At 44.7% G+C, this 72,089-nt stretch overlaps 1 protein-coding gene and 1 pseudogene across 1 annotated transcript; one reads left to right on the top strand and one right to left on the bottom strand.

Annotated features, from left to right (window-relative positions):
* Window positions 1–4,015: 4,015 nt before the first annotated feature.
* LOC115320191 lies at window positions 4,016–6,545 on the bottom strand (annotated as a pseudogene).
* A 31,089-nt stretch (window positions 6,546–37,634) lies between these two features.
* LOC120849166 lies at window positions 37,635–40,367 on the top strand. Its single transcript, XM_040221324.1, has 2 exons — window positions 37,635–39,135; window positions 39,721–40,367. Exons 1-2 carry the CDS (start codon window positions 37,635–37,637, stop codon window positions 40,365–40,367), a joined length of 2,148 nt encoding a protein of 715 aa, XP_040077258.1.
* Window positions 40,368–72,089: the final 31,722 nt, after the last annotated feature.

Genomic DNA, 72,089 nt, shown 5'->3' with positions numbered 1-72,089 from the left:
CTCGCTTTGAATGTCGTTTGCAATATTTTGACGTAGCGGTCTCCTGATTGGTCGACGCTGTGTCACAAATTTAGTTTACTCTCTTTGTGGGGGGGGGGGGGGGGAATATTCGGCGCTGGCGGCGGCCTTTGCTCCGCCTATTGGGCAAACTCTCCCAATACACGGCTCTGGCGCCGGCCAGAGCCGTGTATCGGGAAAGTTTGGCCATACCTGGGTTGAAATAAGCGAGCCTCTCGGGGCCAATCACAGGCCGCGAAACAGCCCCTAGTGGTGATCATGGGCTCTAAAAATGCCACTCGACTAATTTAAGCCGTTTTAGCGTCACTCCAGTGAAAAGGTATAACTCTTGGTACTGAAAACTTAGCGCATTTGAGCTTTTCGTCACGTCCATATTCAACGTTTGAATAAACGAAAATACGCTCCTAACCCGGGCGGACTTGATAAAAACAGCGTCTCAGCTGAGACTGGTGGAAAGAGAGCACTTGAAAAGCCAGCGCACGAGGCGAGCGGGACTCAAGCCGCGTCTCAAAACGCTCGCGCGCCTTACCCTTTACACTGTTTTCTTTCAGCCAGTCTCAGCTCAGACGCTGTTCTAGCAAGCTGTCCCAGAGCAAACGGTCACCAAGACGCCGAAATTTAACTTTTCTCTTTCACGCTTTAAATGTCGTTTCTTAAAAGGTTGTGACGTCGCGGTCTTCCGATTCGTCGAAGCTGTGTCGCACCTTGAGTTTACGCTCTAACCGCGGGGAGTGTATTCGGCGCTGGCGGAGGCCTTTGCTCCGCCCACTGGCCAAACTCTCCCAATATACGTTTCTGGCGCCGGCAGTGCGCCAGCAAAAGGAACACACTGGCGCGCGCTTGGCCGCTTCTACTCCTTTTGTCGACACCGACGAACATCGCGGCGCCTCAAGCATCTACATCGTCGGCGGCCGCAACCTCGGCTGTAGCGAAACCTGCCCGTTCACGTTAAGTACACCGCAGACGAGCTAAGGGGGCGGAAGAACGCAGCACGTCGAGCGAGGAAGCAGGCAGCGAAATCCACCATCGTTGTCAAGTTTCCAATTACACGGCGGGCGGAAGGAGCAGCGGCCCAGCGCCATAGGAGACATAACAAAAGACTTTCGAAAGCGTGAGGCGCAAGCGGATCGCGATTAAAGCGTCTCAGGCGGCAAGAGGACGGGGCCCTTCGACAACGCGAGGCGGAAGCAATACGTCGCAGCGGCATGCTTTCGCAGTCACAACTCATGAGAAGTGCTGAGGTGGCCTCGGACATTTTTTTATTGAATTTATTCATTCAATTAATTTATGCAATGAAAGTGCCTGTATTATTGCGATACTTTTAAAGACTGGCTGTCTCTTCAAAAGTGATTTATAATATTGTAATTATAACAAAGATTAGTTGAAATTCTCGCGATACGTGATGTAATTATAAGTGTGATGAATGATTCTGATGTTTTTTATGATGCATGTTAGCGCTAATAAGGAACAATATATGTTTATATGTGCTCAGATATAATTGGTTTTTGCTCAATCCTGATTTCAATTTTCTTAATTAGACGAATCATACAATAGTTTACTTTTAAATATAAAGCGGTTCAAACTAACATATCAGGTGGTTTAATCAATGATATAAGCGTCGAATATCTCTGCTTCGGGAGAAACATTTAGCACCATTATTGACTTAGGTGCAAATTTCAATACGGTAAATATTTGTTTTTGGAATGTGATTGCTTATTCTACTGTGGAATCACTTTTTTTATTGTCCTCCAACTGTCTGTGACAATAGTTGGAAGACACCATTTGTCAAAATCGACTTATCAACAGTAACTCCAATGACAAGATTCCACTGCACTATAATGAAAAAAGGAGAGGACTCCCCCCCCCCCCCCCCCCAAATACAAAAAAAACACTGAGCTTTATTAAATAAAAAAATCTAAATTCCGAGATAGGATATCTATACGCCTAGAAAGGAACATCATGAAAAGAACCCTTTTGTGAGGAAAATATTTAAGTAGCGGAATTTTTAACTTAGAAATGATTCCTAAACGTCTTTATTTTTGACGTCGGCCCGGAAATAAAAGCACGTTTAAGGAAAACTCTTACGTGCACACCAATGAAAACATATTGCTTAGTAAGTTAGTTTAAGAAGTTTGTACGTTAATAAGATTCAGAATTGCTACTAGGTTATAATTTATGTCGAAACTTAATTATTTAACTCTATATTTTATATTTATTTCATGACATCCGTCTCCAGTTTTGCAGATTAAAAACGTTACTTAAGATTAGCGCTTTCATCACGTTGTTCTTTTTATTCGGAAGCGACTACCTAGATTATAAGTTTTTGATTCTGACACCTGACATTATATATGAGTTGGTTTTTGTACCATTAATTAAAAAAAAATTCTGTGATAACATCTGCGGTGTTACCAAAACAGCAATTGTTATTTTGAACTTAAAATAAGTAAAAATAAAAATTTAAGGGGGTTAAACTGCCAAACCCTAAACTCTAGCTTGTATATTTAGCCTTAATCGGGTGATTGTTTGGTGTAACGGCATGCGATTATCTTGTTACCACTTTTCTAAAAAAGGAAAAGTTAACACAGTGAACCCTTTGCGTTCTACCGTTGCGTATCACCAGCGTTGAGGCACGCTTTTCAGACGAGCTCTATACAATCAGGCTGCCCCACGGGGCCATCCGTCGGGAGATTTTCCAACATGCCGTGCGAATTCGTGGGAGTCTCTCGAAGTGGCACGTTTTACAAATTCTTTTTCAAACTAAAGAATTTCCTCAAAGAGCAAAAGTGACATTAGGCGGTTTTTAAAGCACGCTCGTGCAGTTTGGACCCTAGAAACAGTTAACAATAGGAATAAACAGGACAGAGTTTAAAACTTAGCATATTTGTGTATTACAATAAGGAACGCTGTTTGACAAGTCTGAAGCAATCGTTAGTTTGAAAAACGTAAAAGAAAAAAAAATGAAGTTAAATTTATTTTAAAAGAGAGAGACCGAGAGAGAGAGAGAGAGACATGATAAACGTTATTAAACGACTCAAGTCCGAGCCACTTCTTTTTTAACATTTGTTGGTGCAAAGTTATGACGCTGTGCGACAAGTACATTACCTCCCCGCAGTACGCAGAAACTATACTGAAGAAATAAAAAAAATATGACGAAGTGTTTTTATTTTCTTTACCCCAAAAAATAAACCGCGAAACTTTAAACCCTCTTCTCTGCCTAAATGTATGTTGTTGTTGTTGAAAACATATTTTATTTTATGAAAAGAAAGGGATAGGGGGAGGAGGACTATACTCCATTTCACCCTACGATGGTCTAGGGCCCCAACACTGGCGGGCGAAGAACAGCCTCAGAAAAGCTTGCATCCGCATTGCGAAAGAGTGCACTAATAACGCATATGGTTCTGTGTTATGACTGCGGGCTATTTTTCATTGGTGAAGTAGAGGTACATAATAATAAGTTTCATAAACTTCCTTGCCATATTTTGTAAACATGTAAACTGTTTGGAGAACTTGTACGGCGCCCAGGGAACACTGATATAAAGGCGTTCCGCCTTAGCCATAACAATCCAATCCAATCCAAGTTTTGTGTACCTAAAACGTACCCGGACCCGCATCTCCCTTCCGCACATGGTCCGTACATACGCTCCCGTGTCGAATGCTCTATGCCACTCATCATTTCTGAATGGCCACTGGTTCTGATCGCGGGTTCTCTTCGCCCCATGGCTTCCAGACAGTATTTGATCCCTTCAGTAGTCTACTGTAGTAGCAACCAGACGGAGCCGCCGAGAGAGCTCGATAAGCACACGAAAAACTCGGCTTCGCAAGACGCTTCTTGGCTCAATGATACATACGACGGAGCAAATATACCGCGTAGTTTATAACAGGCTCGTGTTTGGACCCGGCGGCCTGCAACATTGGGCTTTAGTCCATCGTAGGGTGGGACGGAGTATAAAAAGAAATAGGAAATCTTGATCGAGGAACCAGTTCTGGCTGGGTGCCCCTAGTCCGGTACTTCAATCGTGGCTTGCACCACCGTCGCTCTCCGTACTAACCGGTGTTGACTTGCCCAATCGCTCCAGCGGAGGGCCGCGTTCCAGCTGTCCTTCGCCGGGTTTGGAATCGGGTCCAAACCTTCAATGTGCTTACACACTCTCATCAAGTGGTACAAGTTCCCCCTTCCACCTGCAAAACGAACAAGTTGGTGAAGGATGGAGTGGGGGGGGGTACCATTGATGGAGGTTTATCGGCGTCTTCATGGTTCCTGTCTGCAGTATTCTATAGAGGTGCTCGTCTCCCTTGGTGGACTTTGAAGGTGGCGCTGGAAGAGTCATCATAGCTTCCCTGATGGTCTTCAACTACTCGTTATGCTTCATATTGCTGTCAGGGGAGTGTGGTTGAGGTGAGGGCGAGTCCCGGTTCGAATGAAAGGCTGGGGCTGCGGCGTTTGCCACCTCAATCTCTTCAACACCCGCGTTATCTGGTGCCCAGACGACCTTCATACTCATAAACTGCACCTTGGAGAGAATTCTCGTTGCCATTTCGCCTATTTCGCCTTTTGGAAAAGTTGCGGCACGCCCGTTCCGAGACTGTGTTGACGGTGATGTGTTTTTGTTTGGTACCTGTGGCAGCCAGTGCAATTGCGGCTTCTTCTGCGTGTTCTTTGAGGGTCGTGTAGACCGACGCCGTCCTGACCACGTTGCCACGAGGATCGGTCACGGCCAGGGTGGCGGTGTTGCCTCTTGGCAAGTTGACTGCGTCGGTGTACAGAGTTCCGGGCTTCTTGCTCCATATCCTGGATATGATCCGTGCACAAACTCTTCTTCTGTCGGAGTTGTTTTTTGAATTCATGTTCCTTGGGATCTTCTCCACCGTGCTATTGCCACTTACAGTTGGTGTTAGTTCTTTATGGGGTTCTAAGTGTAATATGCCACCCGGTGTGGCCGATTGCAGCCGCTGCAAGAGTCACCTCCCGTTCGGTGTTTCGCTGAGGCGCTTGATTTGTGACATCCGCTCGGCTTCCCAGACTGCCTTGATGGTGTTGTAAAGGCCCGTGCTGAGCAGGTCCTACGTGGCCACGTACTCTGGTAGTCCCAGGGCGCATTTAAAAGCTCTTCGAATAATGAGGTTTAGCTTGTTGACTTCGGTTTGAGTGAATATCAGGTACGCGGTGGCGTACATGACCCGACAGACAACGAAGTTATATACCGGCTGTGTAGCTACCTTTTCCTTGAGCACGTACCGCTCGTTCCTGATTCTTCTCAGCATTCCGACGACGTACATCGTGGAAGTGGTGAACTTGCTGATGGTGCTAAAATTTCTTTCCGACTGGGTGAGGATCCGGGCCAGGACCCTCACCTCCTTGGCGTTGGGTACTTCCTCTCCGTCGATGTAGATGTTTAGGTCCGCAGGTGGTTGTCTGCTGTTAGGGTTCTTGAACACCAGCAGTTCCGACTTTTGAAAGGGCATTGAAGGCCGCAGTATTCAGATACGAGGCCATGGCATTCGCTGATCTCTGGAGGCTTTCTTAGACTTGGGCGTCGCTGCCAGACTTTGACCAAATGGTGATGTCGTCGGCGTAGATGGCGTGTTCGATGCCAAGAATGTTGTTCAGGATCTCTGGTAGTCCTTTGATTGCGAGGTTAAAGACCAGTATCGACAGGACTGCGCCCTGAGGAGTCCCTCTGGGCCTCAGCTTGTATGGAGTCGAGGTGTAAATTCCGATGTTCAGGATGGCAGTCCTGTACGTTAAGAAGCTCTTGATGTAATCCTACGTCTTTTAGCCACCGTGGATGTTCGCCAGACCTCACAGGAGTCTCTCGTTAGTGATGTTGTGGAAAGCGCATTTGAAGTCCAAGGCAAGGACTGTTCTGGCCTCCGTCCTTGATGGTCTCTCCAGAAGGTCCTTGTAGAGCCACAGCAGTATGTCTTGAGACGACACGTGCGAACGAAAGCCAAACTGCGTGTGTGACAGTAGTCCTTGCTTCTCCAAGTGCGCCACCAGCCTCGAATTGATGATTCGCTCAAAGGCTTCGCCAAGGCACGAGGACAGAGATATTGGTCGAAGGTTGTCGAAACTTAAATCCTTTTTGGGCTTGGGAATGACTCTGACGTCAGCTTCCTTCCAAGGCTTGGCGTAGTCGCTTTTAGACCAGTAGTTGTCGTTTAAATGGTCCGCTAGTTTCTTAATTGATTCGCCGTCCATGTTGTAGAGCAGTTTGACCATGATGGAGTAGGGGCCCGGAGGCGTCGTTTTCTTCATCTTGGTCAACTCGTATTCCAGCTCCCAGATTGTAATGGGCTCGTCCAGAGCAGGGTTGGCTCGCGCATGGTAATTGTGCTTGAGATGGTTTGATGCAAATATGCTTGCTCTCCAGCTTGTCAAACATTTCGTGTGTGGTGAGAGGGCTCTTGAACACGAGTTTAAAGATTCGTTTTCACGTGGCCGTTCCGGTATTGTTGTGGTCCAGTAGTACCCTGAGGAGATTCCACGTGCTCGCCGAGCTCAGTCGACCATGGAGGCTGTCACCCATGTTGTACCACTTTTGCCTGGTCAGCTCCGCGGCGTACTTCTCTGCCTTGCGGCTATTCACCTGGATTTTTGTCTTCACTTTCCTGTTGAAGGTTTGATTCTTGCACCTCTTGGGTAGTGATCATCTGGCACCCCACAGATAAAGGAGATGTGGATCTACACAAGGTGTCTCCATGTCCAGCGTAAGGACATTGGTGTCGACTGCTGTGGTGCTGACGGCTTCCCTGGTCCAAGACCCGGTGTCCTCGATGGTTACAGTGGAGACACCGCTGTACTCGCGCTACTAGTCCCACTTTAAGATTTTAACTTGACCTAGCTTCCTGGGGGTGACTGAAGTGCAGGTGGCTGCCGTCTCCAGGATAAAGTGCTGCCGAATCCTAGTGCTGCAGTTCCGAAACAAATGCCAAAATTTCAAAGTGACCGTTGTCTAATTTAGATATATGACGTGATTGTTTTGAAAATATTGATAAAAATGGTGGCCGTTTCTTGCTAAGTAGAGGCATTCAGCACCATCTTTACCGACAGCCATTTTAACTGACAATTTTATAAAATCACATATACATTTTAATTATATAAAAATCTAGTTCTGTAACATTGCCTGTGTGGTTCGGATTGCTAGTGCGAATGAGCGTAGTGCTGCTAAATCTACACCAATCGAAAGCTCCGAAAGGAACCGCCTTATAGTCAATCAATGCGAGAAATGTCGTCATTAAAATTTTTACCTGGGAATTGTTTTTTTTTTTACTTTTCACCAGGATTTCAAGATTATAGTTGAAACTGTTAGAATTATATCTTGGATGGTAACCTCTTCCTGGATGGTTTAATGTGTCTTGGCGAACTCGCGGTTTCAGGGGTGGGGGGTCGCCCCCTTTGTCAGCGACATTCTCACGTGTACGCTCATCGAGCAAAATCAGGATTGCGAGATGTTTTTTTTTATGAACTGTGGGTACTTAGTAGTGCTTCTAAGGAGTGCTTCTTTTGTGTCCAAGCTTTCATTACTGCTCTTACATTTTCTTTAAATGTACCTACAAAGATAAGATGTATTTCACGTGTTATACTGGCTGGTGATTTCATCTTGATATATAGACTGGGAACGTTTGATCCCCACCGAAAGTGTGAGCACTCCAGGCTCTTTGTTAATATTGCTTTTAACATCAACCTTAGCCAATTAAGTTGTCATATGTCCCATGTGCATGCCCAGTAGTAACGAATCCTCACTTGATCTCGCCTTTGTATCTGAGGTAGTTCCCAGAGGTGGCGCTATCTGAATCGTCGAAGCCACATCTGATCGTGCATGTGTAGTCTATAACTAACCTCATCTAAAAATGTATGTTCTAAAAAGGAAGCAAGACGGTATCGTGACTACACTCGGACAAATAACGTTGACATCTTTGATTAAGTAAAAGAGATGGTGGAAGCATTTACGAAAATAGCATTTGGTAAACAGGTTGTACGCACCTACATTGACAGCTATGTTCCTGAGCGTTCAGAAAAGAAAAAAAAAACATGAGTGATGCGCAATATTATATATTTTAAAACTCAAAATTCACCATGTCAAAAAATTTAAAGCAAAAGAAAAAAAAGAAAACTGAAACACGTCTACAACTCCCGGTAAGGCCGAATAAGAGCGCAGCTCTTGAGGAGGAGGAGGTTAGGGTAAGGAGGGAGGGCATGCCCCTCCTCCCTCCCCTCCCCTCCTCTCCTTCCTCCCCTGTTTCTCTCCTGCTCCTCGTCCATTTAGCGGAAAAGTTTCGCTACATTTCTGCGATATTCGGTGGAAAAATCCCCTGCTAAATATAGCCGGAAAATTCTCTGCTAAATTCAGCGGGAACAAATTTTCAGCTAAATACAGCAAAAACAAAAATTCCCCGCCTAATTTATCTGAAAACTTTCTCGCTAATTATAGCGGGGAAATTTTTCCGCTGGAGGGAAAATTTTTCTGCTAATTTAGGCGGGGTATGTTTACCGCTAACTCTGGCCTGGAGCATTTTTGCGAAATTTAGCGGGAAAATTGTTTTTGTAAATTTAGTGGGGAAATATTTTGACTAAAATTAACGGGGAACACTTTTTCCGCAAAATCTACGGGGGAATTTTTCCGCTAAACCTAGCGGGGAAATTTTATCGCGAAATGTAACGGAAAAAATTCCCTCCTGCTCCTCCTCCTCCTCCCTCGTGACGTCACCCGTGACCCTCGTGACGTCAAACGTGACGTCACATGTGACGTCATTATGGGAAACGTCGCATAATGCAAAGCGCGGTTACACCTACGGCGACGGGGACGCCGCTCAAGCCGGAAACGGGCGCCCAGATGCAGCGCTGTAAAGGTTCGCTGTATTCACACTGCCAACAGACTGTGCATGAATGCGTTTGTGCATGGATGTACAGTGTCTTCAATTTCACAATGTCTGAGGGCTGGTTGCACCAACGCCGCTTAGCGCAAAGCGGCGCTTAGCCGGGAACCTAAGCTAAGTTTCGGTTTCGTTCGGTTGCACCAAAATCGCTTATCACTAACCCTAGCACTAAACTACGCTTATTGTAAGCGCTCAACATTGGGCGCTTTTCTTTTGGTTGTTTCTTAATCCTGGATTTCAAACATGGCGGCTGGTTTGTGGCGGTTGTGGCGGTCGACGCGGCGGACAAAATTGGTTGTACAAAGTGTCTAAGCTGGAACCGCGTGAGAGTCTCGACAGAATGACCTTCGATTGTGACAAGGATGCAAAATATTGTCGCGTGAAGTGTTTATCGACCCCTGTTTTTAAGTTGGCTATCCACTTTAAGTGCATGTTAGCCCTAACCGAGATACGTACGGAGCTGCGGGGCTCACATCTGTCTTCCCGTTGGTTGTTCTGTCAACGAGCTTATTTGTATGTACTTACTCTACTGATTTTCGTATTACTGTAACGTATTGTTATTTACCACCGTGTTTATTTCTACTTGCAACGCATATCCTTCAATCCGATCAGCCTGTTGAATAGTGGCAGTACATGATCTCGCCGATCAGCTGATTGTCGACACTTCAGCCGTTTGCATCAGATTGCGGCGCTCTTAAATTAAAAAAAAAAAACAGCGAAATGTCAATGTCTTTCGTTTTCTGAGTTTTGAGACAATCTTCGGTGAATTTTTCTTGTTTATGGAGTACAATCTTGCTTCAGAAAACTGTATCATTCCATAACCGTAACTTTTCTGGTGATTGCGTTTTTTTAGGAATATTTTGCTTTATAGCTTTTATTCGCGGCGACGGCAACTCGACAACTTGTATTCGACGGTTTTCGGGCATTTTCACAGCTGCCGTAACGAGTTCTTCACTGTTTTTAATTTCCTCGGTCTCAGGCATGACTTCTCGATGATGTTTTCTCTTCAGCGATGTAGCGAGTAGAGCGTCCTTCTCGCGTTCGGTGAGGTTTGGGGCCCCCGATGGCTCCTTTATTTCAAAATGTGAGCACGAAAACTACTGTCACTGTCAAAATATTTATTATTGGCCGATATTAAACACACAATCACAGATGTGAAGAGCATTTGTGTTTATTTAAAGCGTTGACGGCACTTTCTGAAAGTTAAGCGAAAAAATGATTGAAATTGGAGACCTTTAATTCCTTACTCACCGAAGAAATACAGCGAAAAACAGACGACGACTGCAGCCGGTTTTTTTGTCTGCATCTCGAGATTCCTTACCGCCAATCGTATTCGTCCCTCTGAGCGTTCTCTAGTTCGCTCTGGTTGTCCCTACATTCCCTAGGCAAATCCAGCGTTTAGCGAGGGGCGCGTCTGTAAAGCCGGGTTGACTTTGGTCCAACCGGAATTTAAACCCGTGCTTATCCGAGCTCGGTTTAGCACGCTAAGCCGACTTAGAAAAGAGCCACTTTGGGTTAAGGTAAGCGACGTTGGTGCAACCGGCCTTAGGTGTTTAAAAAAAAAAAAATCTAATACGTCCTCCGCTCTTGTGACAAAAGCGAACTACCTGTCAAGAAAGTTTGTCATCATGATGGGACGATCACCGATGAATAGTGTTGCAGGTGAGATGAACCGCTTTTTAATTATGTCTACGATGTTGATAACTCTGCAATCCCGTCAATAACTCATAATCAATCAGAAATAAGAAATATGGTGTCATTTGAGGGTCGTAGTTTTGAGAGTCTTCTTTGACTTGACGTTAAAAAGTCATGTGGCCTGGACAAAAATGATAAAGCTATTCCAAATAGGTATGCGGAATGGTGTTCAAAGTTTATATTGTTTGCTCTTGCAGCTTACAAACTAGTGACGTGACTCAAGATTGAAAGTGTAGCTAAAACAACGCTTATGCCACGTCGCGGTGGAGCTAAGATCGATCGCGTGTACCGCGTGCCAAATCACACTTTAGATGTAACGTCTCGGCCACACGACTGATGATCAGTTTTGCCATTCCTCTAGCGGGTAGTTTAGGTTGTGTCGTAGGCGCCCGAAACCCAACTTTGAGCCATGATATTCGTAAAACTGTTCACAATATACAAAAGATGCCTTCTAATTCAGGGACACTGCTTTAGCTGAAAACATACGGAATTCAAAAATATTGACCAAGTCGTAATTTCAAGTCGTACATAGTTTAAAATTCATACAAAATTTGAGCAAAAGTTCGAGAAATGAAATGTTGTGTTGTTAATATATCAGAATATATACATATTTCTTTTGTTCATCATCTTGCGCTCCCGCCCTGAGCCAGCTATGAACATTATTGCATACGTTAACAAACGAAGCCATTGACCTCCCAATTGACTGACAGGATGATGACGATATAATGTGTCCTATGAGCACATGGAAGGCACGCGCTCCATGCCTTGCGGCGTGCCTAGGATGCGCGCGCGTGATCGAGGTGCACGTGATGTTGAAGTGTGTCGTAGATAAGAAGCTCGCGCTGGAGGCGGGACAACTGAATATGCTCCCTACCTATCTTACCTGGTCAGTTACCATAGTCAAATATGTGAAGGAGAGGACGATATCAACATAGTGCCGCCGTCTGCACCTTCACAAGAACCATCATACACCTCCGCCGTTATGAATCTGTGTTAATGGGGTTTTCGTGAACCCTCAATCGTCCATGAAACCGGATACTTATTGATCTTGGCGAAGAATCTGAAGTTATGTTTTAGGCAATTTTCATAATATTTCTTTGCCTTTATTAGGCGGAATAAAAGGGCCGAAACTGTGGACGATGGGACCTCTGTAGTCGCAATTCATCTTATCCTCCTCACCTATACTACTATAAAAATAAAGCATTTTTAATGCGAAAGCACTAATTATCGGAGCCGACGGCGTCTGAAACCGCAAGAAAAAAAAAAAAAAAACACAAAAGAAATGCCCGCTTTCTTATTGGTTGAGCACAACGGCTCCTAGATTGCCAATGGCAGCCCACTTCGCAAAAGTGCGCGTTCGGCCGTCCACGCGAGTACACCACAGATGAAGTAGAGGAGCAAAGAACGACATTCCTGTTTGCGCATTCAAAGCTAGAAAGAAGTACTTAGGTGTCCTAGGAATGTTTTCATCTATGCCCTGATAGGGCGGTTGTGACGTGAAATACCCGATATATAATATATATATACTGGGAATATATAGGATATTTAAGCAACATTCGGACCCACTTTCGTTTAGCAGAGGCAAATATATCATACGTAACAACTGATTAGTTATACTTCTTTTACATTAATTTATTTAGAGTAATATTTTAATATATATAAAACCGAAGTTTGAATTTTCCAGAAATTTTTTTTTTTCGGGAAGGATTTCTCCTTTGTTCTGTAAGAGACCTGGTAGCTATAACATGTGACCATAAAATATAAAACAGTATTTCTCTGACCCATCTTGGCCAGATGTGGGCTGGTGAGTGCTTCGCTATACATCTGCCCTGCTCCTCATTTCTGAATAACTTAATTTCCATAATAAGGTGGAGAACTGGGTCAGTTGGTTGACGTTATACATGATGGGTTGTCCTGTCGTGTGTGTTCCTCTTCGTAGTCCGTGTTTTCTGAGCTGTTTTCCCCATCATGTATAACTTAATTTCCAATTACTGGTAGAGAAAAGGTGAGTTAATTGGAAGAAATAATACGTTCACTTCAAATTAGCGTCTTTTGTGAGTCCCTATTAGCATTGCCATAAAAGACGCAGACATGAAATGACTCAAACCTTACGTATATCTTGATTGTCCCTACATGCTCCACATGTGTAGGACACTTATTTCTTCTGCGACAATTTGGTGATATCAAAATTAACGCTGGTATCGCCTAGACTCCCTAGAGCATTATAAATAGGCCCTACGTTCGAAGTACAGTGTCATTGATATGCCGTGTCATTGATATGCCTTATCACTGATTGCCACGTGGTAATGTGCTCGAAATTGGAAAGGAGAAGTCACTCCCTAAATAATATACACATTTTAAACTTGTATCTTTCTATTTGTATGTGCTGATCATATTTTGAGTCAGGCGGAAGCGCGCGACCCTCCTCGATAACTAGAGTGCGGGTATAAAAAAAGTAAACGGAAAAGAATAACGAGAATGTTAGCTTGAGAGGTTAGCCGTGACTATCCTTGAGAGGGGCACGGGGAACAGGAAATGAAAGAAGCGATGAAGATGAAATCGACATCAATTATTTGCCATGAAGCACCCTTCGTGCTGCAGTGGACGCCCTTTTTAGCCATCCCAGTTAAGGCGATCAGCATGCCTTTAGGGAAACCAAATAAATAAAAAATGAAATAATTCCGAGTCGTGTGTCGTGCTCGCCTGGCCAGAGACAAATTTGATTTGAAAAGTCGCCCTAAACTATTTTGACAAAGCGTCATCAACATCCTCATGGGTTTTTATTAAAAAACATGATTTAGATATGTACAAAATGAGGAAAACGGAAAATTAATAATGCATTTTCTTTTCAGACAGTATTTTTAGTAAAACAATACTTTTTGTTACAGAAGTTTATCTTGACTCCTGCTCCCGGGACTGAAAGGCCTCTGCCCAATGAGAGCATGGGCTAATGTTACAAATATATCCTCGCCCTTAGAAAATAATACATCGCTTAAACTCCGTTTTTTTTTTTTTTTTGCTTTCTTTTGCTTTTTTTTTACTACAAGCTACACATCGGCGTTAAGTATGCAGCTTTGGAACGTATGCTTTTTTGGTTTTACTTTGAAAACTGAATATTTTGTAATATTCTTATCACAAGAAATGAATCAATTTTCAAAAAAAAATAATTTTTCTCGTTAAGAAACTTAATATTTTTGTTCTATTTTTTTATTGTGTGTCTTCTAGACTACCCATAGTCGCTCAGAAAATATTTTTAAACCAAATATGCTTATAATTTTCTGAACTGGTTATTTTGCTATGTACACACTATTTCATATTCTTTTTAAAAACGCAATGACAAATTTTTTATAAAAAATATTTTAAATAAATTTTGTTTCCCTTACTACTAACACGCATAAGTTAAAGATATTTATATGGTGGCGTTCTTTCTTAATAAAGCTGAATCTACGATTTTTATATAAATTTTAACGCATCTGCACCCTCAAAAATACTCGGACATCCGTAACAAAACATATTGGATTATTTATAGAATATATTGACCTACTACAAATAGTGTTTAGTTTGCCATCTCGTTTCAAACCCAGTTTCTTTCTTTAAATTGATTTTCTCGCCCCATAGGGTTTGTTTTTTTCAGAAAATTCAAGGCCTCGTCAAGAAAATAAAAGAACCCTAATTACAAAATATGTTGGAAAATGTACTTTTACATCATCAATAACACGCATTTTTTTGAGCTAATCCGTGACGGCCGAATTTAGGCTTGGATTGTTTGGCGTGGAATTACCTATCTTACAATCCAAAGTCAGGAGAATGGTTATCAAAAGCCAAAAGTGCAATGCCCAAGAGATAGAAATTGCTTCGCCCTACTTTGTCGTAGCACCAGCAAGGGTATGCAAGCTTTTCAAATGAGCCGTTCTCAACCACAATCACCGTGCAGCTATCTATCGGGAGCCTTTCAACTGTTGCGTGTCATCTTGCAGAAGGCCCGGGTGCATGATGGCGCGATTAACACTTTTTTTATCAATCTAGCGGATTCTCGAAAGGTGCGCGCGAGTTGCCATACAAAATTCGCATAATGGTGGTCCTCAAGAGCGCTCGTACAGTTTAGAAGCATCTCTGAGCTATCGATAGGAATAAACTCGAGAAAAATTAAAATTAGCAGTCTTAGAAATTATAGAAGAGAACTCAACATCACAAGTGAGAAGTCTATGGTGAAACATTTCCCGAGAAAAAAAATTTACAAATAAATTGATTTCATAATATATATTGCTGTGCACTTTATGTCGAGCTGTAAACTACATACTCTCCCCGTCTTATACGTCCCCTTGTGTCAATATTGAGCGGAACGTGCGCGAATACAAATGAAATACAAAATTATTCAAATCAACTTTTTTTATGGCGATTCACGAGTAAAATCGACGGTTTTCATTATAAAAATGATAGAGAAGGTGTTTTCTTCTTTTTTTTTTCCGCCGGGTTGAGATTTAATTGGTTTGTTACGAGTATGCTTTAATTGTGATTTTCTTGAAGGTATCGATGCTAGCTCTATGAGAGGATAATTGTTGTTGTCCTTCTATAATATATAAATACGGTTGGCTCTGGTTAATTAAATAAATACTGGAGAAATGTAAAGGCAAGAGGTGAATTTGGGGCGTTTTGCTAGCAGCGATACATTTTGAAAGGCTAACTGCATGACGGTTGAGATTTTTCAATTCAATTTAGGCGAACGGCAGCAGAATAATCTAAGAGAGGAGGTTTCGTTTCCTCAAAATGATGTTATTCTGCATGTTAGTTATAGTTTTTCGTAAAAAAAGCTAATCGCGTGAGCTAATTTCGAACTCCAAAAACTTAACATATATTAAAAAAAAAGACAAGGTCGCCCAATTATAAATAGGTTAAAGGAGGCCGTCCTAAAATAATACGTCACAGTTTAATTTGATTTTAGAAAACCCATTCAACATTCAGCTTAACGATTAATTATTTTTAACTGCAGACAACCTTCCAGTGTCTCTGCAATGAAGTGCTCTTGGTGCGTCTCCACTCTGAGTGCTCGCCGCCGAATATTACGCCTTTAATTTTTCAAGGTACATATTATTACCACCATGAATCCAGATGGAGTTTTCTCGTGAACCGATTGTTTTTACAACGACATTTGAACATCCTTGGCGATCATCAACATCCCATGTTCTATTGTTACTGTTAACGGCTCATGTTTTTTCCTTACCATAACAAAATGGAATGATCTGAAAGATTACTTAAAATAATCAGTGACGCCAATATTGTTTAAGTGCTCTATTGTATTATGATTTCGCAATAAGTCTTGTTCTCACGACCATTCGCGGTAAGTAATACTTAGTCCAGCATAGTTAGCCCACAGGCGATCATAGGTGTCTACTCATACTTTGTCCAACATACGTAGTTCGCAGGACACCTTTGATTTCGAGTTATACTTATAGCATACTTAGTCTGTCTTGCAACCGTTTGTGGCAGGTTAGATTTAGTCAGGAAAACGTACTATGCAGCCTAGCTCCTCGCCTGGACTCATGTCATCTTCGGGTGGATCATAATGTGCCAAGGGAGAGCGATGCGGGCGTATGACGTCAAAACTTGAAACATAAGTCAATATATATCATAACTCGTATGATGACCTCCTACCCTCGCGATTACTTCAGATACATCACGGGGTTTCTTGCAATCCCAGAGCACTATGAATTCAAGGTCCTACACACATCGATTAAAGAAGCAAAATTCGTAAAATACTTCTTATTAGAGCATTCTGGGGGCACATTCCTCTCTCTAGTAAGTTCAGTTTGCTTGGTAATTCTTATGGGTCCGGAGAACACCAAGAGTGTGTTGCGATGCAGCATGACCGAAACCATGCAAACCTATCCCTGACCAAGCATAGCAAATCCTAGCGGACGCATAATGCAGACTCGAAATATTCTATCTTCATCTGATATATCACAACATTACAAGTTTAATACTTTAAGAAGTATTAGGACCTGAGGTAAAATATATAATTTCTTGTGGAGCAATTCTTGTTATTCGTGAGTCCAAAAGTAATATAGAGATCCACACTGACCATTACACCAACAGACCGCCAAACCAGCCGGACGTCAGACGTCCCAAAACACGACTGCCCATCACATAATCAACTAAACGCAGAACCTAACCGTGACATTCTAAAACCATCAATCCATCAAACCATCACACCATAAATGTCTCAAAATACCACAAATATCACCCTCAATGGGTTTCCGATGGTTATTTCTGAGAGGGAGGTGTGGCAGCTGTGACAACCCCTCGTTTATTTGAGAAGTGACAAGCCAAGAGCAATAGTAGGCATCAGGCGAAACGGATAAACTATTCCGCTGAATCAACACGCGGCGAAATGGACTATGGTGTGTAGATAAGATGCAGCCCTATTGGAAAACCCCAATATAAACAGCGTATTATGGATATTGGTAAACAATATCTTTTTATTGTATTGCAATACAATATAGACACTGTGTTGGAAAACATTACATTTATTGTATTGTATTACAATAAGGATTTGTTATGGGATTCCAATATCCATAATACGCTGAAAATATTGGAATCCAATACCGTATAAACCCTTATTGGATCCCCATATGTCGTATGGGGATCCAATAAGGGTTTACGATTCCAATATACTCAGCGTATTATGGATATTGGAATTCAATATATTATATCAGCTACCAATAAAACTATATACGAGTTGGAATATCACGTTTAGCGCAACATTTCTCTGCAACGCAGTCTCTTCTTGTGTGTATTTCTGAGTGATAAATTAAAAAAATGTTGCTGTTGTCAAATTGTGAATAAAGAAGCAAAACACTGGACTTATCCATACCAAATATATTTAACATATTCCTGAACTGGAGGATCTGGCATTTACTGCAAACGAAAGTTAATTCTTTAGGACTCTCATTCAAAAACTTGACGTTTGAAAACAGAATGTGAAATCCTCACCTTAATGAAAACAGCACCTGCTAGCTGTAGCCATATAGAAACTGCAAAATAAAAATTTGTGATTAGTTTGCGACAAGTAGCAATCCTTCACCAAGCCGGATAGATTCAAAATTATGTCTGCATTTGATTGTGCCAAAATAAGCTTCAATGCCACTGCCACAGGTCATTCTGAGCTCGGTCAATTAAATATATGTATCCGCTCGTCTGGCTTCACTATTCCTGCTTCGCACCTAACTAGAGTATCTGGAATGCTCACCTTTGAGGAAAAACGAACTGGTGCTTGCTTGCTTGTAGGCCGTGGAAACTGGAAGAGAGATTTGCGGTTAGTTGCGTCCAAGTAGCAGTTACTTTGAGTAGCCACGTAAAGTACACTAAGTCTGAAAGATTCAAAATTACATGCACGGGACATAGATATCCTCTTGCGACGTAACTGGGCACGTGTCAATGTCGCCCGCTTGTATTACAGAAAAATAAGCTTCAATGCAGCAGCTCCCAGTCGTTCTGAGCTCCGTCAATTAAAAATGCTGTACCGGTCGTATGGCTTCAGTATTCCTGCTTCGGGAATCTGGAATTCTCACCTTGAAAGAAAAGCAAACTGGGACCTGCTGGCTCTTAGGCTGTGGAAACTGCCAGAAAGATTTGCGATTAGCTGCGTCCAAGCACCAATTTCTTTGACCAGCCACCTACAGCACACTAAGCCGGATAAATTCAAAATTACATGTGCGTGACATAATATGCCTCTTGTGACGAAACTGGGCACACGTTTTGTCGCCTACAGCAACACTGAAGCCAGACAGACAAGCGGTACGGCACCTTTAATTAACGGAGCTCAGAACGAGTAGGGACGCTTTCACTGAAGCTTGTTTTGCTGCAATAAGCACGTGTATTGCAGCAAAACAAGTTTCAGTGAAAGCGTCCCCAGTCGTTCTGTCAATTAAATATGCCGTACCGCTTGTCTGGCTTCAGTATTGCTGCTTCAGAGCAATCTAGAAAATCTAGAATCCTCACCTTTGAACGAGAACGAACTGGCGCCGGCTGGCTTGTGGGCCATGGAAACTGCAAGAGAGGTTTGCGATTAGTTACGTCCAAGTAACAATTTTTTTGGGTAGCCACCTACAGCACACTCAAAATTACATGCACGGGACACAGATGCCTCATGCGATAGAACTCCCTTCGTCCTTGTTTTCTGTTAACTCTGCTCACCTTCACCACTCGCCTCCAATTTCTGCGCTACTTCTTTAATCTCGATTCCCTGGTTCCCAAAGGCCATGCCATGGCTTGCGCCAGTCACGGAACTGTCAGCTCTGCGACTGGCACTATTGTGGCAAAGACGCCACAGCACCTGGCGCTTGATGTGCTCTTTCAATATTTTGAGCACGGCTCAAAACAGGTGGATGGGTGTCTGGTATGCCCTTTGCTTATTTGCGGATCGTTCCGAATCAGAGGGTAGGCGCTTCTGCGACCTGGGCGCATGCTCGGTATTTTACAATAGTTGAAACCAAACTCTGCAGGAATCTTGAAACATAACAAACATAATGTGCACGCCAAAAAGGCATAGCAAATGAAACACCCACCATCTATCTATTTTCGTTTCTTGTCCGCAAGAAGCTGTCGTATATGTAGCCTCCCTTGCTTAAGCCGCTCTTCCCTAGTGTCCCGGTTGGGTCTCGTCCTGATGAATCGTCGGTGGAGACCTGAGGAGCGGTCAACATCAGATTAGACCTTTTTGAGACAGAACCATGTACTTGCTGAGAGGAAGTACACCCAAACGAATCTCAGGCATGTCATTTATAGTGCGTTTTAAATGGAGACGCATGATGTAAAATGAGACGTCAATACTGACGCACCCCTTTTGCAAACCCAAAATTTTGAAGCCCTTGCCCCCTCGCTAGGGGGACAAGGCCTTCAAAATTTTGGATGAAATTTTTACCTTAACATCCCGACTTAATGCCCATCCCTGAATATTCGACCACCACACTTTTAGAAAAAAACATTTTTTTTTTAGAAAACATTGAGTTATCTATAACCCCTACAAACGCCTGAACCAAGCATACTCGTACCGTGGCTTGTTTGCTCCGTGCCGCCCCCAAGTTAATTCGGGCTGACAATGTTTTTTTGTTTTTTTTTTCAAATGGAACCCACAGTCAACATTTTTGCAATGGCCAACCCCCGGGCTTTGATTTTGCGCTCCTTGATGAATGCTGAAACTCATATAGGCGGGCAATAGCTCGCCTTGAAAATACTTGCTTTTGGTGGCCGAGAACAAACTCGTGTTCCTGATTGGCAGCCACTTGCTGCCAAGAATTGCTGCACATATCCTAAACATTAGTCTAACACAGATGCTTTGGCCGGACAGAGACACAAAAGCCTGAAACAAGACCACTATACAGACAGGAAATAGAGTGTCTGTGAGGAATGAAACAAACAACTCAGATAGGCATCAATCACTCACCTTAAAAACACTTGCCATGCGCGGCAAAGAACAAACTTCTGGCCTTGATTGGCTGGCTCTTGCCACCAAGACCTGCATGTAAAAGAAAGAACCCGGTCTTAATTAAACTTGGGTGCTTTTGCAGAAGAGAGACAACAAAATACTAGTCCAAGACCACTACACATAGGTTATGGTATTCAAGAGGAATGAAATACAAAACTCATATAGGCGGGCAATAGCTCACCTTGAAAATACTTGCTCTCGGTGGCCGAGAACAAACTCGTGTTCCTGATTGGAAGCCATTTGCTGCGAAGAATACCTGTAGATATCCTAAAAAAACTCAGTCTTAGTGTAACACAGATGCTTTGGCCGGACAGAATACAAAAGTCTGATACAAACCACAAAAAGCAGGAAATAGTGTCTGCGAGAGATGAAAAAAGACCCAAGTGGAGAGGCTCGTTCTGTTTCACGTTAGTCAAATAGTGTAGCTCATTTTGCTAAAACGATGCATATTTGCTAAAAAAAAGTATCTCTACTTTGCCCCATTTAGCAGAGTTTACTGCCAAGGGTACCTGCACACCAGAATAAGTCAGAATTAGTTTTTTTTTTTTTCTTCTTTTGATGAGCGACAACAGAATCCTAAACAGGTGATGAAACAAAATATGAACCCAGCAAGACAGGCTAGTTTGCCTTGATGCAAGCACAGTGCCTCGGCCAACCAAATGAGGTTCTATTCTTTATCACTTGTCATATTTGGTGGGAATAGTAAAGTAAATGAAAATAAGGCAACCTCTCTTCTAGCCGACAGCTGCAAACAAAATTCATATACCTCGATGAACGACCTGGAAATAAAATTGGGTGGTGACCAAGTGGTTTAAGGTGTCAAATTTCAAACTTACAGAATGTAGTTTTGGTTTAAGTCCTCCTGGTGTATATTTTTATCCTTATAACTATATTTACATTGTTTTTTTTTGTATTTTTGAGGCACAAGTACTTAATTTATACGCTAATTCACCTTTAGAAGCGTTTTAATTACACTCCATGCCTTTCTAGTGCTCGTAATTGATTATTGGTGAAAGCAGTCTTAAATTTTTCTTTTCTTGCTGTCGCTGCTGCTTGCTTTCTCACCTTTAGAATGCTGACAACTCGACACAAAAGTAATGAAAAATGTGTTTAAAATGTCATGAAGATCAGCATTTCCAAGCTGTACCCCTGCTTCATGCCCCGACCATGCCACCATACCATAGCTGAGTGCAGTGACAAATGGTCCCAGGCTTGTCACCCGACCGTTTTTTGGGCTTACGGTGTGGCGCGACTCATGAAGCACCTATGCTTCGCGAGGGAGCCAGTGAGCGAGGTGTGACACACTAGAGCTGTGCAAGCCACAGCTTTACAGCCTGCAAAGCGTGGGAAGATCCCTCTCCCTTTGCAGAGCTGGCATTAGCTCACCGAGAAGCTATCGCAAGCACTAGAAAGCCACAGAGTGTGAATAAAAGCGCTTCTGAAAATGAATGAGTGTGTAAATTATGCATCTATATGTTAAAACTTAAAAAAAAGTATATATGAATATATATATATCTATTTAAATACTAAAAAAGGCAAAAAAGAAAAAAAAAATGTTTCCAGGTGGGCTTGCACCCAGAGCTCCACGGCCCTTGAATTCAGTTCCCTAAAGCCCGCTTCAGACGGAACAATTTCGCCCAGCAACTTCATGTCGCAACACCAGCAACACGGGCCGCCCGCGTTCACATGCAGCAACCGAATTGCTACGACTTGCCATCATCATCATGAAATTTTATTTTTCTTACAGTATTTAGACACACAGTTATATCCTAAAAACATGTTTTTATATCTTTAAATTGCACTGAGAATACTAACTCATCTCTTTGAAACAGTTTATTTTCAAAAATGATCCATTTCAAACCTGAACTAAGTCCTCAGTTCTCATCATCACGACCACAGGGGTGTCACGTGAAAATATTGCATTCCTGATTGGCTGCTGCCGCTTCAAACATCTCCGAGTAGTCAAAGTTGCTCGTCCGCTTCGAGCCGGACCCAATCTCAGCAATTCGTGTCGATCTAGGGAAAACTAGGGAACAACCCGCCAGCAGCCCCAAAATTGCTGGAAAGGTTGCCCCGTCTGAAGCGATCCTATACCCTGTTTCATACATAGAGTGCAACGCAGTCAAAGCTAGCGCACCGGTTTGCATTGCTGACAGTGCCTACGTTCGCCCCATAAGATAGTGCGTCCCCTGCAAAAAAATTTTTAAAAGTCGGAAAATGTGCCTCCTCGGGGCTAGTAACTGATAGTGGCGTTATGATTTCAACGGAGCACAAATGTTTTTCAAGAAAAAGGAAAAGATAATGTAAACCACTTTAAATTGTTTTCGTGTACATCCGTGTGGCAGCCGCTGTGGGTTTTCGGGTTGTGTGGCACTGGCTGGTTTTGAGAAGATGGCGTCTTATGCAGCAAGCTCAAGTACCTCTCTGCTCGGATGTTTTCGAAGATTCGTTGTGCGAAAATCTTGAAAGAGTGCAAGCAGATGGTCGCCAATGTGTACGGGAGTATAAGAACACATTCCCCGGAGAATTCGGTCGTGAAGTCCTGGAGACGGCCAGTAACGACACTGGAGTGTGCCCTGTACTGTCGCGAAGTGCAAGGCGCAGTGCCCATCTGGCAAGGTGGCGTCCCCGAAGCAAAGACCTCGCAACGTGAAAGTTTCGAGCACGGGGACAGTCAAGCATGACGAGTTCACACAGAACGCCATTCGCCTGAAGGTGCATCGCAAGTGCTCCGAGAGGGAGATTCCTACCCTTGACAGCTATTTCAAAATAAACTGTACAGGCCACAACTATTGTCGATTAACGTTTTATTATAAATTTTGGGACAAGGCCGCTATCAGGGCGATTCCTCATTCCACGCTGCACGAAAGAAAATATAACTCGGTGCTGGAGGCAAATAACACTTGCAAAGCGGCAGACCAGATGGTAGAAATCTGGCCTCTCGGCGACTTATAAATAAAACTCAAGAAGGAGGAACTGAGATATGCACTTCGTCAATGCGCACAATCTTGCACAAAAAGTATGTCTAAAAAAGAAAAAAAAAAAAAAAAAAACCAAAAATCTTTGCGCGTAAAATGGCTTCAAACCACGGCCACCGAGACGTCAATATCGCCAGAGCAGCGCCTTCTACCACTCGTCCACGAAACGCGCGGAGTCACACTTTTGCTATTTTTTCATGCGCACCACTTTAGTACCTTTCACAGCGTTGCACGCTAAGTATGAAACAGAGTATAAGACACCCTATTGTCTGGTACAGAGACCATTTATGAACACTTGGGTGTTTAAACGATGTACTACACATTTTACAAAAAAAAAAAAAAAAAAAACATTGGGTGTTTAAACGTTGTACTACCCCTTTTTCAATAGAAAAAAGCAACAATAAAAAAAAAAAAAAAACATTTCAGAAGAAAAAGTTAAGGAAACGGAATGTACCATTATGTTCAGTGAAATTTGTTGACAAGACTCGGGACTCGAGCAGGAATACACCTATCCTTGGTGTGACCCCATGAGACTGTCTTGCTGCCTTTGCTGGGGTTTATCTAACTGAAGTACCTGTGCGAAAAGTAGAACACATGTGCATAACACTCATTATTCACAAGGCTGCGTTGGTCGAGTCACCTCTCGTGGCCAATGTTTCATAGCAACTTTAATTGTAGTGAACAGTTATAGGGTATATTACGAACAAAGTGCAATTTGGTTTTGTAGGAAACTATAACACACAAAACGACACTTGAATACAGTATGTTGAGGTACCTCTAAACAAACTCCAGGGTTTCATGGCGCCTCCTTCAGATACCTGATGTTGAACAGGAAATATGTGGACCAAGGAGTGAGCAAACAGCGACTTCAGATTTGTCTCTAACACCAGCGACATGTCGACAAGGAGTGCAACGTGTAGAAGGTCGTCTAGAAGTGTGCCAAGATGAAAAAGCAAGATGTAACGATATCAGAATAAGATCACACCAACGAGGCACCATTGTGGTGAGACAATCTACGATGTAGAGACAGTAATCGGGAGTCAACCGACGTACGGCCGCGATTTACTTTGCGGCGACTAAAATAAAACATGGCAAAAAAAAAAAATTTTTTGAAAATTAAAAAACGCGTTTTTTTTTTTTACCTTACTCTTTGAGCGCAGCCGGTAGCAGAGCAGTTGGGCGGCGTCACGAAAATCTGACAGACTCGCTAGCTTTTCTCAACTTCGTACGGCGCCAGTCGGCACCACAGATGAATGGTCGGCACTCTTAGTCTACCAGGGAAGAAAAAAGTACGAGCTCAGAGCCCAGCGTCGATCGCGACTTTCGTAAAGAGAAGCTCCGGTAACACTTCGGCGACTCGCGAGCGTTAAACAACGCCTCTTCGAACGAGCCCACGAATCCAACACGTCGAACGGTTTGCGCCGGTAAGCACGCTGGGAGCCAGGGGGCTGGAGGTTGAATATCCGAAAGAGACGAGGCGCTGGTTTCTACGTCTGTTTCGCACACGAGATAACAAGCCGAGTGATAGCTAGCCGAGTGTAAACACTGACTGAAGTTACATCAGAGTACACGCAGTCGAAATGACGACTGCAACAGAGCACAGCCAGACGCTTTCAGCAGGGGACGCATGCGTTCAAATAAGCTGCGATTTCAAAACATCATGTATCCCTTCTGTCCTTCAGTGTTCTTTGATCTGTGTATACCAAAGCACTCAATGCTGCAAGTAATAAAGTCGTCTATACGTACCTTTCGAAGCGATTGAAAGTGCGTTGGTTTCACTTGGAATCCACAAGCAAAGTGCGCGACGAACTTGACCAGCCGTTATCCGTCGGTCCCGCCATCGCCGCTGTCTCGCTGTCTCGCCGGGTTGGCGCGGTCAGCGCGGTCGCGGTCGCTGCGCAATGGCGTAATCTCGGCGGCTCGGCTAGGCTTGGCTGGATCGGCGGATTCAGCCACTCGGCGGCTCGCTCAGCGGCTCGTCTGGCTCGATGGGCTACCAGGGCTACTCGCGGCTCGCTCGGCTCGCCTCCCTTCGGAATTCGAACCTTCGAACTGCCTCCGAAGCTCGAGCGCTCGAGCTTTCGCGCGCGCGGGTGGACGATGGAAACTTGTCTCATAAAACGAGTCTGTAACGTATCGTTTGATGGCGCAAATGCACGTATCTTTCCCGTCGTTTTTTACAGTGTGAATCTTGCGAAACAGGCGACGAAGAGTGGTGGGTGAAATGTGCTCGTGTGTGGTTGTGGATTTTGTGTACGACGTAGGATTACCCAGAAAGGTGGGTCAATATCGATAAATGTGCGGGTAAGAAGCACGTGACCTGTCAAGCCCATTAATCCTTATTATTTTATCGTGCGAACTGATATTGTCACGTATCGCGTTCGATTTGGGTTCCAACATCGGTAACCTAACTTTTGTTTCATTAAAACTGCAATAAACATTTGTTTGAAAACGATCACTCCAATGAGCACGTCGTTATTGGGCTTTCTCATTGAAAGGTAGGTCGCGGCTGTCCCAGCTAGTTATTCTGAATGGTTTGGTGGTTGTCTAGCATTTCAAGCGCTCGAGGCTCTGTGTACTGTGTGCCGTACGTACACTTGCGTTTCGAGCAATGTGAATGTGTTTGCAACGCGGAACGTTTGTGTTCTGTGTGTATCCACCTTTAATATCGTTCTCTCTCGTATTGCCGTATGGTAACTCCTGCTGTTCTACGATATCATTCACGCGATGTCGTATATGTGGGCGTACCGATATCCACATGTTGCTTTACGGGCGATCAATACTGTGTTACGTATCCTCATAGTCCGCGGTATATGCCGACGTAATTCATGTTGGTAACTTGGAATTCGTTCTGAGATTTATCCACGCGATATTGTATTCTCCTTTGGGCCCGTGATCGACGACCGATATTTATATATCGTGTGGCCGCACAGTATGTCCATGTCGGTCACCAATATGCACGCGGTGTCGTATTCTATTCCAATAACCGTAAGTTCTGTCGGGATATTGTGCTTCGATATCGTGTTGTATACCAATAACCGCAAGTTATATCGGGATATTGTGCTCCAATATCCTGTTGTATACCAATAACCACATACTATATCGTAATATTGTGCTCCGATATGAATTCCCATCGTGCGTATTGGGTTAATCGGATAGCAATAAGTTTTTATTGGTTTCCATCAACTTAATTGGAATACAATATTTCCAATAAGCCGAGTTCATATTGGCCTTTTTCAATAGGGAGTGCTTTACTTTTTTTGTTGAATTATATCGATTCACTTTCTGTGCTATCGTGGCAACAGAGATATCTTGCAGTTCCGAAATATGGTCATAATAGGATAATAAAAGTTGATAACTTAGCTTTCTTTTTCATTCCGACATAGTGTCATACACTGTTTTTAATTTTAAAAAAATATTTTTTTACGTTGAAAGGGTTTTATGATGCTTCAATGAAAGAGCGTTTTATAGCAGTGTTGCGGAGATTCCACTCCTGAGTTGAAATAAATCCGCAATCATTCCGCACTTTCGCAACCCCGGAATGGAAGGGATTGAAATGGCGGCAGCGCTGGAGGAATGGAATTACATGCCGTTTGCCCGGAATGGAGTGAGAATGGAGTGAGCTCGGTTCTTACGCGAACTGTGTCCATTTTCCTCTAGGGCCTGCGGGCTGATGGCGCAATTCGCTATCGCGTAGTACGTTGCTCTTGAAACAGCATCATTGTACTGAAGGCGACTGGCGGATTCATTGTCTCACTGGCCTATGCTCCCTCGAGGACGAAAATGGCGCGCCCTTCGCGAAGCAACCAAACGGTGGACAGACAAAGGTGTGGATCCTTGCGCCGCGAGACGCGACAAAGCGGATGTTGTAAATATGAGCGATTAGCATGCAGCATTTTGAACCAGGGTGTCGAAACAAACCCGAATCGAGCATTGGAGCAAAACCTTTATTTTTAAGTGAACCGGAACAAAACGGTAACCGAAATCAAACATTTATTATTCAACCCGAGCCGAAACAGGACTGTAATCTCGAGTGCCGGTTACCACTTCATCAAAAAAGGTACGCTGTAATAAAATTTGAGCCGCACATTCTTGTGGGTGGCGGAGCGAAGTCAAATAAATATTCACGACGGCGGCGTCAGATGCTCAGTTTTGACGTTTTGACTAAACAAACGGCTGCAACGACATAGAGACAGCTCATTAATACTGAAACAAATAAGCATACTTCTTCACCTCTATGTGCAGCACGAATTGACGTCGCCGAGTCGGCGTGGATGCTATACTTCTACTTGGTTTTCAGTTTACAATTGACCGCAAAAACGCTAGAAACACGTCCCTCAAAAAAAAAGAAGATTTTCTTTTTTTTTTGGAACGCGTTCCTGTTACAAGATCAATATCTAAAAAGGAAATCGTTCCCATCACAGTAATTAGAAAGGGACATATCGGTACATATACGTTACATTCGCATTTTTTAATACCATGTTTTGTTGGATCGAGCCAAGTTTTATATTTTTTTATCTATCCCATCAAATGACAACATAACAAATTGAATACCGTTATGTAAGGGCCCCAGGAGAAGACAACAAGCGGAAGCAGAGCATCATATATTAAATATCTTCACCATAAAAGAATTCAGTTTCGAACCATGTATATGTTTGCGGTGGCGAGTCAGACGAGCCAAATGTACTGCTACCTCACGTTGCACGAGAGTTTACAACTCTCACACGTTTGATCTAGCAAAGTCCATTTTTCGAACTTAACAACAATTGCTTTGCGATGTTGCTGCCTGCAAGACGAGCAAGTGAAGAAGAGGGTAGAGCTTTTGGGAGATCAGTCTTGAAAACTTCAAGCCCTTGTTCGTGAAGGTTGTGTGGGTTGCTCAGTATGAAGTGGGTGGGGAGGGGGCGAGACAAGGAGAGAACGAATAACCGTAATTTTTTTTTTTATTCTTTAAGTGACCAATGTTCCCCTATTGAAAAAATCGATTTAAAAACAGTTCGGATATGAACTGGCCAAACCCGAAATTACCTGGCTGTAGTGGAATCGTACCGGGCAAATTGGAAATCTAACTGTCGAAACCAGCATGTCGAACCGGAACCGAACCGAACCGAAAACCGGAACAGAACCGTTATTTTTAGCAGAACCGGAACTGAACCGAACCGAAATCTTCGCCGCCATCTTCAAACTGAACCGGAACCAAACCGAAAAAAAATATAACGGTAACCGGTTTAAAAGGGTTCAATGTAATATTTTTCTTTTCTTTTTTGTTAGTATCACGAAATGAACATATGGGAATAAAAAATTGGCGGCTGTATTTCTATGTATCGATCAAATCGTCATATACAGAATTGAAAAGTATGGTAAGTTCTGGATTTTTATAGCACTATGATTAACCATGTGTCACGTTGTCACGTGACGTCATGGTGTCAATATATGTTGCCACGTGACCTCATGACGTCACGTGACTCACTGCGTCAACTAGATTTAGTTTAAGGAAGTCACTAGACGTATTAACATTGTGGACAGCATGACGTAACATGACATCACCATTTCGTATCGAGAGTCACGTGACACCAAGACGTAAGCGATTTTTATCGCTTACGTCACGGTGATTTTCATCGCTCACGTGACTTAAGCGATTTCTCGGATTCATGACAATCAGCACCGCCAAACATTCGGGTAACGGCTCATGTCAATTACATATGATAATAGCCCAACTCTAACAATATCTGAAACTCAGCCCAAGTTTTTGCTTTCCAAACCCTAGCCGCCTAGAGCATGACTGTGATGAACATTGGCGGTATCAGATCACGTGGCCGCTCGTTTAAATTGTGAGTTGAGGAGATATCAACAGCTGTGTCTTTCCTTTATTTTTTCTGAATCTGCTATTAGGGGAAGACTAATGGATGTTTCCCCAACCTATCAACGTCACGGGTTATTTCTGAACACTCTTTATTGAAAGTACAAAAAAAAATGTTGCAAGACCAATTTTACATTATTGAGGCACCCAAATATTTTTTTGTTGCTGCTGAACTGCATCCGAAAGATGTCCCTGGGAATAGAAGTGCTGAAATTACTAAATGCAACTTATTAATATGACGTTACATAGAACTACACGTGTGTAAGAAAGGAATACTAAAAATATATAATTTAGTGACCTCAGAAAGACAGCCGAAAGTTATCAGTAGATGTAAGTCTCACACGAGCGTCATTCTCAAGTTATTGCCGAAGTTTCGACTCCCTCTCTACTTTGCCTAAAGGAGCTATAAAAATATTTCTATACATCACTAAATACTACTCAGGATCACTCTTTAACGTTAATAACTGCTTGAACTTGGCTTTGCTATTTTTTCTAGGCAATGGCAGTCGCCAATAAATTCGAGAAATATGAGCATCGTTCATCCCCTCAACTCGGAGCCAGAAGCGGCCGTCTGACCTGGTGCCTATCTTATGTCGCCAACGTTAATCATACCCCGCGCTGGGGTTTTAAAGGAAGAAAACGCGTGCTCAGCTCCTGGCATTGTTAAAGTTCGGCTACTCTCATCACCGCAGTGGTTGAACACGAGCCACTACCCAAGTGTCTGCCAAGACATTGATTGTTACGAGATGATGTACGGTGCTCACGCAGTCCTCCTGTCCAATCCATGAGACGCGCTCGACTGTCGTCAGGCGGGTGGTTTTGATCCTACGATTGCGACATCAATCTTTGCGAAAGCAAGACTAAAAGAAATAGTTTTATTTAATCCTCGCAATTTCACCGCGACAAAGAAGCTTCTGAATTAGTGGCGGCCTGTGCGAGTATACTTGGGCCAGAGGACCAGTACGCCTCGGAAAAGTCATGAACATTCTAACCCGATGTCGTTTTGTGACCCATCTAAACTTCACGGGGTGCAAACTAAAAGCAGTGAAGGGTTGGGGTTAACAAGTGTCAAATAAAATTGTCGAATGAACCCACACCAACGGAGGAGGCAATTCCTGAGGAATACTTCCAGCATTTCCACTTTGGTGAAGAAGGAAGACCAGCGAAGCTGTACTACGGTGGGAATGAACTTAATGGCCAGCCGCAAGTCGGCAAGCCAGAGTGGAAAGGCTCGAAAGGTTGCCATCTACGAGCGACGGCGGCAGCTGTTTAGAGTTTAGTGTCATCATTTGTTTGCTCACGGACACGACACTGGGGAAACTAGCCCTTAAAAGCTCCGCTGTATAAAGAAGTGCGCGTGTGTGTGTGGGGGGGGGGGGGGGGGGGGCGGAGGGGGAGTTTTTAAAACATACTGTGTTGTAAAAATTCCTCTTCTCTCATCTTTGGCGCAGATCAAAAAGCTTGACTCCGGAAACTACTTACCTTGCAAAAACGCTCTTACCAAAAAGCACGTTTTTGTGGTGCCAGACTCTCGCGCCGTTCCTGGTGAAAAGCGTCTGACTCGCAACTAAAGGGTCGCGGGTTCGAATCCCGCCTAAAATTCTTAATTTTTAAGGCAAAATAATTACTTTCAAAAGTGAAATCATTTGAGACATACGGCGACCTTTAATCCGCATTACATGTCATGTTTCAATCACTCTCATTCCACGCGTGATGTCACGTTTCACGTGAGCATTGTGGGTTGCTTGAAATTCTTGCGCGAGGGTATGTAGCTCTGACGTCATGAACCTATCGACCAATCGGGATTTTCCAGTCACGCCACCGACATCGTCTTTTCTGCGACATGAGCTCCTTAATGCTATCGAGTTAACATAATCAGTTAGCAAAGGTGATGGTCATTTGCAAATTAAATTGACCGGTATCTTGTCAAGAACAAACCTCAACAGCCAGGCTTTCCCAGCTTATTCTGCATAGGAAAATGTTCACTTGGGCAAGCGCTATTTTGGTCCAGATTCCATCTGAGTGCGAAGGTGCGTATAGATTAGAGTGAACAGTTGCGATTACTTCTTGCTGCATGATTAGTGGCATGCATGCGGTGCTGAATGTAAACAATGTTTGGTTAGAACAACAAGCATTTGGATTGCCGCTCGGCGTTTCTATAAAAAATTGACTGAAAGGAATTATTTTATAACTTTTGTTACATTCTTGAAATTGCATTGCTTTTAGCTCAGTTGTGTCGTCATCATATACATATATATTGTGAAGTGTATTTCGTAAACCTTATTTCGTAATTAGCATGAGCACCGAGGTGCTCATTTCATAATTTTATGTGATGGAAATAATTCCTCAGTTCAAGGACACAATCAAGATTTCATTTTTAACACTGCGACACAAAGTTGTACCAATCACGGGTATTTTAGGCGACCTACCGCACTTTGCGACAGCATTTTATGCCGTGTAGATAGATCAGCTTAAACTTTAGAATTTTACTTAAACACGAAGAAATCACAATAAAATACAGTAGAGTTCTAAATTTGAGGCTGATCTATTTACAGATATGTACCAACCAGCTCAACTCTTTACTCTTATACCTAAACATTTTGATTGAGGTAAAACATATGTTACTGGTAAACAAAGGGATGTGGAGTCGTATGAACACGACGTTATGTATGTTAATGTAGATTTGTCTCTACTCTTGCATCGAAATTAAATAACTGAATTTAATATTTTTTGGTACCTAAAAACAAAAGTAAATTGCATGGGCGATCGAAGAAACTATATAGTTAATCGTTTCATGGCGTAAATAGTGTATATTGCCAGAACAACGCGAAAAATATATTCTCAATTTAGCGGTTAAAACCGCAAAATTGAGAATACATTTTTTTTTATTTTTTTATTTTTTTTCTCCCCGGAACTGAACCGGAACCGAACCGAAACCCGTGAACCCGAACTGGAACCGAACCGATAAAACTTTCGGTTCGACACTTTGGTCGAAACTGGTAGAACTTGGAAAGTGAACTGGCCAATCTGGCAGCTGAATCGGCTGAACTGTCAATTGTACTGTTCAAACTGGTAGTTAACCACGGAAAACTGGTAGCTCGAACTGGCGACACTGGTGTTTTTATGTTCAAGCTGGCTGCCAAGCAGTTTGAAAAACTGGCAGCCGAACTGTTCTAACTGGCAGTCAAACAGTTAAAACTGGCAACTAAACTGGTCTCACTGCATGGAAACGAGTCGTACCCGAGGAACTAAAGAAACTGCTCGTTGAACTGGTCAAGCCCAGTTTAAAATAATTAACCTTTGGAATCGATGCAATTGGCTATTTTCATTTTGATCAAGTTGGTTTCAATGTTTCTAATTTTAACGCCCAAGCTGTAGAACCGCATTAATGACGTTTTCTCTTCTACATGAGCGAATCGGGCTTTTACACTCCACACAACTCACAATAAAAAAGAAATTTGACAAAACAAGTTTTTATTAATTCTCTAGGCAAATAGGCGTTTCTAGAATGAACTTTGCCACAGCAGAGAAAATGTCTGGCCTTTACAGAACGTTTTCTCTATGCAGATGTCGCATAACAGAATACTAGACCAAATAAAAGCTTTATTTTGGCGTATGTTTAGTTGTACCTAGCTTGGACTAATAGTTCGTGACAGGTCAAGAATGCAGCGATGCAATCGCCTCACAGAAGTTCATTTCACTCTGCCGGCCAATCGTTCCCATTTGGACTTTATAACTTCCCCGCTTTTCACCGCGGCCTTTATCCACCCTGGCTTGCACCGAGAAGCCACTTCCAGCGCAAGTGCCCGAGGCAGGGAGCCTCCCACGTGATGTTTAAAAGCGCGGAAAAATGTGGCAGTGCGGCTATGAGTCAGGCGCATAGAATGCGCCTGTGCCGTGGGACCGGAGGTCATGCAGTGTCCCCCCGCGCTGCGCGGATGCCTTGAAAGGGGAGAGATGTTCACATGCCGGGGGCCCTAATGTGGACACTTGGCGAGAAAGACTGCGAGACATCTGATGGCTATGATTGGCCGGCGCCAAGGTCAAGTGCGGCGTCGGCCAATCACAGACGCCAGATTTCTTGCCGACTTTTTCGCCAAGTGTCAAGATTAGGGCCCCAGGAGAGGGAGCGTGCTTGCCAATCAGCGCGGCCCTCGCGCCCGCTCGAAGCACCTGTTTTGAGTCGGCGTCGGCGGCTCCTCGGCTGCTCCGGGAACCAAAAAAAGACAAAACGGATCTGGCTTGACCGCGCGACGGTTGGGCGGTTGGGCGTTTGGTTGTTGGCGCTGCTGTTCTGCTTGGTGAGGTTACAAGTTGTCTTTAAGCTGCGTTTGTATAAGATAGTTTGCCGGAGCCTTGAGCGCAGCCTCTACCGATGGTTCTTGTGGCTGACGACGTCCTCCACCGGAGTTCTACTCGCTTGCGGGCGAAATGACTGCATCGCAACGGCTAGCGGCCTCTCTCTCCGCGCCAGCGAGGCAGGTAAGCAGGCTCGACCGTTTGGATTCATTTTCATAATCGGGTGCATGTGCATGGCTGAACCGCATGTAAGCGATTAAGCGAACGACGGTGACATCGACGAGCGACGGAGATTTCCCACGGTGGCTCGTCGCGTCACTCGGTTTTTGGATTTCTAGAAGAGTAATCATCGCTCATCGCCTTGGTCGCTTGCTGCCAACGCTTTCATGCGGTTTGTCTCGTCGCGCGAGTGACCGAGCGACAGCGAAGCGGATCGCCATCGCTTGTCTCGTCGCTCGCCAAATCGCTTACATGCGGTTTATACTTAGGCTGTGTCTACAGTGCCGTCCGACGGCACTCCAATCGCGCCTACAAGTGCCGTCCGAAAGAGTCGGACGGCGCGTGTATCATTTGGGAGCTCTTTAACACCCCCCCCCCCCCCCCCCTACCCCGCCCGCGTTCACGCCGCTTCGCGGCTACAGTATACGGCTGGCTGCTAATTACAAAAATATTGACCCATTTGGTCCCTTCGTTCACGCCGCTTCGCGGCGTCCAGCCGGCAAACCAAGCCCCGCTGAACCCCATGCACCTCCGGAAACAAAGTCCCATACCATTTCGTTCAGCGAAATTTCGGCAACAACATTCGTTTTTGTGTGTGTGTGTGTGTGTGTGTGTGTGTGTGTTAATTGTAAAAAAACTAATGTAAATACCACCTAATTCGTCGGCAAAATAAAATGTTCGAGAAACCAAAAACCGAAAATAAACCCGCACCGGGTATCGAAGCCAGGATCACTTGCTTATGAGCCAGACATCTTAGCACTAAGCTACACTGCGATTCGGAAAACTCGTTTTGAGAACTTCTTTTATACGAAACTTTCGAACGGCACTTGAACACGTGAGTGGAGTACCGTCGGACGGCACTTGAACGTACCGTCGGACGGCACTTGAACGCTCTGCAGGAGTGGCGTCGGACGGTACTCTAGACACTACGTTATACTTAATTGCCGCTAGACTGGCACCATATGTACGGTTGGCGCACGCTTCCATATTCCCTCTCATACTGTTTATGATAGTGCATATTTTTTTATTCGTGGCATTAGTTACCTACCGTTTTAGAACGACGGATGCAAATAAATCTACCATGGCTCTAAATACTGATGTTTATTCTTATTTCAGATGCCTTGGGGTACTATGTTATCCACCACCGGAACCACGACACTCCAGAAGATGTGGAAAATCTCGCCGACCGGCTGGGACACATTAATAATATCCTGGGATTTCTTTTTACAGTCTAAACATGTTTTTATGTTTATTTTCGCGGTGTGAAGTGTGTGTTTTTTTGTGGAAATAAAGTGAATTTTATAAGTTTACGGCCTGTGCTGTAAATATTACCAGTTAAACAGGTTTAACTGTATTAGTGGACCAGTATACATATTTTCACAGTAAGACTGGTATGCAAAGTTTCACAGTTAGACCAGTATGCACACTTTCAGTTTGTCCAGTTGAACCAATTTAACCAGTTGCAATAAGCCTGTTTGAACTGGCCCAGTTTTCAAAACTTTTGAAAAGGGGTGCATCAGAAAGATCACGTGCATCTGGGATTACCTTTTCTTTTTAGTTCTCTGTGCTTCCGAATTTTGAAATTGAAATTGGTTTACGTGCCTCCGCGCTTTAGTAGCCTCCGAGTGAACATTAAGTGTACACGATTTTAAAAGGTTCGACCAACGAACCCTATTGTGTTATCTGCGTGAAGGACATTTTCAGCTGTAGAGTTCCACTGATGTGTTCAACGATAAACCTGGCTTTACTCTCATACTGTTTAGTTGTATTCTGGTTGCTCATCTGCCTTTGTCGCAATACACGGACATTCAGTTTAGAACTAAAACGAGGCTGTTTAAACGGGGTTGTACAGATTACTCATCAAAAGTAACGAAGTACCGTTACGCGTTCTTTGGCTTTAAACGTAGCTAAGTATGCTACTCGTTCCTTTCGTAAAAAAAAAGTAACCGAGCCGAATATATTTATTTTTACCTAAAGAAGCAACTAGGTGTATGTAACTCATTACCATTTACGTGTTATATACATGTTTGAATAAGAGTCAATACATGACAAAATATAAATTGTTTTATATTCCCATAGCTCACTTACCTTACTAATTAGAGCTCTGAAGTATGCTCTGGCATTATGTGCAGTCGACGAAGAATTACGTCTACCTCACTTGGTCAAAAATATTAAAATATTATGATATTTATTGGAGCTAATACCGCTCTAGAACTTGAACGTGTTACCAAATGTTGTTGGTTTTTGTCTTTTTAAGTTCCTTTTTAATTGAACAATTTATAGCTGGGAAGCTATTCTGCGCTTCCCTCTTTTTAGCACCTTTAAGATCTGATTGCTGCTGTGAGCAGTTGAGTGCTATTAATTTCACTCGAAACTGAAATCAATTAATGCTTAAGAAAAGTGGAACATATTTGATATGTCAAACTTTTTATTTTGTTATTTGTTATTGGTATTTTTCTTAGAGACCAATAACCAGTATAACTAATGCCAAAATATTTGAGGCTGAGGAGCGAGAAGAAGATTCGCAGGACTGACCATGTCCCGGGTTTTACAACATTATCGCTCCCTTGTCAAAAAGATTGCGAGAAAATCCGATGAGAACACCGACGAACACATTACAAGCCAAGAAGCCTCCAAATAATGAGCCATATCCTGCGTTGCTTAAAGGTAAACCAGTCGAAAACTAAACCAAGATAAATGACCGGTTTCTCTTTAGTGATACGAAGTATTATAACAGCCGAAATATCACTCCACACTGAATCGATGTATTCTAAGAAAAACAATTTTAAAGATGCCAACAGCGACTCTTTAGAAGGTGGCAAGCTGGTTACTTTGTAGTCAAGCAACACACGGCGACGTGAACCCACGGTTGGAACTTTCGCGAGGATGGCATCGGATTCCCTCTGCGGAGAGGATGCACGCGAGGAGCGAGCTGAACCTCACACCACGGCTTGTCTCGGCGGAGACGATTTACGATCGCGCGCGGGGGTCGAGATGTAAACTTCGTACCCGCAGCGGCCGGATGCAGCCGCGAAGATCAACAGCTGGGAAAGTGGAGACGGACAGAACGAAAGCTGGAACGCTACGGATCGGAGAACGAGAAAGTGGCTCGTCTGTTTGGAAGGTGTGTGTAGTGTGTGTAGTTAAAAATAAAAGAGTTGAGATTTGTTGAGATTTCTTGAGACTGATCGATATCTCGGAACGCCAAGAAGCAACAATTCGCTCAACAAAATAATTGGTGCCGAAACCCGGGAAAGAAACTGCTGCACTACAAATGAAGCCGACGAGCAAGGTGTGATCGAATCGCCAGCAGACAGAGAAGGGAACGTAACGACTGAACGGGCGAAACCTGGTAATCAACATCAACATCTACGATAGACCGACACAATCAAGCAGCACTGCAAGCCAGGGCTGAACGGCAATGGACGTCCTCAAGAAAAAACGAAAAACGCATCGAACGCAAGTAACGAGGCTCCTCAGCGAGGCACAGGATTTATTACAATCAGCTAAGCCGACCGTCGATGATCTCGATATATTGATCGAACGTCTATGCCTCGCTCGGGACCAACTCAACCACGTAGATGCCGCGATCGAGTCGTTGATTTCTGAGAAAGAAGCAGAAGCAGAATTCACGCAAGTGATCGATTATTCTGACAAGATCGTCACGTGCTTAGCGAAGCTCAAAAGGAAAGTGAAAAGCCCGGAGGACAGCCAACGAACAAGCGGGAAACCGAACGAAGAGCGGGAAGCAAGAAAGGTGACATCAAAAATCAAGCTTCCCAAATTAGAGCTCATCAAGTTTAACGGACACCGAAGAAATTGGCAGCCCTTGTGGGAGCGATTTCAGACCGCCATCCATGAAAATCCCGAACTATCGTCCTCAGAAAAATTCAACTACTTGAGGTCAGCCCTGACTGCTGATGGAGCAGCCGCCATCGCAGGACTGCACCCAACCGCTGAATGCTACGCCCACGCCATCGAGCTCCGGCAGCAGCGGTTCGGGAACCAGGCGGAGCTGATCCAGGACCACATGACAGGGCTCACGGATATCAATTAGGTGCCGTCATCGCGCAGCGTCAGAGCTCTGCGGCGGGTCTACGACAGCGTCCAGGCTCACAACCGGTCCCTTCGGGCGTTGGGTGTGACGGATCAGTCATACTGTGCCATGCTCTACCCGGTTCTGCTTCGTGCGCTTCCGGACGACATGAGGCTGGAGTTCAACCGCAAGATGTCTTCGGGGAACGCCGAAAACGCCATCGCCGGGGGAACATCAGCCACCGACATCGGCTCCGACTCAGCAACGGAGCAAGGACCCGTTGAGGAGGTGCGCGCGCTGCTGAACTTTCTCAAGATCGAGGTGGAGATCAGGGAGAAAACATCCAAGGAACAACACGAAGACGCCGGCGGTAAGCCTGCACATTGTTTCCCCATGCATGAACATCCGAAGAGGCGCCTAAACAACGTCAAGACTCGGAACGCTACCGCTACGGCCTTGCATGGCAGGACGGACAGCATGGAATGCTTTCTTTGCAAATCAAAGGCGCACAGCACACCAGACTGTAACGCGAAGATCGAACTAAATGAAAAGAAGCGCAGGCTGCAAGCCAATCGGAGGTGCTTCCGGTGCACAAAGCCGAACCACACGGCAAGAATGTGTCGCGGCACGCTCCGTTGTGACAGGTGTGGAGGAAGGTATGTATCCACTATGTGTGATCCAGATTACTTGCCGGGACGAGCTGCCAGCGGATTGGATGAAACGCGAAAGAAAGACAGGACGCCTCTCAACCTGCATGTGAGCGAGAAGGGCAACAAACCGGCTGTCCTTCTGCAAACGGTTACCGCGTGGGTGGAAAGCAAGAACAGAAGAAAGTTGGCCCGCATTCTCTTCGACAGTGGTAGTCAGCGCTCCTTCATTACAGAGGAGCTGTCGAGGGGTCTTGGTTGCAAGCTTCTCGGAACGGAGGTTCTTACCGTAGGAGTGTTCGGTGGCAAGACTAGCGAACAAACGTATCGTAGAGTTCAAGTAGTTTTGAGTAATCGTCTAACCGGCCAGACATACGAGATAGACGCCCTCGAGACGCGTTCTATCTGCGAACAAGAACTTCCAGGCTCGGATGAAGACATCATGGTGAATATGGAGGAGCTCGGACTAACGGTTGGTGACGACCTGAACGGACTCGAGTGCAACGGCGTAGGAATCCTCTTAGGATCGGAGCACTACTGGGGGTGCGTTACGGGAAGAGTCCGTAGATTGAGCGAGAACCTGACGGCAGTGGAGACCGCCTTTGGTTGGGCAGTACATGGACGCTCCCAGGCGACTGCAGCTGTTGTCAACTGTTCCCAAGTGATCGTCCTCAGAGCTGCCGTGAGCGACCAGGAGAACACGGCTGTTCTTAGAGGATTTTGGGAGCTTGAGAGTATGGGAGTTGTGGACGCAGAGGTTCAGGATCACTCCGATAGCGACATCATGCAGCGCTTTGAGAAAAGCATCACCAAATCTGATCGAAGATACGAAGTGAGCCTCCCTTGGAAACCTGATGTAAAGCTTGATTGCAACCGAGAGATGGCTTGGAAAAGACTCGAAAGCCAACGAAAGAGGCTGAGCAAGAATCCTGAGCTCATGCAGAGATATAATCAGGCAGTCCGGCTTTACGTCGAGAACGGAATGGCTGAGAGGGTCGAGAGAGACGATAACTCGGGTGAACGTGTGTACTACATGCCCCACCAAGCTGTTCTGCGAGAAGGCAGCAGTACGGCGAAGACGAGAATTGTTTTCGACGCGTCTTCGCACGGACCGAACTGCAAGTCACTAAACGACAACCTGGAGAGCGGTCCGAACCTGGACCCAGACATTGTTAGCCTGCTTCTCAACTTCAGGCAACACCCGGTGGCACTGGTGGCGGACGTCGAAAAGGCCTTCCTTCAAATTGGAGTAAACCCGGAGGATCGCAATGCTCTGCGGTTCCTCTGGTACAAAGAACTTCCTCAACCGAACCAGACAACTCCGGAGGTGGAAGTCTGGCGTATGACGAGGGTCATTTTCGGAGCCACGTCCAGCCCCTTTCTGTTGGCTGCGAGCCTACATCACTTCAGAGAAATGGAGAGCGTATTCCCCAAGACAGCAGAGCGACTGGGTAGATCGGTCTACGTTGACGACCTCTTGACGGGCGCGGAAAGTGAAGAGGACGCCCGGACACTCTTCAACGAGGCGATCGAGATATGTGGAGCAGCGGGGATGAAGCTCCATAAGTGGGGCTCCAATAGCGCAGCCCTGTCGAAAATGCTTTAAGACAAGGGTCCCGATGAGAGACCATTGGGACAACAGACGGGTGTGTTGAAGGTGCTCGGTCTGACGAGGAAGCCGAATGAAGACAGCGTTTCCTTTTCGGCAGAACACGTGATTGAGTTTGCCCGCCAACGAAGAAACACCAAGCGTTTCGTGCTCCAGACGACAGCACGACTGTATGACCCCCTTGGTTTCCTCTCCCCCTTCGTGGTGCGAGCCAAGATCTTGTTTCCGGAAATCTGTAAGCTGAATCTGCGCTGGGACGATATACTGCCGGAAGAACTGATGAGTGACTGGAACAACTGGTGCGACGAGCTCACCACACTTCAGCAAATTAACGTGCCCAGATTCTACGACAGCGAGCTGAAGGGCAACGTTGTACATCGAACGTTGCACGTGTTCTCTGATGCCAGCACCTCCGCATACGGATCCATGATCTTCATCTGCTCAACGGATGACACCGGAGAAACGACCGCGACACTCTTACTGGCTAAGTGCCGCGTGTCGCCCCTAAAGGAAATCTGCCTTGCTAGATTAGAGCTCATGGCATGCTTGATTGGATCGAAGCTGTTTAAGTACGTAAGGACACACCTCGAAATCAAAGTGGATGAAGTCCACTTCTGGACGGATTCCATGATCGCTCTGCATTGAATTGGGGGAGAGCCATCCAGGTGGAAGACGTTCGTGAAAAATAGAGTACAAGAAATTCAAGCAAACAGCGAGAAGGCAATGTGGCACCACTGCCCGGGGAAGGAAAATCCTGCCGACCTGATGACACGAGGGCTGTCCGCGGATCGACTGCTGTCTGCACTGCTCTGGTGGAACGGACCAACTTGGTTGCTACTGCCCGCGACAGAGTGGCCTGGTGAAAGTGACCGGGAGCTTTCCCACGACGGGCTCGAGGAGAGGACTCTAAGAGCAGAGCTCTTCGAGGTAACTGCAACTGTACCGGAAGAGGTGCTGGACATCTCAAGGTTCAGCTCGGCCTTGAAACTCCACAGAAGAACGGCCTGGATTTCACGGTTCATCTATAACCTCAGATCTTCAGAAAAAAGGATGGGACCACTGACCGCCGAGTAGATCCACGTAGCGCAAACACACTGGATCACGAGAGCACAAAGATCAGCGTTTGCCTCCGATATTGATTGTGCAGCAAAGAGAATGTCGCCCCCACCTGGGTCGCTCTTGCGTGGCTTTCGCACTTTCATCGATGAAGATGGATTGCTGAGGATCAGCGGTCGACTCCAGTCATCGAACCTGACCCAAAAAGAGCCACTTCCAGGACTGCTTTGGAAGCTTGGAAAGGTTGAGAAGGTATTTTATGGACGCGATGCAAGGGTTCGTTCATGCGAGATTCGCGTACATCGCGGTACAGTACTGCGAAGTCCAGTGCAACTAATCTACCCCCTAGAAATGACGGAACTCTAGAATGTGCTCGCGCCCATTCGGTGGGGAGTGTGTTGGAACTTTCGCGAGGATGGCATCGGATTCCCTCTGCGAAGAGGATGCACGCGAGGAGCGAGCTGAACCTCACACCACGGCTTGTCTCGGCGGAGACGATTTGCGATCGCGCGCGGGGGTCGAGATGTAAACTTCGTACCCGCAGCGGCCGGATGCAGCCGCGAAGATCAACAGCTGGGAAAGTGGAGACGGACAGAACGAAAGCTGGAACGCTACGGATCGGAGAACGAGAAAGTGGCTCGTCTGTTTGGAAGGTGTGTGTAGTTAAAAATAAAAGTGTTGAGATTTGTTGAGACTGATCGATATCTCGGAACGCCAAGAAGCAACAATTCCCTCAACACCCACTGATCTATATTGTAGTAGGCGGTATCGCGAGTCGGGAGCCCGTCGAAGGCACCACCGGCGGTCATTGCTTCACACGAGGCAATAGACGTAAACCTATGGGAGAAACAAACATAAGTACACTCTAAGAAATGCCTGAGCGTATACTTACCCGCAATACACTCAAATAGCCAATCATTCCGATCTAGGAAATCGGCTCAGCGAATGATGAGGCGGAACATCTGTTTAGATCTTAAAAATAAGTCTGCGCTGTCGCATTCCGCAATGCAAGTATGCCGCTTTGCATTACGTAATTCATTTTGAGGTCTAAACGGTTGCGCCTCATCATTTGCTGAGCTTATTTCCTAGATGGCAATCACTGGCTCTTTGGGTGTATTGCGGGTAAGTAGACGCCCGGACATTTCTTAGGGTGTAGCAATATTGAAGCTTGTACGCTGTAATAAAAGCTGAGTACTTTATGATTTTCTGCAATCATTATAATGGGTGTTTGGAGTTGGAATTTTTGTCAAGCGTTCGAACGCCGATTAAGAAAGTCAAACGTGCCGGAGCACCTACGGCAGAGCTGGCAAGCTCTGCTAAACTCAACTCATCGAAACCGCCAGACTCCGCTCTAACACTGGGTGACTCGATCTTGTCTCATTGAGCTGTACTACCGTTTTTCGCCCAGCGGAGTCACTCTCGACCGCAAAAGATTATATTTATAAGAAATCTGAGGGATGTCAAAGTTTTAATGTTTGTGCACAAGCTATTTGGTTGCCTTCCTGAACAGCAGCCAAGAAGTTTCAGTGCGGACAACAGCTAAGCGGGGATATGGCATTTTTCTTGTTTTCCCCAGAGAATCATATGCATCATATGCATCATATGCATCGACTGTGCCACTCGACCCTACCAAGACAAGCCTCGATCCGCGATCCTGACTACTGCAATTGTGATCAGTGCGTGAACCTCAGCACCACCGTGACGTTATGTCGCGGTGGTCAGCTGATAATTAGTGTTGCCATCCCTCGCTAGGATATAATTTCGGTATTGTCATAGAATCCGGAAACCAAGCTGTTAGACGTGATATTTATAAAACTGCAAACAATTGCGAGAAAAAATGTACCTTGCAAGTCAGCGACACTGACTAAGCAGAAACTGTCGTTTTCCAAAATCCAAAATATTGACCGGAGCTGCTCTTTAAGCTGCCAGCGGCTACTGCAGCTGGCAACTTGAGAAACGAAGGCGTGGCGAGGTTTGGTCATTTAATAACGCCCCTTTGTCAATAAGATTGTGGAAAGCTAGCCAACAACTACAAATATCGAACATCAATACAAGTATCGTGAACTCAAGAAATCAGTTTTGTTGTGTCTTAAGTTTTCGGTGGCTATCTAGTTTGTGTGTACAAAAGGTTCCCTTCGGTCCTCAGCTCACTCGAGCGGGTCCTCCACACCACCTCATTGGTTGATTCGTCGAAGTGGCATACTTCGTTTCCAGGAGAGTGATGGCTATTAAAATTATCGGCACCATTATCGTCACGTCTTGAAAGAAGCGACGACTTCTAGAGCCTTAGGCGGCCGTTTCCGGCTTGAACAGCGTCTGCGTCGGCGTCGGCGTCGCCGTAACCGCGCGGTGCATTATGGTTTAATTTCCCCGCTAAATATAGCGAAATATTTTCCGCTGAATTTAGCCGAAAATATTTCCCGCTTCATTTAGCGGGAAAATTTTCCCGGTAAATTTTGCGGAAAATGTTAGCCTAAATGGGAGGCGAGCAGGAGAGGAGGGGGGGATTAGCTTCCTCGCCGTACCTTTCCCTCCTCCTCCTCAAGAGCTGCGCTCTAATTCGGCGTTACAGGGATTTGTAAACGGCTTTCAGTTTTATTGCTGGGTTCTGGCAACCGAAGCTCGTGACATGCTGCCTTCATCCGCAGGGGCAGTCTGGGAGCTGCGAAGACCCTTCAATAATCGAACAGTGTCAAGCGAATAATCAGTGCTGACATTGGACACCCAAAGGGATGTGCCATCAATTTACTTCCTGCGCTACTGAAAGTCATCGGAGATTTTGTGTTTAACGTCTTCCCAAAAGTACATACATATCTTTCATTATCCCAGCCCGCGAGTCACAAAAAAAAAAGATTTGCATAGCTTCCGCCCATAAAATAACCCCACAGCAAATGTTGTATTAAAACAACTACTTGTGCCAGTAAATTTCCTGTTGAAACTGTGTAAACATTTTGTCAGAAAAAAAAGCGTTTAACGGCGTTTAATTATAAAAAGGACACTTTTTTTGTTTTGTTTATTTGCGTCTTAACCATCGCAATCAGTTCAGAAATGATGGCGTCGAAAATGCAGCTCCCAGAAATTTATTTATGCAAAATTAATATTTTAATCCCCCTTTTTTATCTTGCTTTTAGATTACTTTTAGATTATTATTTATTTATTTCTGAACGAAAACATACATATACGTACGGGCCCGCAAAAGCACGAAGGTGCTTGTGGGCGGGTCCCGACAGCCAACAGAAGTCAAAATTATACAATATCAAAATGCAACTGCACATGCAACCGCACACATATTAAAACATAACAAAGTCTGCACTGAGACGCACGTACTGAACTAGTTAGTATGAGTAAGACACCAATATTTTAGGCATCTTTTAACAACACTGAATGACTGTAAACAAAATAGATCGTCAGGTAATTTATTAAAAAAGTATGGGACATAAAATGATCTTACTCTTTTTCCGTAATTCGTAAAAATCCTAGGCTGAACAAACCGCTCTGTTTTCCTTAGTGTTCTTTGCTTTTTTAATGGTACCTTGAATTTGTCGTTATAATAATGTTTTAGACAAACTACATAGATGTACAGTCGTTCAATGGAAAGAATTAGAAGAGACCTCATTCTTAAATCAGGATCTACACCGCTCCACCTTGTTCTTTACGCAATATTTTTGGACACATTGTGTAGAATATTATCTAATTTTGTTTTCTTGTAATTTGAACATGCTCCATATATCGTTATACCATAACGGAGCACCGATTCACCTAACGCTTGGTACACCTTCATCCGTAAACTTACATCAGATACCATACGCAGATGAAACAAGTATGCGGAAACCACGCGAAGACGCTTCGCAAGGTAGTCTATGTGAGTGCCCCAGTTTAAAAATTTGTCGAAAAAAAGACCTAAATACTTTACAGATGACACATATTCTAAAGGTGTGCATTCACAGTCTCTGCAGTCAGACTCATGTAGCATTAAAGGCGTAGACAAATTTAATACTTTGTGAGGATTATGAAAATGCATTAGTTTCGTTTTGTCCGCGTTAACTAAGATTTGGTTAGCTCTGAACCAAGCCATCAACCCATGTATATCGCGTTGAAAATACGATAACGCTGTGGCTTCATCATTACTTGCAAAAACCAGAACAGTGTCATCCGCGTACTGATATACCGTCGAAGAAAATGGTAGACTGCCAAGGTCATTTACATAAATATTAAAAATAAGAGTACCGAGAATGGAACCTTGAGGGACGCCCGTACTAATTGGCAATAAATCGCTTTTAACGTCACAAATGCTTACCATTTGGTGACGGGCCGAGAGGTAGTCAGTTAAAAATTCAATAAAAGGGCCCCTAAAGCCAATGCGTAGTAATTTCTTTATCAGTATTTTGTGGTTAATTGAATCAAATGCCTTTGTTAGATCCAGAAAGAGAGCTAACACAAAGTTGTTGTTATCTATGTTCTTGTGGATATGGTCAGAGAGATCTTCCAATAACGTAATTGTTCCTCTATTTTTTCAAAACCCATACTGGGACGGGTATAACAGGGAGTATTTCTCACAGAATGAAGTCATTAAGTTGAAAACGAACTTTTCTAGTATCAATGAAATCACGGGCAGGATAGAAATTGGTCTGTAGTTCGATATGACTTTACGGCTACCTTTCTTATAGATGGGCCGCACGACCGCGATCTTCAGGCCGTTGGGGATCTGACCAGTAGAAAGGCACGAATTGATTATCTTCAGAAGTACGTGCTTTAGGTGCTCAAAATTTGCCGATATATCTCTTAGGCGAATCCTATCAGCTCCTGGTGATTTTCCTGGAGCCATATTCTTGATAATCTTCACTAAGTCATCCTCTGTCATCTGTGTTAAATAAGCCGAGTTTCCGCACCCACTAACGGGGCTGGATGCAAAGTCCGGAACACCCCTCATTTGGGAGTGAAGATCTGACACGCTACGCACAAAAGTAGTATTAAATTTGTTACTTAGTGAATTCAAATCAGTAGCACTAAACGCTTTCTTAATTGTTTCATCTATGCTTTCTTTTTTCTTGTGGTCAGTTAGTTCCTGCACAGTTTGCCACGTTTTCTTCAAATTCTTTTGGTTTTGCTGCAAACGAGTGCTATAGTGCCTTTTATTTTCTAGCCTTATTTCAGCAGTTATTTTATTCCGTAAGGTTCTAAACTCCGCTTTCAGTGCGCTGTTTGCTGGGTTAGCTTTCACTCGAATATAAAAATGCGAGTTTGGGATTTGTCGTGAGTTTATTTGGCAAGCAGTGCTTCCTTTTTTTGCATGACGTTTCATTACTGGTTTACAGCGTAAGATACGTAGGTCATGGCGAGTTCCGTGCTCTTTATTACACTCAAGAGACAGTTAGAGCTGCAGTAACCGTGAATGACACAAAAAATAAATAAATACGAAGCAAAGCACAAAAACATGATATGCCACACTATGCTTTTCTGGTACATACAGCTGCTTTGATGACGGAGCAGACAGAGGACCCACAGGGGTCACAACAATATTTTTGTTCCAGAGATAGTTTATAGAAATCAAATACTATTTAATACGCAAATAAAATACACGACTTCATGCTGTACTCGAAAATAGTTGTTTCATAGTGAAAAAAAAGTGGCAGGTATGCGGGGATGATATTAGTGGTAAATCTCTATAGTTATATCCAAAATTGTTTCGGAGCTCAATAATTGTAGCTAGGGTGATTTGGTTCAGACATTATACAACAATGTTTCCCATTCCATTCTAATTTCAGTCCGGGAAATTTGCGTTTAGGACAATTAAATTCATTTCAACTCCTACGAATGGACACAGGGACGACTCCCACTACTTGAATGGCTGAACTTCATCGTTCTAGTCCTCTTATTTCTAAAGACGAATAATTGGCCATTCACAATCACTTTCTGTTACTGAAACAAATGCAGCATAAAGGAACCAAGGTTATCAAACGCGCAGACGACTGCAAAAGTATGCAACACCATCCTCATGTCACTCATTCTGGTAAGCCAGGGGGTGGTCGCACAAACGCTTCGCGGCAACACATTGTCACTGCAGACATCGACGGTGTACAGCCCCCACAGATTCATGGTTAGAGTGTGTCTTGTTTGATATGGCCTTAAAATGTCTAGCTAGTGTATGGCACAAGAAGAAGTCTATCTTGCTCTCGATTGTATTGAGAAGGTTTTTGAGAGTACGACATCTACTCTAGCAAAACTACGACTAACTTTATCTACTAGCAAAACGGCCTTTCTCTGTTACCGCCCTGGTCAAAAACCAAACCGCTAAGTTGCAAATACGCCAGCCATCAGAGGAATACCGATCCAGCAAGTGTCAACGTGCCGATACTTGGGTATGGAAATCTACGAACATTTTACCTCGAAACCCGAGAATAACACATTATAAACCAGTGCTTTAAATTATTAACTGTGCTTCGCCAATTCCATCGCCATAAATCTGGTCTGCCTCCTTAAGGACTAATGATGTTCCATCGCAGCCTCATCCTCTCAAGAATACTATGCAGCCTTCCTATCATTGCCAATCAGGGCTCATAAAATGCCCGTACTCGAATGTTTTCACCGAGTTGCCCTCCGTCAGTGCCTTGAACAACAACGCTTCGCGGGCAATACGGCGACACTCGTAGAGGCCAAGGACCAAACAGGATCTATGCACATAAGAGTAAGAGCAATGAATCATATCACCTTTATACATGGAGCACGATCTGCGACTTCACTGCCGTTCAACATTGAAGAACTTTCGGATTCGTAGCTAGGTCGATGTGTGCAAGAATTTAATTTCCAAACTGGACCTCCTGAAAAACATTACTTTCCTCCGGAACTTTTCATCACCCAACCGTCGTATATTGTAGAAAAACCTTATTTCCCCCCAAAAAATTGTATTTCAGTCATTGTTGGAAGGTCGCTTGTAGCTAACAAACTGACAATCACGTACAGTGGTTGGCTCAAAGTGCTTACTGAAGAGTCAACGAATCCCGCCACTGCAACCTCTAGCGCGGAATTCGTCATTCCCGATGCCGGAACCAAAGCATCAGACCGCTTCATCTTCGCAACCACGTCAATGACAGCGGATTTGGCTTCACTAGCAATGTCATTAGATGTGCTTCGCAACCTCACTCCAACTAAGACAATTACTCTCTCCGACCCTCGAAGTGCGTTCTCCAATTTAGAAGCTTTGGATGAGGCTCCTTTTTGCACATAAAAGTAAAATTTAGCATGCGTGGATGGCAGTTGGCGTTTCAATGAGTTTTCTCACATACGGGGACCCCCGGCAACGAATGCGCCAATGCCCTTGCTTTGAAGGCACACAAGGAAAAAGAACCCAGTCTTTTCATCCCACGCTTTTTCAAAGCGCTGAGACTGTGCAAATGAATTACCAGAATGCGCCACCCCCATACATATTTTTGCTAGCGGGAAATTACCTCCATCGCTTCCTGAGTCAAAATTAAGCAGATCATGTTTCACGATACTCCATCGCCTTCGCACAAACTGCGCCTCCACCTCAACGAGACTTCAGGACATTCCCAAGTCTACTACACCCAAATGTGCGAGATGCAATGTAACAGAGGGCCTTGAGCGCGTCCTTCTAGATTGTTCGCACTACGATCAAGATCGACGTTTTTTTTATCACCATCATTTGTGCTAGCACAACTGTGGCTCGAAAGTAAAAAATCCTTATTCCTACCGGAGGCCGACGAACACGGTAACATTTTTTTTTATAAATCTCTTCTTGAGTACCTTTAAACCGCGGGAAACGCAACGCGCCTCTAGCCCTCCGGCCTGCCACTTAGACTAGCCACGATTTCCCATCTCAACTGTCATCGACTACTTTGTGATCTCCATACCAGAAGACTGTTCTGAAGTGTCCCTTCTTCCTAAAAAAAATATAGCCTCCTGATTCGACCGTACTCATCCAGAAATTGGTGACCAAACCAACCCAATCTCCTCTTCTCTTCCTTTCTCACCGTCTTCCCCCGCCTGTGTCAGTCTTGACCCTGCCAAGGAGGCTAACATCACGTGCAGGCGTCACCTCTTCCCGTGTATAGCAACACTCAACAACAACTTGCTCTCTGCTTTGAATACTTTGCTGCAGCACGGCTAATGCGCTGTTAGAAGTGACGTCGCGAAAAGCTGCAACAGATCTCCATACACTGCGGCAAGAACAAAAAATACTGACAAAGTATAATTGGTGTACGTCGCAGGCACAAAGGACAACCTTCCTTAAAACCTAAACGTTTACGTTTCCCATGCATTCATTCCATTTGTTTTCATTTATGTTCAATTCAAACACTAGAAGATGTGCTGGGTTAAAAGCATGGAGTCCAACCGGTCATTATTCTGATTCGGCTCGGGTTTTGTTCGCGTTCGGGTGGCTTCGCATTTTGTTAAGGTTCTGTTCTGGTTCAGGGACGCTTTTAAAATAGTGGTTCGGTTATAGATTTCACCGAGTGAGAAGCAGTACAAAGCAGTTCTTGCAAAGAAAGTCCACAGCTGCCAGTTGTTAAAAAAGAAGGTTAGCTTGACATGGTGTCAGCTTCATTAAAATGAATTAGGTCATCAGAAGTCGAGCTGCGGAGACAAGGTGAGCAAAGCAAATATCTGATTAATTTTGTTATGTGATCTTGTATTTTTAACGCTAACACAGTTCTATGAAAAGGGCGTGGTTATACAGGCGCTTGGGAAACTTTACCAAAGTATAGTACTCAAATGTAAAGTCAATCAGACAGCACGCAATGTGACACCGTGACGATAGCACGCACCGTACTCGCGAGCTACTAATAAAATGAAATTAGTCCTCAATTGTTCAGATAGGAGTTTTGCCTGTCAGAGTATGGCGACGTTGTTCCCACCGTACATGCACATATAGAGCTCACCCATATTGAAACGGCCAAATATAGCCCCAGCGCACGCCCGAACGACTTGGTCGAACGACTGAGATCAAGAGGAGAAAAACAGACAGAGCCTGCCGAAGGGCGATTAAAGAAAAAAGATTATAAGAAAGACAACAGGCTACTTGCTCTTTCTAGGAAATGCACGCACACAAAAACGTTCTTCGTCCAGTCGACCGACGCCGCAGTGTCCCGCTCGTCGCGGCTTCGCCTCTTGTCGCCTCCAGATTTCAACACTCCGGAAACGACGCGCCGACAGCCGTCGACTTTTTGATTTTATGTTCGCTTTCTCCTTCCTTAAGGAATATTTCTTAGCTGCAAGAAAAGAAATGAAACAAAGAAACACATACACACGCACGTGCACAAATAGCTCCAGACCCTATCGGCACAGTTCGATTCACATACTCCGATTCACCTTACGATGTGCCGAGAAAACCTCCTTCCCCATCCCGCTCTAAACATAGGTGACATTGAATTCATAAAGCGCCGGTGCCCGGCCACTCGGCACCCGCTTTCGGTCAAAACTAAATTTTGACCGAAAACACTGTGATACATGGATTAGTGCCGGTGCTAAAAATTTTAGTGAAGCTTCAAGGGTGAAGGGGGAACCTCAGGTTACCTTGGATATTTTCGAAGCCGACGGAAGTGTTAGCTTCTGGTCCCCCTGCCTCGTAATTATCCTTCATGTTGCAATTCAAACTAAACTAAGCCCTTTTTTAATCGGCTGGTAAGCATTTTTTTGGTTTGTCCGTTGTAATTTAATACACGTCATCGACACACCACTCAAGAGAATTATTTATATGGTATCATATGACTTATATTTCATTATTTAAAAAAAGCACCCTCAAATGGTAGAGGATAATATGAATCAATAATGAGAATAGTAAATTTAGGTTCATGGTTTCGGAAAAGAAGCAACGTTCAGCTCTTATGCGAACGTATGTTTGAAAGTATATTTTTGACTGCATTCTAAACGAAAGAATACTTTCAGGTATTGAAAACGAAACTTAAAAATTTTACGTCAAGAATAAAAAAAAAAAAAATTAAGCTCTTTATTGAAATTACAGCTGCATGAACGAAACTATGCAACCGCGTTTTTTGAAGCTTATTCTCTTAAACGGAGTGTCTTCATTCTTACCCCATTCTGAAAGCTGGTGATTATGGCTGAAGAATGCGAAAAATCTAAGTGGAAGTGTTTCGTCCTCTTCAGTTATTCACGTTTTTCTCCCAGTGTCAGGCGTTTTAATAAAATGGTAAACTTACACCGCATCGGTTGCGCCATCATTGTTTTATAATTTTCAGAATGTTTATTTGTATTGTCTAACCAGAGAGATATCTCCGTACTTCATCTAAATGACTATATCAACCGCTCTTCAATGACAATCGCTGTAATATACGGTTGCAGTTACGCAAATAAGCCAGCCAGAAAAAAAAGTTTCCATGGTTTCCACAGTGCGAAGTCGTTACTTAAAAGCTAAATATACACTAGCTTGGTTGCGGCATCAATGTTTTAGTGTTTTCACACTGTTTCTGAAAAAACTTAACCAATCAGATACTCGTGCATTGAGGTTCATTAAAAATGTGCACGACGCTCCTAGCGCCAATCACTTTAAAATGCGGTGAAAGCTACGGGAATGATCAGGCACGTAAGCGTTGCTTCTGTGGCCGTAATACAACTTATGTGTACTACGTCACCCGCTTTATGACCATGACCAGGATAATAAAAGAAAAACTAGATTTTAAGACAAAATATATTTTGCCTAATCATTCCGTTTTCTGCCTCTGAAGAAGGAGGTGATTTGTTGTTCTTGTGTGAAAGCGTACATACGGGCATTTTTTCCAAGTTTTATTATTCGCGCATTGTAGAAAGTCGGCTCAGACACCTCTTCCTTTCTCAATCTAGTAACGATTAAAATAGACAGAGAAACGTCTCTCAGCCGCCACCCCAGGTCATTAATGCGTCCTATATTTGTTAGAACGGTAATTAGAGGTCACAACGTAACTGCACTCTCATGAATCTCCATCCGAGCACGAAGCCGGGGAAGGATATGTGCTCGTAACATTTCGGAGTGACCCAAAGTTAAGTCGAATATGAGTTTCTTACCGCGAATGACATATGTCTTGTTGTGGTGACGGAAAATGTTTTATACAGAAAGCGAAATAATACAAAATGGGTTGTGTGTATGTTTATGCAGCTTACAACTTAGTCTGAATCAGTGGGCGACTTGTCTCTCAGATGTAGATGAGGAATTTCGCCAGTGCAGCACAACAGCTAGCCTGGTGTCTTTAACGTGCACCACGCAGTAGTGATACACGACCGCACGCCGGTACGATGCACATCCAGATCAAAACGGGCAGGGCTGTGGATCCAACCCAGGATCCCTGGAGTCTGCAGCGCGAGCTTTCGCTTTACGTGCTCCGTGCTGGTGTGCGCTAAACCACTCGACCTTCGATCACCCATTAAAGCAAAATAAATACACTCCTTTTCAAGTTTCTTCATTCCGGCAGTCGCCCAGTTTGAATTTCAAAATACCTGTTGCAAGAACCACAGTTTTGGTGCCAAAATTGTCTTATTACCTCGCCCCGAATGTCCTTAGAAACCACGGTAAAGTAAAGATATGATATTATTTGCCATAGACAGTGTATTTTGGCCCAAAATCGCCAAACAACTGCAAAAGGTGGTGTAAAATACCTGGTTGCTCTGATTGCTTACTTGTCACCTTGTTTCTTTGGGCCAGAGTTTCCGAGAAGATGCCAGAATAAAACTTCGATGCTGGTTGTTCGGGTGATATATACTGGTAGACTCAAAAATATTCCCGAAGGACTTAATTCAGAAGAGAGTGCAATCTCTTGAGTCTGGGTTTCTCAACATGCATGTGTACTCAATCTTTGGATCATTGTGACGCTTTGCCAAATATGTAAGGAAGCAAATAAATGTCCTAAAAATTAGCCTTAATACCAATTAATGCGTTGGTTAATAACAAAATTAAACCCATGTCAGCTCTCTTGGATTGCCGATCTCGGGCCAAGTAGGGCATTTCGCTGGGGCTCTGCTCCATCCGCATTAAAAGGGAAGCTGAAGAGGCTTAAGCATAAGAAAAAACGCCTGAGCCTAGTAAATGAGACCTCAGCCATCAAGAATATCGTATTCGTTTGGTAATTTTCTGCGCGGATTAACCGGAAAAACGCCTTCAAAGTAGCGCCGAAGCCACGCCTCTCCGGAGGAGAGGGAAAGGGGAGAGAGGAGAAAGCCCGTCAGCCGGCGTCACAAAAGGTCCGGCTGGGGGACCCCTCCGCGGCCGGCCGCGCTTCCCTCGTAGGCTGCTCTACTGACTTCGAGCTGTTATATTTCTGCCGCTGCATAGCGCTTGCTTTAATCCGCTGACCGGTCATGCTATTGACTCAATCGATTGGCGCGTTGATTGTCCTCTTTTTTGTTCACGTGTTTGGAGAATTCTCGTGGCACCGAACCAACTGACTCGTGTTGATGCAAGATGCCGTACTCATGTGTAGCCGCCAGCTTTCACGAACAGCGCTTGTCGCAGTTTTTCTTCCCGCTTACCGTATTTTCCTCTCCGACACCGAGATTTTAAATTGGTGGGTGGGTTTGAAGAAGTATACCGTTTTTTGTTCGAAACGTGTTTCGGACTGCGCATATGAAAACTATGTACGTATGCTTTTGGGTCTGAAGAAGGCTCGCCTGAACCCGACGCTCTGCCGACCATCTTTGAAGGTAAGAAGGCAATTCAGCGCATAAAAAGTCATAAGCAAATAGAAAACGTAACTAGGCAGGAATTTTAGGTCGACTGTTCTCGACAAAAAACTTTTACGTTATTAGAATTGTGCAGTGTAGTAGAAAAGCCGCGATCATGAAGCCAAATAGAGGGTTTCCACTGTCTCTCTTGTGTTAACCGCCTTATATTAGTGTTTTAGTGTTGATTTATTATATTGTTGAAGTTGCCATATTTTGTGGACCGACTCCCAGTCCGGGAAATCTGGGAAACTAAAGAAGACAATATTGGATAGCCCAAGATTTTTTCTTTTGCTTTTAATTTACTCGGCTCTCCGGTCGCTTGGGAGAGAAGGGCTTGCTCTAGTAAGTGGTGGTGCAATCGTAATGCGACTTTCGCAATGCAACTTGTTTTAGCATACACGTTTTTTTATAGTTACTGATATTATTTGAGGTCCCTTTTTTAAGCGTAAACATAATTTTTGTTAAATTTTTTTTTTCATAGGTCCACTTTCTCTTCAGGAGAACTTTTTGGAAATGCAATGCATGTAACCTTCTGTTCTGAATCGAGTGCTTTTTTTACAAGTTACGCAGTGTTTTTCGTATAAAGTTCGGGCCATGGAATGGTTCTTTGTGCCGCGAACATGCGATCGGGTGATGATAATACTTGGTGGTGGTGTGATGCAGTCAACAAATCTTGGTATAAGAGTTTGCGAATGTATAGGCCCAGAAAGCTTGACATCAAATTAAGGGCTGCCGGGCAAACATCTCCATTTTTTCTAAATCTAGAATGGCGTAATAGTTGGTGGCAAGCTAACTAAACACAGCAGAGGGTACCGCTATCACAAGGATGAACCTCCTGCGCAGTTATTTGCATATTGCGCAAGGAGATGGCGGTGGCAGAATGGCGGCCCTGTCTCATCACCCGTCACATCTCAGGGGACGTTCTCCCGTCGCCCGAAGCCGATTATACTATCCCTTCAAACCACTTCAGCCGTTATGAACAATGCAGCAAGCATGCTCACGTGTCCAGCAGCTGGCAAACACGAAGGCCGATGTGTGCAGAATTCTTGTCCTCTGACGACCGTTTTGGGGAGGCTCATGCTAATCCGGCTTCACGCGTCCCGTGAATAGAGAGTTTTAGTAATACGTATAGGAGCAAACGCAGACCCCATACGTTAACGTTAACGTTGCGTCCTCAACACTGGGCATGCGCCATACGTACGTACTGCGGCGAGCCTTGCGTACGTACGCTCGCTATCGATTTTTGCGAACGTACGTAGCGGTCCCCTGCGTGCCATCTCGTTGCTCTCGTTGCGCACGGGAGAGCGCGAGACTAATCCAGTTTGAAAAATGGCGGCGGTGAGACAAACCAGCGGAAGTGCTACACGCATTATACGGGTTCGCTTTACAATTGAAGATGACATAAACCTCCTCAAAGAAGTCAGCGCGACGAACCCTTTCGAGCACCCACAAAGATGGGTGCCGATAGCCGAGAACGTTGGCGACGCCGTCGAACCCAAAAAGGTGTTCACCGTGCGGTCGGTAAGAAAAAAAAAAAGACAAAACACGTACACAACAGGCACACGGAAACATACACTTCCGTAACAAAGCGAGGAGAATCGGGGCTTTGGATTGGCTTGACCGAATACCCGCCTTGGATTCTTTGAAGCAGTTTACAGGAGCACATCTAGATGGCGCTACAAGTCTTTATGTATGCGTTCTTCTTCCGCTGTACTAAAAGTGCGTATTCGACGCGCTCCGTAACGTTCCGTCGACGCAACGTTAACGCTAACGTAGAAGGTTTGCGTTTGCCCCTATACGTATTACTAAAACTCTCTAATGGCACTCCGTTTATTGTAAACGGTTTACGTTACAATAAGTAGCAGTCAGTACGTTCCTGAAGGTATGAAGCCGGCCATGTCACGTCCGCGCATATAGTTCCTCGTGTCTGCCTTTATTACTGTGGGGGGTCATTTTTGTACTTTCACAACGGCTGGAACACGTACCTTGTCACGTCGACGGTCGTCTGGACACATTCCTCTTTCGGATCCAACGAAATAATTTGAAAAATCAGAAGCCGAACCCTGACTTACAAGAGCAGAAGACTCGGCGCCCGGCTACTTCTGCAAGTGACGTAGCAAGCGAGAATCGAGATGGTCAAGTTTCATGACGTAGTGGCGCGTCAGGCGTGACTAGCCAATGGCGTGCCGCTGCGGCGATTGCTTCTGATTTCTTCGTTTTTTTTTTTGCGTTTAGGGTTTATTTCGGGTGAAACGGTTGCGATATTTGGACTCAGCCGGCAAAAACACGTCATAATCGACCATTAACTAATTTTTTGTAAAGCTTTTCAGCTTCCCTTTAAGAAAGAGTGAAAGTCATCGCTCTCAAGCTCAAACTAGTGGTTGGTTCAAAAATATTCCCGATGCTCCTAATTAAAAGAGAATGCAATATTTTGAGTCTGGGTTTAAAAGATGTGTGCTCAATTATAGGTTGGATATTCTAAAGAAATAAAACTAAAAGACCTCTTCTTAAAAGGTTGCACCAAGAGCTCATGCGCAATGTTTGATGCTCACGAGTATGCGCAACACAAGTTTGTGTTTATCTAAGGGTAATTTTGAAACTTCAGGTGGCGTTGAATACCTACAGAAACGGGATCTCCACCCTCTGTGAAATTAACTTTGTTTAAATGGCGGCCCGAAAACTGTGGACGGTTATACATCGATAACAAATGAGATTTTCACGAAACTATTTGTGCAGTTAGCGCCCTGCAATTGCCTACTTTCGCAAGTCGCACAGGGCAAGTGTTACGTTTTTTCGTTTTTTTAAATTCCCTGGCATTTTCGGGTGTGTAGTCGTGTACATACTCAGCGTTAAATTTGACCGTAGTGGCGGTTAAAGAGTTAACACTATAGATAACAAGCGAATATCACTGTATTCTTGAAAACCATCCCGGCGTAGTTTTTTCCCCAAAAAATCTAGGAAGCCAATCAAATCTGCACCATATTTCGGGTTTGCAATTCCGTGGCGCCCGCTTTTGCGAATTTACTATTTTTTAAGGTAGACATTTTCTTAAATGGTATAGATACCGTGCCTTCCTCGTACACCAAGCGCACTAGCCATCCAAATGGCCAGGCTATGCGGGCCGCAAGTTCGTCTGCTTCATAGGCAGGGGTTTCAGTGACACGACAATGCAGAGCTGTGGCTCCGATCGGAAAGGTATTAAGTAGACTTCAACGCAGCTAACGTTGATGTCTACCTCATATTCTTCCAAGCGAAGTCATTCAGAAATTGGCGTTTCGAAGTGACCGCTAACCAGGCGCAAAAAGCAGACGGTACTTGCGCTCGATATAACCAATGAAACTTGAGGAACGCCGGGCGTGGCTTATTGTGTCCAAGTTTCTTTCTTCGCGAGTGGATTTTAGTCCTTCTTATCTGCTAAGACCGGAATTTTATTGACTGCAATGGGCCATCTGAGAAACGTTTCTCCGGCATAAAGGTTGAGGTTAGGTAAGTTACGCGGATCACTTCCAGACAACTTTCGGTGTTATTGAAGAAATTTCTATGTTCAATCATTTGCTTTCATATGTTGAGCGCGAGAGAAAAGAAAAGCAATCACATCTTCCTAGTAATCCCTTTTTTTTAAACAAAGAAAAATGTAGAAGGAATAAAAAGCGCAAAATTGTTGATGGAGGAGTACGCTGTTTTAATACATTTTAAACGTGACCAAGAAACTAGCGCAACTACACACGCTGTTGCAGAAAACTAAACTTGCGGTTTTATTTGCCACATTGAAGGACTAATTTTGTTTTTCGCTCTCAAAGATATTTTGCTTTTAAATATTGTTTGAAGAAATTATTTTTAATAGAAATGTCTAATACTCCAGACAATAGTTATTAAAGAGATTGCTCGCAAAAATCTCTGCCTTGAGAAATTCTTAAATAAAAATATGTTTAAATTTGGCCGATTGAAAACATTAGTAAGGTCATTATATTCATCTCCATCAAAATTATGATTTTTTCCCCGCTAGCTTTTATTAGTGACGCTACCTTTAACTCGAAAGTTAGAGACTGCAGGTCAGCGTTTGCTTTGACAGTAATAAATTAAAAACTGCTCGCTGTTGTTCCGATAGTATAAACCACTGGGTCGGGGTGCTCCGCTCAATCGCGTAGCATTTCTGCACTACGTTGAGCGGAAAATGCTTGGGTTTTTTTTTGTTTTCCGGAAAATTAAACGAAACCCATTTGTAATCCGATGAATATATTATCGATCCTATAATTACATTAGATAGTAAATAACTGTTCGAGCCACGCTCAATCGTTTGAACACCTTACCATATAACGAAAAACAATCGAGCAGGTGTCTTGTCTTTGGCGTTTTCTTTAAACACTCAATCGCGTGACCTAGCGTCCTCCAATATGACGCATAATATAGGGTGTGTGGAGCTAAGAAAACACAAATAATTGTGGAAGTTCTGGGAGGAACAGGCTTTTTGTATCAGGTTCTTCTGTCCTTCAAGAAAATGGGAGGGGGGTTGTATACTGGCTAGGTATGAAGATTTATCAATAACCGTGCGCGTGAGCACGCAGTTTCTACGCGAGCTAGCCTTTGTGACCCTCTCGCTCTTCACTCTCGTAGATGCTCGTGTTTACCTGTGATGCATGATGTTAAGAGTTTTCCTACATATAAAGACGAAACAAGCAGAAAACAGTATGAGGCAATCGAAATTCGGGTGAAGGGTAAAAATTGTGTGAGTGAGGCATCAATCGCCCTTTCAAACAAAGGGTTTGATTTTATCAAAAGTCCTGCGCTCCAATGCCATGATGACTAGAGTGGCCGATGAGATTTACATATAGTACGAGTCATTTCAGATGAACTACAGATGCGAGTGCGCCTTGTGTTTGTCTTACATGACAGCCGCACTTGTGACACTTGTCCCATTGAGCTCAAAAGCGGCGTATATGGCCATAAAATACGATTGAGCGCCACACGGCGCTCTATCGTATGCTCAGGTACGATGCTGCCCTTGGCGTCGTCCTTGAGGTCGTCCTAGAGGCCGCCCTTGACCTCTAGGACGACTTTTTTGGTCCCATCACGAGAAAAAGCGGGGTGATTGTTTCCGAACAATGGCCATAAATATACGTCATCAAGCGCGCGCTGCCTATGCTCACGCTCACGCTCAAGTGTAGGAACGTGACGTCACGGCCGGAGAGCCATGTACTAAAGGTGCGCTTCGGACTTCATTAATGCTCGTTGTGTGCGTCGTGCGATGGACTGCGAGGCGACCGCGTCTACATGTACGGCCTCGACATCGGACGCTGCGTCTCCATCTACGGTGGCTTTCGCAGGCAAACCTGGCCGCCTACGCGAATTCGTCACAGCTTCCTTAAGTGTTCTTCTCTAGAAATAATTCTCAACGTCGTCCTAGACGACTTTCCAGAGGTCGTCCTCTAGGCGTCGTTCTCTACGTCGTCCTAGATGTTGTCCTTAAGGTCTTTCTAGACGTTGTCCTTGGGGTCGTCCTGAAGGTCGTCCTATACGTCGTTCTTGACGCCGTCCTCCAGCACTTCATCCACAACAACGTCCTAAGCGCCGTCCTTGGCATCTTTCACGACGTCGTGTTGGAGGTCGTGCTAGGCGCCGTACTTGGCGGTGATCTCCAGGACGTCGTATACGTAAGCCGTATGGAGTGTCCTCCTGTAATTTCTATTACTTTTGGGAGTATCCTATTTAAAATTGGTTATTATTTTTGTTTTTGTTTTTGAGGAGACGCAGGAAGTGGCGAGCACGTTAATAAAAATCTAGCCCACTAGTGGTAAGTGAAATTCTTGAAATTTACTTTTCCGGGATCGACATGCCTTCCTGATCAATTTGGCAAGAATGAAGAGCGCCTATTTTTTTATGTTTAAATGCAGTCTGCCGAAGGTATCGTAGGCGCATCTTTTGAGTATCTGATCCACTACCCTTGCTCATAAATCTGTGAACGACTAGAAACCCAGAAAATTGAGAATCGTTGAATTACTTCATAAATCGTAAGGCATTGGTGGTTGGCACTTACCTCCCGCAAGTGCCGAAGATACGCTCCCAGCTTCCCTGCAGGGCTGACCGAGGAGTTAATAAATTTTAGCAAGCAATGTTCCGAAAGTTTTTTTTTTCTTCTTTTTATTACGCTTCCTTTGGCGCGACGCCTGCCTCTGTAATGCACGTTGAGTGTTTTGACTTGGAAGCTTTAGTATTTAAAGTTTCTTTCCCAAATCACCGTGAGACTGCAATTATACGTGCCGTGATTGCCCAGCGTTGTACGGAGGTGGGCCCGTAGGTGCGCCGTGTTTTCGAGCTTGTCTGGTGCCAGGGGCTTCCCCAGAAATTAAATTCAAGGAAGGGGTGTGTTTCAAATTTAAGGGGGGGGGGGGGGGGGGGGGAGCGGCACTGAAAATAGAGGAGTCGCTGCGAATTAATGGGGTTTCTTTAAAAAAAACAAAGGGGGGGGGTGTACACTCCTCGGGGGTGCGTATGGAAATCACTGTCTGTTGCGGCTTCTGTCGGTATCACATCGAAGCAGGCTAGCACAATCTGTCAAAGCCGTCGTCCCTATATCATCTAGTCTGGTCGGCATTTGTTGCGTCTCTCGCTTCTAGATAGTCTAAATAACTTCATTTGTGGCATTTGATCGTGCCGGTATGGATCGGTCACTTAAAAGAACGAAACACTGTCATTTCTAGAACGTAGCTCTCATGAAATTGATCTCCAATAAACCGGGCTTAGTCGCGCGCCCACTCAAAAACGAGGTAAACACATGAGAAACGGAAGTATATATGTCCTCTTCTCATGGTGGACAGACGTGGCCTGCACACCCTGTATAGGGAGCTTTATTCGACCGTCTTTTTCCCCCAACTAAGCCCTCCGCATCGAAGACTCTACTGTGCTTGTGTGCCGCTTTCCTTATCTGCATAATTGAGGATCTCGTGCTGGTTTGTGGGGAGAGCTGCGAGACAGTGAAAGAGATCTAGGAAACTTTTGAATGCGTTTTCCTAAGCGTATAAATTTTGAACAGCTGTGGAGGACGTCTCTGCCAAGTGTGATTTTGTGTGGTGTGTAGAAATATGTGGTCTATACGCAGCAGAGTATTCAACAGTGTGTACATCACATTAACTGTGGCATTAGTTTATAAGCAGGACACCACAAGGTACCAAAGATTTATTTTTTTAGGATACGCCATTATTACATTGAAGAAACCTGTCAAACATGAAGCGTAGGGGCTTCTGCAGTCTATATATAATTTCTGTCGCGATGCCAAGATATGAGCAGATTTGGCAGCTTTCAAATCTGTGTTCCCTCTTTTGTAAAAACGCGAAAATGTAAAGGTGCGAAAATATGAAGTACCGAGTTTGTAATAACTCACCGGGGATCACTTAAGTTCCACACCCGTGGCACATGGCCCCCAGTAGATTCAGCCTCATACCGGAAAGCCGTGCAGCTACGTGTTTTCGCAGCTGCACGCCTTTCCGGAAGCACGAACACTTAATGGCATGAGCGTCGGTTGACGGAGATATCCATTTCTCACATGTTACCAGATGCTACAATGCTAGCGCCGAGGGTTCTGATATCGCTGATCTTTTTGGAAGCGAAGTATGCAACTTCAACGCAACAACCAATGAGGTGGTGCGGAGGACCCCCCCTGAGTGAGTACAAAAAATACCTAAAGTTTTCAGCCTGATTGTTTGAATTACCTTCAACTGAATTTTGGGCTTAACCACACTTGTGTTTCGCGGTAACAATAATATGCGTCTATTACAACTGCCACTGAGTCAGAAAAGCTTTCAGATGAGGACAATACAAAATACCTCATAAGTTTAAGGGTTTTTAAAGCGGCAGCTTCACAAGCCCACCCACACTCAAATTCAGAACACCAGATTCATCATGACCAGCAACACCTCGGCTTCCACAAACTCCTGTAAGGTCATCCTCTATGATGCCGACACTCTCAACACCTCCGATCAGCTAATCGACCACATCCAGTCCAAAGTTCCTGTCATCACCTCTCAAACGATAGGAAAAACCGAGACGTCACTCATCACCTTGCAAGACGTGCCTTTCACAATTTACTAACGCCGCCTTGAATTGAGCTGCTACCCCCCCCCCCCCCCAAACCAGATCCCAGCACTGTTAAACCGGTCGCCAACTCGGTCACTGCACAGAAGTGTGACCCAAGAGGGGCAAGCTAAGCTCACCGAGTGCGACATCTGCTACTAAGGAAACATCACATCGGACAGCCCTCACAACTGCGTCCCCTACTGCATGAAACATAGAAAGGACCACTCCTCAAAAGACCCAAACTGTCAGACCAAGAAGCAGGCCAACCCGCAGGCCACATTCACGACCAGCATAAGGAGAGTCCAGCACTGCTCTGAAGCTCACTGCAAACAGCGCAACCCTGCTCCACCACTGATAACCAACGATGGGGAAATCTTACTTTCCTCACTCTTCAACCCAACACCACCTTCACTCGGGACGCCCAATAGCAACAGCAGACGCGAAACTCACCACCGACCATCCACCTTACCAGGCTTAACCCAGCAACCGCGTAAAGCCCGAAGTCTCAGCCGTAACAACAAGGCAAGAAAGGTACTCCGCCTCCCCCCCCCCCCCCCCCACCCTCCTCTCCCCCACTCCCAATACCAAACCAAACCCACATCACATCCCATAACTGCCTCTGACACTTCCAAACAGGCACCTCTGGCCCTCAAGCGCGCCCCAACTGCCGCCAACACAGTTCACGTCATAAAGGCAGGCGTCGCTAACCGGTCAACCCCAGATGACCGACGAATAAACATCACAACTCCCCCTTTTCTATCCACCAATTCCAGGCCCCCGTCGACCTCAACCAAATTATGATCTTTTTACAGGACGTAATAAAGCGCCTTACGGCTCTTGAACGGGGCATCTTAGACCTCAAAACGCAACACACACGACCCCTATAACGATGAAAGCAATATCCCCCGGCAAAACAACGGAACGACAACTCCTCAGCCGATGGCGAAAATGGTGCCTATGAAATTCATGCACATGCTCCAGTGGAACTGTCGGAGCCTACAGCGCAAAGGAGCCAGTCTCACAGATTACCTGAACACGCTCGACCGCAAACCTGATGCCATCCTACCACAGGACACGCAAGACACCCACAACCTCCCACAGTACACCTCCTAAACCCAACCAGCACCCCACAAACTGACCGCAAGCAAAACACTTAAACCTCCACCCTTGTTACAACCTATGTATCGATCCAACGCCACACGAAACACAACAAATATCAACACTACCTACCAAGAGCATCTCATAGCGACTCTTCAACCACAAAACTGCACCAATTCCATCACCATCTTGAATGCGTTTTTGCGACCGGGCAGCAAGATTACAAATCCAACGCCCTCGTTTACCATACTCGTAGCAGACAACACGGATCAAGACATTCTTCTCTTCGCAAAACTCAACAGCCCAAATATCTATTGGGGTTTCTCCAACACTCACTACAATTGACGTCTGCTCGAACAAGCAAATCTACAAACCTCTATGTCCCTTCTCAACGACACTACACAATCAACCCGCACCGATAGCACTGTTCAACACTATACCAATCTTGACGTATCATTCCATCACGGGCAACTTGTCCCTGTATGGTCGGCATCTGACGAAGACTTAGGCAGTGGTCATCGCCCTATCCACCATGAGGCTCACCACCACTGTTAAACAGAAATTACGTCGCAACACTGCTCGCATCACGAACTGGGAACACCTCCGTTACTATACCTGCAACAACCCTACACTCTTAAAAAAAGGGTCAGTATAGTCCTCCCTAAAGGGAGGAACACTCTTGACACATATGTTCCTTCAGGAAGGGGGAAACGTTCGTCCCTAAAGCAGGGGAGCAAAAGTTCCTCCGTCGACTGCCTCTCATTATGGCGGCCACGAATCGAGCAAATCGAGCTCGATAAGGCTTAACGAGAACACTAAGTCTATTGTACGAAGCGAGAGAAGCAGCAAATAAAAAAGTAACACGAGCTTTTCGCGAGCTGTATTTATTTCCGAAGTTTCTTTACCCCTGCAGGTAAAGAAACTTACGTTTCGAAAGCATGCAGTCACTCAGTCTTCTCATCGTAAGCACCGCGATGTTCAACGGAGACAACCGGCACCCAGTTCGCGCACTTTATGTCCTACGTTTGCTATTCCTCGAGCCACAATTCCTTTGTCAACCGTTGCGTCAACCGCACATCCCGGAGGAGTGAAAATCATTCGCCCGCAAAACCAAAAGCCGCTCTCAAAAAAAAAGCAAATCCGAAGCAACCTTTTGGCTTACCTCAGCACGGTAACACGAAATTATGGCGTAGCCGCGTAGCGTAAAAGGATGTTAAATCGCTTGCCACTAGATGGCAGGGTCAAGCAGAGTAATCGCAAGTAGCTAGGCTAGGTGGCGCTAGGTACCGCCCAATTCATGTTTTACAAAAAAATATTTCTATTTCCTTACGCCAGAATTGCGTTTCTTTTATTCGTGAATCTCTAACACACGTAGACACGTTACGCACACCACAAGCACCAGGTGAACATATATTGAGCGTATACACAAGCATCGCACATACAAACATCGATACAACAGCACACTACTGACACTACCCCGATCATTACTCCCGAGCCCTGCGGTTCCGTCTTTTATACTGGTCGTTTTGAAAGTACGGAATTTTTCGGTGACTCCCTAAGCAATAAAAAAATGTTCCGAACATGTTCATTTTTTTCCAGCAATGTCATACATCTGAGACTATTTATAATGGCTCAGGGGATGAATCTCTTATTAAAAAGAAAACGCCCGATCATGCCGTAATTATTTGAAAGCCAATAAATTGAGCCGCTCCAATGTGGTTCCAAGCCATCAGTTTGTTTTCCCGCACGGCGCTTCGTAGCCTTCGTAGCCAGTATTTATATTGTAGTGTTTGTTTTTCTATTTGTGCTGTTCGCGCACCGCTGCAATTGCCGTCTTGAATTAATCTTTGTAGAGCGGATATTCACTCAGCCGGAAGTGAGGCTTCACGGGCAGAGAAATCACTTTTCGATAAACTTGAATGCAGTCAAAACCGCGACTTGCGGCAACTGTCTAGTGTGCGGAGCTACGCCGTTGCGAGCTCGAAAACTTCTAGCGCTCATCCCAGCGCGCCACTTGGAGGGCAGTTTCTACAGGAACCGTAATATATTTAAACAGTAAAATAAAGGATAGCGTTTTTTTTTTTTCGATTTACCTGTTTTTTTTATGCTAAACTTACATTGTAAATACGCGTACTTTCTGTCATACTTTCGTACTGTTCAGTCTTTTCGCTAGAGCGCAATCGCTCTTGGGGACCGACAGTCACATTGGCCACTGTACGGTAGGAGCTTACCGTTCAGACCAGCGTTCCAACATGACTATCCACATGTCGATCGACTGCACCTTATCCCTCAAGTGGTTTTAAACTCTTTAATGTAATGCGGGATGTCATCCTGCGACACCCCGCCCCCTCCGATCACGGCCCGACCAGCGGCATCAATGCCCGACCAGTTTACGTCATCTCATCTTGTTACACCACTGATACGCGAACACAGGGTCACATCGGCGATAATTCCAGTCTTCTGTTCACAACCCACAACACTGCAATCACGATGTCGCTCACACGCAGAAATACAAAACCACGTTGACGACGTTGCTGACACGCAAATATACAGAATCACGTTGAACGCCGGTTGGCACTCGGCACGGGACAACAGAACCGAACTCAGCACGGAAGGCACCCAGGCAGCCGGCAGGAAAACCTGCCTGCCTTGGACGCAGTTCCCGCAATTTCCATAACGTCGAAAACGTCGACACAGTTCCTCGTGGTTTCGCTGCTGTAGTTCCGCGTGTGTCCCGCAAATCGGAGACGGCCGTCTTACCCAGTGTATGTAGCGATGCTGGCACTGCTCTGGAACTTAGCTCTTTCTAGCGGCTTCGTTAGCTCGTTTGATAAAATAAGTGGTAAAAACGTCAATGCAACCGAAATCTTCTGCACGTTTGGACTAGAAGACGGAATTACAGGCGGCCTTCGCTGCCGCTGAAGCTCATTCAACTCAACATTAATTTATTAAACAACGTGCGCGATGTGCTCGAAAAACGAAACTGAAAGAATATGAGTCGGGAGGGCGAAAGCTTTCTCCGGTCTGCCTGGAGAAGGAGGAAAACGTCTTGGTGAATAATAAGGACTTTAATTTTCCGTTTATCGGTCTGGGTTTGTTTATAAATGTTTTGGTAAATAAAATAAAAAAATAAAAAGAAACTGCACGAAAAAATAAAAAACGCTCCTCTGGGGATCGAATCTTTGACCACTTGGACAGTAGCGCGATATTTTACCCCTGCGCCAACTGAACAAGGAGGAACTCGCCCTCCTCCTTTCATCTGAACTGCCGTTCCTCCCTTCTCTGGGCAACTTGTCCATAAGAAGGAGGAACAGTCGCTGTTGCTACCTTTCTCCTCCTTTTTTTCTTAGAGTGTAGTTCTCCGGAACTCGACAATAACGAATCAGCAAACAATCTTCTCCGGGCCCAGTGCAGATCCACCAAAGCTCCAACCACAACCGCCATCCCGTATATCGATTCCCATCCTCTCAACCGGTCGAAAACAAGACATAAGCTAGCAACAGTGTGAAAGAAAGCCAAACATATGAAAGACCCAAGCCCAAAATTCACGTCATCACCAAATAAGTCGACACCTACGCACAACAACTCACTATTGAAAACTGGCTCCAACTCAGTGATTGTCTCAACGGTCAACTAGTCACTAAAAAGTGGCGCGCAATCTACACACACCCTCGCACCCACCTGACCCTCTTACACCCTCACGCGCAACATTCTCGCCAAGAAAATTACGCCAGTTTAACTCGAGCAAAAATTCCGCCACAGATTCTTCCCTCCACTAACCGACCGACAACACACAGAAAAACCTCCACCCCTCCTCTCGAGCCATCTCACTTGGACGCCTCTTTCCCGCTCAACAAACTAAAGCGGGCACTTTACTCCCTCCAACAATACACATCACTCAGCAAAAGTTAATTACATATAAGCTACTGCGCAACCTCAACGACGCAAAAATCTAACAATTTCTGGATTACTACAATCGCAATTTTTGAACGGGCGACATATTGGCAGTAGAAATGCGCAATCGTCGCCATGATCCCCAAACCAAACAAACCCTCTCGATGCAAAGCTCTCAGATTTATTTCCCCTACCTCATGCGTCACCAAGGATTTCGAGAACACCTCCTCACACGCCTCGAATAAAATCTCGAGTATGTGCACGCCCCACCCTTCGCACCCATTGGCTAGTGCAATAATACATCCACACGAGACTGTCTTCCCCGGTTATAAGCGTCTCCTCCAACAAACAAAAACAAAACATCTCCGCGCGCTCTTTGCCTCGACAGCCTTTTGGTAGCCTCTCCCAGGACTGAAAACTCAACAGCTTTAAATAAGTCTAGTCAAGCCCTCGAATGTACGATTTCATACCCAACGCTTTATCGAACTGCACTGCAACTTTCGAAACACCTGAAAAGACCTCCGCCCATTTCCCTTTACACGGAGGCGTACCACTAGGTTCCATTCTTTCCACCAGGCGTTTCAATCTTGCCATGAGCAAACTTCTCGCTGAACTCGAATCCATCCCCGGTCCTAAGCTATACATTTATGCAGAGGACGTTCTATGGATCGACATTGGCTCCCCAGATCAATACGAAATAACATTGCTGCGCGCTGGCTACACTGCCCACGCTATGCCATCAGATAGGCCTGGTATAAATCCATACTCCTCACAATCTCCAACCGTAAAAACAATCCAGTCGGAGGTTTCCTCACTATTCAACTCGACGCCAAGCGCAACACGTCGAACTCCTAATTCTCATCAATCAAAACAACAGTGTCACCGACATCATCGCAACCACTCTCTCCCAACAAATCAACCAAATCACACACATCTTAGGTCGCATCTACCGCTACCACTGAGCCCTTAAAGAGGACGACATGAGACGCGCCATCGATGCTCTCCTCTACTCTTGCATACTCTACTACATCTCCTACAGCCCGCTCACCAACCCTCGACTCAAACACCTCCAAAGACAACTCTACAAACCCTTTTGTCTCCCCCTCGGCGTCCCGCAGTACGCTCCCCTCCTACAACTACAACGTATGGACCCTTTTAACAGGCTCGCAGAACCAGTCAACCTGCACCGACTGCGTCATTAGCGCCTGACCACGTCCGTGCAAGGTTCTCTGGACTCTCGGTTATAACATCTGGCGCCTGCCTCCCATCAAGAACACAACTACTCCCTGGGACACCACCCCGAAAATAAGCATCCTCCCCATTGGAAAGCAGATTAATCCCGACAAGAACCCGGCGCGCCGCCAGAACAGAACCAAACTCATAACCCCAAAAATCAACACTCTACTGAGCAGCTACCACATGATCTGCTGCAGGGACGCCAGCTGCGATCGCAGCAAGAAACACTGCCGCACTGAGTTTTACTCCCCCCATACCCACGCCCCGATCATTCCAACTTACACCCAAGCTCCCTCAGCAGACCACCCGAAAGCGCAAGTGATCTGCTCCGCCATCTACAATGCCATCGCAAACTTCGACAAAGGAAACACTTCCATCTTAATTCTCAGTGACTCCCAAAAGGCTCACTTCACCGGATAATGAGCACGCTCCCGCCATATTTGACGCCCTTCTTCATCACATCGCCACGATGGAAGAGGACCTGAAAGCATTTAGGTGATTCTTCAAGCCCTTTGTGATCTCATTTTGCTCAGCCCTTTTTTACTGGCTTCCTCCTTGATGTCCCATATACTCCCTCAACCAAAGGTCATTGATGATGTTTTCTCTTTCTCTCTCTTTCTTTCTGTAGTCAGATACAACATAAGAAAGTCAGCACTAGGTGGAAAATTAAGGACACGAAAAAAGCCGTCGTGTAAAGAAAGTCGCGTTTCTTTTCTTCAGCTTACCGAGTTCCCGCTCTTTTCCCCATCGCACTGTCTTTCTTTTGTTGTATCTGACTATACTTGTTTTCACTGAAGTTGTTCCTATATATCTATTACACTTCATGCGTATTTCGTTTTGAACGTGTGTGTAATTTTGTTAAAACGGTGGATTTATAGGCCTAACCAGGCTCAAGGTCATGTAACCAAGGTCACGTAATGCCCATGCCCGAAGTGCTCATCACCCAAGCGATGATGGCTGAAACATAAGCTCCTGTCGCATAGGCTCGTAAGTGCCAAAGCTGAAACTGTCGTCACCTCACGTCCTTTACAATGCTCTCGACGTCGTCCTAGATGTCCTCCTAGACGTCGTCGTTGAGGTCATCGTAGGGGTTGCCCTACATGTCGTTTTAATGTCATATTTTAGGACGTCGTCCACAAGTCGTCCTTGAGGTCATACTAGATGTCCTGGTGGACATCGTTCTTGACATTGTTATCAATGACATTGTCCTCGACGTCGTCCTATACGCCGTCCTTGACCTCGTTTTAGATGTCATACCAGAGGCCGACCAAGACGTAGTATGTCACAGGTTCGGGTGAAAAAGATCTCATAAACGGACAAACTTGACATTTGATTTGGACCGCTGTCCAGGCGCTAGGGCCCCACCTAGGTGATAGACTTTCTGAGATGCGGTAGGAGTTGAGAGCGAGCCGTTCCTGGTATTACAAATACTATTTATTAGTAACAGAATTCAAAAGTAAAGAAATTGAGCACAGGGCGCACACAGTCGAAGAAATAACGAAGGAATAGAACATATTTATCTAGCGTTTCACTCGTTGTAACCGCCAAACGAAAAACACACTAGCTTCGAAAGCGTAACAACAGGAATATAAGCCCTATTAAATTCGACAAAAATTATTCGGAGAAGGAGCGTCCAATCAGAGACCCAACATGCCGGTGATTGTCTAGACCTTTTTGCTCCCAGTCGTGGACGAGAAGTTATGGCCACTTGGATATTTGCAGGGCCAAACAGAGCTGACTCACAAGCACACACAAATCATCAAAGACCATCTTGGGGCCGAATTAATACCCCGACAAAGAGTTGCTCGGGGTTCGGCCATTCCCACCACCGAAGCCTTGCTCGGGGTTTGACCACTCACACCACCAAAGCCTTGCTCGGCCTTCTGCCAGCTATACCGCCGAAACATTTTTGTGTTCCACCAGCCACATTGCCTCAGCCTCACTCCGCGTTCCATCAACCACCCCTCGCGCGACTTCTCCGTTTTTTTAGCTCGTTTCTTTGACGCAATTGCACCGCACTCAAAACGCAACCCAACACAAAGAACAAGGACAACAACCGTTCAATTCTGTGCAATTGCACCCTCTTTCAGCAAATGTTCGCGCGGGAAATGAAAACGAAAGAAAAAAAAAAGAAAAAAACTCACGAAGTTTAGCGCACACTATAGCTTCACGTTTTACTGCAGACATTTCTCAGGGACTTCCTGCAACTAAGCAATTAGGAATAGCAATTCACACATATTCGAAATATTCTCCTATATGTATTCGTTTTGCTTGCATTATATTGGCATGCTTTCACTGCACATTAAACTATTTATTGTGTAGCTGTGCAATTGACTAGGTTAGTCTTCCCTACATTTAGAAACATTGCGGCACACAAATATTGACGGCGAACACATGCTCATTCAACTCATATCTGCACTCACGCTACACAAGCATCAAAATGGCATTTTATACAAAATATTTCAGGACTTCTCCAATAAAACTCTACTATACACACTTTCCAACTCGTCTCTAAACCTTAGCAAATAGAACCTCAGTCATTCCACTGATGAGCATAACCAGTTGAAAAAGGCAGATTTTCTCAAAAGAGAACCCTGGACGACTGCAGTTATTTCCTTTCCAACTGGAACTCTAGAGTATGTTTTGTGTATTGAAAAACAACACCCAAGCTAAAGAACACCACAGCTGCAGTCCGACCTGCAAAATATTTTTCAACCAGGGTAAAAGTCGTCCTCACAACGCTTCCCATTTCTTCCTCTCCCACTGCTATCTTGATAGCTGGGGAACTATTTTTGTTGCTGCATCTTTGGGCTAGATGGGCAGGGATAAGCTCCCGGCTCATCCGGCCCCAAGATGCAGGAAAAAAAGGAGTCGCCCCGTCGTCAAGTGAACAGTGGGAGAGGAGGAAATGAAGAGGGGGGCAGGGAAGATTTTCACACTGGTTAAAAATGGGTGATCATCGTGGCGAAAGGTACGCACATATATGTCGAGGACTATTGCCGCCCCCTGAGCAGCCAGAGGATCTGGACACGCTTGACAGGATCGCCACCCGGCGGCAGGAACGGAAACTGGGCACGCAAGCACTTCGAACAAAGACAAAGAGAGGGCCGTGCGCTGAGCTCCTCCTCCTCTTTTCGTCCTCCTCTCCTCCTGCCGCTTATGTGGTCTTGGGTGACGTGACACAAAATCCGGTTAACATTTTCCCCGCTAAATTTAGTGGGGAAACTAAATTCGTGTTGAGGTCACGTGATGTCTATTTCCCCGCCAAATTTAGCGGAACATTTCCCCACCAAAGTTATCGGAATAATTTTTCCGCTAAACAAAGCAGGGGATACGACGTCACGTGACATAAAGTCGTGACGCGATATGTTCTGCAAGTTTAGCGGGGAAACTGAATTGGTGTTGAGGTCACGTGTCATTAACTTGCCCAATAAATTTAGCGGGAAAATTTCCCCCTGAAATTTATGGCTAGGGTCCCGTGGAGTTTTCGTGTGCGGCTGTAGAAATGACGTCACGCCTTCGTGGCTTAATCTGTCGTAACGACATTGTGTTGGGTGACGTAAATGTTCCCGATAATTTTAGCGGGGAAGCTGAATTATTTTTGAGGTCATGTGACGTCAATTTTCACGCTAAATTGAGCATAAACATTTCTCAACCTAAATTAGCGGAAAATTTACCGCAAATTTTAGCGGGGAATTTGACGTCACTCGACACGAAGTCGTGACGCATATGACGTCACGAAGCCCCGATGCGACGTCACGACTTTGAATCACATGACGTTGATTTCCCCGGCAAACTTAGCAAGGAAATTTTTCAACTACATTTAGCGCAAAAACGGAATTGGTGTTGATGTCATGTGACATCGATCTCCCCGCTAAATCAACCGGCAACATTTCTCCGCCAAATTTAAGAAACAATTTTTTTTGCTAAATTTAGCACGGAATTTCACCTCATATGACGTCGCGACTTTTTTACGTAACATGATGTCACAAAGTCGTGATGTCACAGGACGTCACAAATTCATGACGTCGCATGACGTCACAAAGCCGTGACGTAATTTCTATTGCCGCACACAAAAAATCCACAGGATCCGAGCCATAAACAGCTTCGCTGTAAAATAAAATAAATCTGTCTAGGCTGCATAAATTGTATTTGCACTGGACACGCATGGCACATTGAAGGCGTTTCCATCTCAAGCGACTCGCGGTCGTGTGTTTGTCTCGCTGATGCTGTCTTGGACCAACAGCAACAGGCACTTCGTTTCTCGAACTTTGCACTGTGAACCCTGTTGTTTAAAGCTATGCACTTCTTTGTCAACATACTGCGTCTTCGAACGATCATACACTT

Source organism: Ixodes scapularis, unplaced genomic scaffold (genome assembly GCF_016920785.2).
Source record: "Ixodes scapularis isolate PalLabHiFi unplaced genomic scaffold, ASM1692078v2 ptg000378l_1__unscaffolded, whole genome shotgun sequence".
Classification (NCBI taxonomy): domain Eukaryota; kingdom Metazoa; phylum Arthropoda; class Arachnida; order Ixodida; family Ixodidae; genus Ixodes; species Ixodes scapularis.
The sequence above is the reverse complement of the archived record's forward strand: the minus strand, read 5'-3'. Positions and strand labels throughout refer to the sequence as shown.

Coding starts and splice junctions, on each gene's coding strand:
- LOC120849166 (XM_040221324.1), top strand. CDS start 37,635: ATGAGGCTGGAGTTCAACCGCAAGATGTCTTCGGGGAACGCCGAAAAC. Junction 39,136..39,720: donor AGACGATAACTCGGGTGAAC/GTGTGTACTACA, acceptor AAATGCTTTAAG/ACAAGGGTCCCGATGAGAGA.